The sequence below is a fragment of the Schistocerca cancellata genome, chromosome 6 (genome assembly GCF_023864275.1).
Source record: "Schistocerca cancellata isolate TAMUIC-IGC-003103 chromosome 6, iqSchCanc2.1, whole genome shotgun sequence".
Lineage (NCBI taxonomy): Eukaryota > Metazoa > Arthropoda > Insecta > Orthoptera > Acrididae > Schistocerca > Schistocerca cancellata.
In genome coordinates this window covers 315,315,111-315,387,199 of record NC_064631.1, presented here as the reverse complement: position 1 = coordinate 315,387,199, position 72,089 = coordinate 315,315,111, and positions in this window count along the sequence as shown.

The window sequence follows — 72,089 nt, the reverse complement described above, 5'->3', positions numbered from 1 at the left end:
ACCAACGCTATCACTCTTACAAACAACGACTGTGATTTTATATAAATATACTACTATTAAATAGTGTCTGGGCCGTTCCCAGGCAGCACTGATGCTCTAGGGCCTAACCTAGGGTTGTCTGTCTCACTTTTGCTCTCTGTGGTGCCTAGTATCTTCTCGTGGCTGGAACCTGTCTTGCCAAATACAGTTCCAGTTCAAGTTTCAACACCTTTTCAGCAACTTTGTTTTGTGCCTCATATAATCCCCTTCCCATATTATAAACAGTTTTATTTCCCAATAGTTCTGTCTCCCCATTAGTTATATTTGTACCCAGATTACAGTTAATAACAACATGCTCAAACCAAAAACACAGCTATCGTTTTATCTTCTATTTGTCCTTTTCACATAGGTTGGATATTGACCATATCCTCTTATAAAGTGAACAAAAACTCTTGAACGGTGAATAAGGCCCCTTACCAAATTTTTCTCAGCTTTGGGAGTTATTTCATACACTCCTCTCCCAATAGTACTGTTTTCCCACGCTCCTCGCCACCCTACTAATTATTTATTCACTTTTATCATACTTTCTGCCTTAATATTCTTCTACCATATGTTAAACTTTCTCTGTCACAAGCAAACTGTCAACAACATATGTTTTTCACAGAATACGTTACAGCTCTATGTGTAGTCACAAATATGATCTCCACATTCGTTTGGATCGCCAACTCACAACTAATCGGTTCCATTCGAATATGGGCTACATTTCATTATGTGGCCACGACTTGCATTCCAAAATATAATGTAGACGCAAAATAATTACCATCAGCATTTTTTTCGATTTCTGTTTTTGTACATTTAACCTCACACATCACTACATCATGGGTGAAATCCAATCCCACTGGGTGGGTTTAACCGCCTGTCGGAAACGATATTCTTCCTCAGCGAACATGTGCCACTTTCCATGAGGATATGTGATATGAGGTTGTGATGTATGAGTACTTGTGGAGTGTAAGTGAGTGTAATGGATGCATGTACAGGGTAGTGTTATGTGTAATGATGGTGAGAGAAGGAAGAGGATGAAAGCTGGTGCCATCATATAACCTCAGCTGTGACTGTGCTTTTTGGGCTTGTTATCTGTGGCCGAGATGGAAGTGCGGCAGCGTTGGCTGCTATAGGCTCTCAGTCCGGAGTGGGTTTATTAACGAGGAATGGAACACATGGCCCCTGGATTGCTTTGAGTAGCAGCCAGATTGTGTATTGGAGTTGTGGCTGCTACTGTGTGTGATGAAGGCACCCCCGAGTCGTGCCCGACAATTGCAGGCTGTTTATTTTTCCGCCACTTCCCGATGGCGCACACGTAGTACGGCACTCCTATGACTGTTGTAGTGTAACCGGCTTTAAATGGAGGTTGCCTGTCCGCCATTACTTCGGTGCTGTGCACCAAGTACAATGCCTGGATGGACGCTGCGGTCTCACAGGCAATGGGTGTAAGCTGTTGGGTTGTCACTTTTCTCACTGCTGTACTTGTGGTACAGCACCCGGGTAGATGCTGCGCCTATCACGTCGCTGTTGGTGTGGATACTAAACTGACGGCTTCAGCGTGGGTATTAATAAACCGCTTGAGCTGTATTTAGTTCTTTATTATTGGATCACTACCGGTTTCGTGGGACTAAAAACCACATCTTCATGTGAACGTATAACTAAAACTTTACCGCGGAAAAGCTCGGAACCTTTCTATCCAACATTCGTAGCCCGTCAGGACAAAACACAGCTAAAAGGCTGTATGTCATTGAATAAACCGCCTTTTATTTGTGTTTTGTTCTGATGGACAACGAAAGTTGGGTAAAAAGGTTCCCTACTTTTCCGCTGTAATGTTTTCGTTATATTTTCACCTGAAGATGTGGCTTTTAGTGCGGTGAAATCGGTAGTGAGCCAATAATAAAGGACTAAATACAGCTGAAGTGGTTTATTAATACGCAAGATGACTACTCACAGCTGTGGTTGCCCTAGCTACAAAGTTGTCTGATAGTTGGAGATTAGCATGGTGTTCAGCTGCGGCCACAAGAGGTCGATCATATGTGGGAATGACATTGTTTTGTTGCTCATTGTGGTTCATGTGGCGTTGTGTTTCTTTCTGGTGTTTTTGATGTCGTGTTTGTCTACTGGTGGTGTTACTGTTGTCTGCCGTAGGTAATCTGGTGTTCTTGTTAAACGGTGTGGCCTATTTTTTAATGTGAAACCTTTGTCTGCCCCCGTAGGCTGAATTTAGCGTTTAGCTTGGGTTGTTGATTGTGTACAGTAGCGTTCAAATGTATTTTGACAAACATATTAATTGCATTAATTAAAAACAAATATGAAACTTGAAAATCAGTAATTTATGTCATTGATGGATATTCAATGTTGTACAGAGTAGTGATCAACTAGCTCTTGTTCGCAACATAATAGAGTGTAATCTTTTTTAATGAAGGCAATTGTGGAGCAAAAGTCTTTTGAAACTGTTGAAGAAAACATTTCTTAACACATAATTATCATCTACCGTAATAATAAAATCATTATTTAGTGGGATATCCCTTGGCTTTTATGACAGTCTCACACCGCGCCGGCACTGATTCGATCAACTTTTGGAATCGATCTCACGGAATTTTATCCCATCCATTTTTGAGAGCTTCAAAAAGAAAGCTCCTTTGTTCAAATAATGTTTTACTCTTATTCTGCGATCCAACTTCTCTCACAGATGTTCTATAGGATTCAAATCCGGACTTTGACTTGGCCACTCCAAAACCTTGACTTTTTTGCGTTTTAAAAAATCACTGATGTATTTGGACTTGTGCTTGGGATCGTTATCTTGTTCAAAATACCGTGCAACTGGCATTTGGTGTTACTGTGTGGTAGCATTTAGTCTTGGCGAACCGATCCATATAGCCTTCAATTCAAACTAACGGCGTGATAAACATCCCCAAACCATCACACTGCCACCTCCATATTTGACCGTGGGAATTTGGTACCGAAAGTCATATCTTTTATTTACAGGACGTCGAACATACTAGATACCATCAGATGACATTAAATTAAATTTTCTCTCGTCACTACACAGAATCTTAGACAAGTCTGAACTTGACCATGATCTGTGCAGTTTTAAAAACATAAGTCGGGCCTTCCTGTTTTTCGTAGATACTGAAGACCTTCTCGTCGGTCTTCGTCCAAAGTGTTTCAAGCGTCTCTTGACAGTGGAAACGTGAATGTCGACTTATATTTTTCTTTCAGTTCTTTTTGTGTTATTACAGGCAACGTGCGAACATCACTTGTTGATAAGTTTTTTGTGATATGATCGACATTAGGAGACTTTTTTTGGAAGTCAACTGCGGGGCTTATTTTCGACTGTCTTTCGGTCATTATGCAATTTTTTCCACGTACTAACAAGCTGATCAGACGCATTAAAAATACCTGCACCTCCGGTTTGTTTCAGTCCTTGCTTTAGCGCATTTATCACGGCGTTTCTAAAGTCACTAGAATGTTCCTTGCGTTTCGGCATATTGAAATAATGACCGTAAGTAAATATTAGTAGAAACCAGAACTAAGAAGCAACTACTGTCTACGAATTCACGGAGCAAATTGCATGTCAAAATACTTTTGAGTTCGGTGAAAGTCGCATTCATCCGGCAGTGCAAAGTATAAACAAACAAGTCGCAATTATACTGCCCTCCACTATACTCAAGACACCGTCCGATAGTGTTTTTTTAAGAGTAATAATAACGAATTTCATGTTTTCAAAATACTTTTGAGCAATACTGAATCTGTATCCATAACTATTTTTATTACATGCTGAAAAAGACAGTAAGGGTCTATTGACAGGTTAAATTGTGCAGCTTCCCGCCATTCCAGTACCTCTGAATATTTATTGCGCTGATAGTTCTAAGGTTGTGTATTCGATCGCTCCAAATGTATGAAACTACTTATCTCAGGCAGTTACCGTTTGATTCTATAAGATTTAGTGCGCCACTTGTGCTAGGGCTATGTGAAGATGCCAATGTGAGTTAAGGTAATTGATGTGCGTGTCATATATATTCTTTTCTTCAGAGTCATGTGTTGGATAATTATTTTAAAGAGTTTCATGTCTGCTTGTAAATGTGTGAGCACTTCTTTCTGTAAAGTATAGCGCGCCAGTTGCGCTAAGGCTAATCTAACTGATGTTCATACGTTATGTATGTTTTTATTCTGTAGTTTCAAATGATCTTTTCTTTTAAAGAATTTGGGGATTTCTTGAAAATACCTTTTACGATTCATAAGCAAAATGTTTTTATGTTGATCATTTGCATTTGGTGAAGCATTGTTGCCTTAATGTTATGAATGAGTTTATTATATTTTCTATGTAATGTGCATGAGACATTAGAGCCACACATATTTTGCTACCAGTTGTTAGGGCAAATACTCATTTCGTTATGGTTACATGACATTATGTACGTTGTAACTTGAGGCCATGTAGTTAATATTTCGTATCTTATAACCAAATGTAATAAAGTGTACTTCAAGAACAAACTGTTTTGATTGGCCAGGGTGAAGATGCTCTTATAATGTAAACATTACACATAATTATATTAATAAATGGTGAATGAAATTTGTTCAACAAAAACCAACACCATCCACTCCATTACTCCTACGTTCCCTGCCGTTTCTCCACAACTCCCGAATAGCACCAAAGGGGCTCAACGCTTGATGCCCCATCCGATGGATGGGTCACCAGCGACAGTATCACGTTCCCTCACTCCATGAGACGCTGTGGAGAGGTTTTAAATTTAATTTTGCACATAGCTGCCAAATGTCCTCAGATTGCCGATAAAATACTGGCAGTGAAAATTTCATTCACCAAAAGGATTCGAACCGACGTAGCTACGTGTCGAGTGCCACTGAACGGGTGTGCGTTAGCGACCATTTTCTCAACACTGTGTCTCGCGTGGACTGTTTCCAATTTTTCTTTGCCTTAACAGAGTGAGCAGGGGTCAAATACCGAGACCTGGCTACAGTGTGCCTCTCACCCTCACCGAGGGTTCAATGGTTCAAATGGCTCTGAGCACTATGCGACTTAACATCTAGCTGTGTGTCGAGTGCCACTGAACGGGTGTGCATTAGCGACCATTTTTTCCTCTGTGTGTCTCGCGTGGATTGTTTCCTATTTTTCTTTGCCTTAACAGAGTGAGCAGGGGTCAAATACCGAGACCTGACTACAGTGTGCCTCTCACCCTCACCGAGGGTTCAATGGTTTAAATGGCTCTGAGCACTATGGGACTTAACATCTAGCTGTGTGTCGAGTGCCACTGAACGGGTGTGCATTAGCGACCATTTTTTCCTCTGTGTGTCTCGCGTGGATTGTTTCAGTTTTTCTTTGCCTTAACAGAGTGAGCAGGTGTCAAATACTGAGACCTGGCTACAGTGTGCCTCTCACCCTCACCGAGGGTTCAATGGTTCAAATGACTCTGAGCACTATGGGACTTAACATCTGAGGTTATCAGTTCCCTAGACTTAGATCTACTTAAATTTAATTAACCTTAGGACATCACACACATCCATGCTAGACTCAGGATTCGAACCTGCTACCGTAGCAGCAGCGCGGTTCTGGACTAAATCGCCTAGAACCGCTCACCGTGGGAGTATGGCATAAATGACATTGGAATCTACTGGAGTGTAAGGCTTTTTTTAAAATATTGTTATTGAAGTATGGTGAGCATATGTCACCTACATAGAAAATAGAAGCTTGGGTCAAAAGAAAGTAAGAAGGACCGAACAGGGCCGCGGTCTCTGTATCTGTGCACTTGAAGACTACAGTGATGGGCCTGCGTGTGTCAAAGCCCGGATTGGTGAATAACGAGAGAAGATGGAATGGGGTGCCGTAGGTAGGGGGGGAGGGACATCACGTTTTCGTGCCGCAAGTCTACGTTCGTCGTGCGTAGGAGTCAGTTGGGGATACTACCAGTAGATGGAAGAGGGTACTCCTAAGCTAAGTGTGAGTGTAACAAAGATTCCTCGAATATTAGTGGCAAATGAAAGTCGGTAATGTGGCGCGCGTTCGTGCGCTGCTTGGGCTGCACATAAATAGTACCGCCAATGCGGCATTTTGCTACTTCGTGGAAATGATAATTGACCTCGCACCCCTTTCCCCACGTAAGGGCATGATATTTGTCGGCGAGAACACACGTGTTCTCTGGATATAGAAACATTCACAGGTCGGTCGCATCTGGTGGCATCCAGATGCATTCATTTGCTGCACTAATCACAAGAAGTTGCGTGAAGAGGCGCAGGTCAGATCGTGGTCGTCAGTGTCGGGTTGCCGTCAAAGGAGACAAACAGGAGACTGGCAAAGGAGACAAAGAGATGAATCAGACATATACACAGGTACTGCAATACTGTGTCGTATTTATCCGCCGACGCTGGGCAAGCGACTTTTCAAGTACAATGTCTCCCCTGTATAGGAATTTACACAATACATGTATGAGTACAGGTTGCAGACACATGGTTGACGACGAATGGCAGTATGGGTCTGGCTGTGAGTCACTCAGGTAACCTAATGGTATGCCTCCACACTAGCTCAGCGTGTTCGGTCAGAGGGCCGAGTGTTCTCTGTAATAAAAAACAACTGAATTAAATAATCAACGATCAACTTGAACGGAAGTCATGTGACGTCCACACAGACCGAACGGAACGAACAATACCGAACAAAACTAAAAAGGAAAAAAAAATAGTAAGGCAATCGCTCGCGAAAAGTGGGAAACCCGAGTTCCAGCTCTGGTCTAACATACATTTTATTGTCGTCATTCCGATGGTTGCGAATACGTTTCATGTATTCCATAATGTCTGTAGCCGTCGCTGTGGGTGTTCCTTTGGACAGCCATGCATGTCCAAAAGAGCTTGCATCGTAATTCGGGACAACACAGGCACTGCAATACCATATTCATCCGCCGACACCAAACAAGGGACTTTCAGGTACGGTTTCGTCCCTGTAGGGATATACACAATGGATGTATGAGAACAGGTTGATGACACATGGTTGACAACATATGGAAATTTGGGTCTGGCTGTGAATCATGCTCGGATAGCCTAATGGGAAGGCGATCGCTCGCGAAAAATGGGAAACACGGATTCGAGTCCTTTACTGGCACAAATTTTCCATTATACAGTTGATGGCTATCCATAATGGGAAATGCGAACACATTTCGTGTGAAACATGTTATGCAGTCGCTGTTTGGTGGCAAATTTTCTGTTGACTGTGTGGTGCCGTGTCGCCCGGTCGTCGGTAGGGAGGAAGGGCTGATGGATGGTGCACCACAGTATAGGCTACCAGGAACAGAGATATTTGGTCTTCAGTACAACAGGGGGAACGAGGTGCAATAGGGGGGTATAAAAATCCTTGGTACTGTAAGGCCAGTATGTGTGCATCTGTAACTGTAAGCTATAGGGAGAGATCGGCCATATACAATATGTACACAGCCAAGAGGGAATAAGAAGAGTGGACGACCAAGAACGAAGTGCTCGTATTAAAAAAGGTGTAAGACAAGGATGTAGCGTTTCGCCCCTACTGTTTAATCTGTACATCAAGGAAGCAATGATGAAAATAAAAGAAAGGTTCAGGAGTGGAATTAAAATTCAAGGTGAAAGGATAGCCATGATACGATTCGCTGATGACATTGCTATCCTGCGTGAAAGTGAAGAAGAATTACATGATCTGCTGAACGGGATGAACAGTCTAATGAGTACAGAGTATGGACTGAGAGTAAATCGAAGAAAGACGAAGGTAATGAGAAGTAGTAAAAATGAGAACAGCGAGAAACTTAACATCAGGATTGATGGTCACGAAGTAGATGAAGTTCAGGCATTCTGCTGCCTAGGTACTAAAATAACCAATGACGGACGGAGCAAGAAGGACATCAAAAGTAGACTAGATATGGCATAAAGGGCATTTCTGGCCAACAGAAGTCTGTTAATATCAAATATAGACCTTAATTTGAGGAAGACATTTCTGAGAATGTACGTCTGGAGTACAGAATTGTATGGTACCGAAACATGGTCTGTGGGAAAATCGGAACAGAAGAGAATCGAAGCATTTGAGATGTGGTGCTACAGAGGAATGTTGAAAATTAGGTGGACTGATAAGAGAAGGCATGAGGAGGCTCTGCGCAGAATCGGAGAGGAAAAGAATATGTGGAAAACACTGATAAGGAGAAGGGACAGGATGATAGTTCATCTGTTAAGACACGAGGAAATGACTTCCATGGTACTAGGGGGAGCTGTAGAGGGCAAAAACTGTAGAGGAAGACAGAGACTGGAATACATCCGGCAATAATCGAGGACATAGGCTGCAAGCGCTACTCTGAAATTAAGGGGCTAGCACAGGAAAGGAGTTCGTGGCTGACCGCATCAAACCAGTGAGAAGACTGATGACCCCAGAAAAAAAGGAGGAAATGGCTGTATAAGGCTACAGTTCGCATCTGGATATTGACGAGTTAGAGGTCACTAACCCATGAGGGCAGGGTAAGAGCCTGAGAACGGATTTTAAACGTGGAACTAGCCATAATATCCAAGTGTTTCCTGAAGTTTGTGCCCAATTTCCATAGACAAAGGAAGCACTTGCACAATGTGGACCAATTTAGACCCAACTCGACGACTAAGGAATTCGGTGCAATGAATGGTGTCCTGGTGGTACAGGAGATTCCGGCTGACATCGTTGTGGATGACGTGTAACAGGCGACGGAAATTAAACGTGGCTGTGTGTGACGGTGGGCGTGAATGTAATGCCCAAGTACCAGAACGTCTGCACTTTTCGCAGGGGTGCCACTTCACATTTTTGGAGGCGCTATTGTGGCAACCCCATGACGCATAATCAAGTCGAGGACCTCTCTTGTCTCTTAGCTTCAAGTAGACGACGAGGTGGAGGACATCAGAGTACACACGACAACAAAAGGTGTGTTGGCGAAAGGTGAGTCTGGAGAGCTCGGTCGACCGGCCTCCAATGACAGGGCAATAGCATACAGGAGGGTAGAGAATGGGCACCCTTGCCAAACTGAAGAGTAGATGGGCACTAGCCCTAATAAACTTCGGCTCGGGAACTGAGCCCACTGTAAAGGAGCTGGAGGACATCGATGAAGAGAAGTGAGATGCCCAAGAAGGCCGCCGTCGGAAAGAGGAAATGGTGGCGCTCTTTATGGAAGGTGTGATCGAAATCTATAGCGGTGACCGCTGCACGGAGTCTGCAAGTCGCCGCCATCGCAATTATGTCGTGGCATTTGCCAGTAGCAGCTTGCTCCAAGGAAATGATGCAAGGGCATATCCTTTAGAGGCATGTTGCCAGTGGGCGAGGATCTCGTAATCTACATCGAGTAGGGTGAGCGGTGGATAGTGTATGACTGTCAAACTGCAGGACGGTTTATGGACTGGAATGATGTGCCCACAATAAATATAGGTCGGACTATGCAACTGCACCTTTCCTGATCGCATCATCGACTTCATCCCGTGTGGTCACCACTGTTAAAGTATCAGCTTCCATGTGGGTTGAGACATATGTGATCATTATAAGATGGTGTCATTCTGACCGGCGTTAGCATCCTCTTCACCGTAAGTGTGTCACCAGTGTTCAACAAATGCGTTAACGATGTTGCTCTAATCAGTCACATGTGGATTACGTGGTGTGACCAGTGTGTCTATGAGCTGTCGACGATGCTGTCGTTTGTTGGACACTATATGGTGAATGGATGGAATTTCCAACCCTGCCTGATCAGGTCATTGTGTCCGCATCACCACCTGCTGCAATTTGCGCCATACCAACGCATTGATCCTAGCCTTAGTTCTGTGGTGTTTCATCTGGTTGACTCGGATTGGTGGCTGGAAGTCCAAATCTTGAAGGATTACATGCTAGAAATTGACTGTGTTGCAACGCAATTCGACCTTGTGCCCTCCGGGTCGGCAGTTTGATGCAGTCCTTGCACCACATCAACACTGAACGGTAGGTGAAGGCCTGCAGCCAGTGTTAGGCGTCCTGTGTCACAAACGCAAAATTCCGTGAGACGTAAATCCTGTCAAAATGGCTTGCTGAATGGCTTTGTAAACTGTGTATGCCCAGAACAGTCGCCATGTTGGACTTTCCAGGTATCTTGAATCAGGAAGACCTGCACCACTTAACGTAGTTCCTGACACGTAGTACAATGGGGAGCCTGATCTTTTGGGTGCAGAACGCAGTTGAAATCACCTCCTAGCAAGTAATGTTCTTCAGAATAAACTGGGCTCTTTTGCGTCATTGGGTGGTGCCTGACTGGAAATAGTCATTAATGAAGTATGTTCTCACGGCAATGAGAGCCATGTGCCTACCTTCTAACGTTCTTCAAAATGTATGTGTTTGTTTGCCAATGAATATGCAATGCGCAATGTTTGTGATATTCAAACTTACTGTATGATGTGTTGTTGAGCAAATGGTGTGCTTAAACAGTTTTACTGTAATCTAAAAAATAAAACAACTTAATCTGACAAACCAATACGCAGTGCCCATAATAAAATCAGTCCCTCTCAAATTTACCTAGTCTGGTGAGCACCGAGGTCTATGACCCTGCACAATAAACAGACAAAATTCCCTGTGCAAATAAACAATGAAATAAATTTTCCCTTGGTCTAGAGTCGCAACTGATGTAATCTCGGTATTCTGTCCTCTCCACAGTAGGCATAGAAAATATTCAATCTTGGCACAGCAAGTCCAATTCCGGCCGTAAAATACCTTTGCACAAATAATATCAGTTGATTGGCTGATAAATGAATAACCTTGCAAATGTTCAGTGAAAATACTGGATATTGGCTCAGCGCTGTGCAATGCTGCCTGCACTGAAACTGTTACAAACATTAATACTTTTCTGAATCTGCCACATTAATATTTTTTCTGATTCTGATTGAAAAATGATTTCTTTTAGAAAAGTATTCATTGGATGTAAATAAACACGACTTGGAAGAGGATTAGGTACTGAAAAGGGAATATGTTAAGGCCTAATCCTTCAGTTTGAAAACTGTATTCAAATAAAGTTTCTCCTTCACAAACTCCGATGTGAAACATTTTTCATTAACTTCAAAATCAGTGAACTTCTCATTTTTCTACAATTATCACTTACTTTTGTAATTAAAAGACTTGGTTTGTTACATGAGAAATAGTCTGACATAGTTTGACGAAACAGATTCCAAAATGTAGCTTCTCTGTACCAGGATTACAAAACACACATAATGTAACAAATCGGATATACTTAATTAACTTATACATTAAATGTGATTGATGGTGTATGGTTCCTACATTCAAGTGTCAGTATTGTAAAATTCAGCCAAATGCACATATCGCATTGCTGCATACTTAAAGCTAAATATGCAAAATTTCAGTACCTTACAAATTTGTTTCAGTTGCTTTCCCTTTGAGATACAGTGCAAATTCATTACCCTTCTATAATTCCGTGGAAAATGGTCTATATTTGTTAACGATCGGTATCACTTCAATTATTGCTAATCTTATAGCCCCACAAATTAATAATACACACTTCACACTTTTATAGGAATAGGTACAATCTAACATTTATTGACTCTGCGTGAGCATAAATAATATTCATCACTTCATTTCATAAAAACTGCATTACGCTGCGTTCATAGACCAATAACTAAATTCTCACAGCTAGCCACTAGCTGTAAGTCTTACATCTTAACTGTAACAGAGTGCAACGGCAACTGCTACTGCGCTCCGAGCGCTCCTACATACAGTCGATTCTGCTACTCAGGCAACATTTTTGGTTCAGCAGCGTCAAAGATACAATGTCTTCTACATATGACAACCTTTTCAGGTCATCTTTTATGAATTTTATCACAAAATCGGGCTCCACGAACAAGTGGACCACTCAACAGCTGATGGAAGGAAGATGACATCAGTGACAGGAATCCTTTCGCAGATCATGGTCCATATCATCTGCGGGGACGTAGGCGGTTTTTTTTCTGTCAGTCTTCTGGGTTTGATGCGGCCCTCCCCGCCACGAATTCCTCTCCCGCGCTAACCTCTTCACCTCAGAGTAGCACTCGAAACCTACGACCTCAATTATTTGCTGGATGTATTCCAATCTCTGTCTTCCTCTACAGTTTTTGCCCTCTACAGCCCCCTCTGGTACCATGGAAGTCACGCGCTCATGTCTTAACAGATGTCCTATAATCCTGTCCCTTCTCCTTACCAGTGTTTTCCACATATTCTTTTCCTCTCCGATTCTGCTCAGAGCCTCCTTATTCCTTACCTTATCAGCCCACCTAATTTTCAACATTCGTCTGTAGCACCACATCTCAAATACTTCGGTTCTCTTCTGTTCCGGTTTTCCCACAGTCCATGTTTCACTACCATACAATGCTGTACTCCCGACGTACATTCTCAGAAATTTCTTCCTCAAATTAAGGTCGATATATGATATTAGTATTCTCTTGGCCAGAAATGCGTTGTTTGACATCGCTTTTGATGTCCTCCTTGCTCCGCTCGTCATTGGTTCTTTTACTGCCTAGCTAGCAGAATTTCTGAAGTTCGTCTACTTCGTGACCATCAATCCTGACGTTAAGTTTCTCGCTGTTCTCATTTTTACTACTTCTCATTACCATCGTCTTTCTTCGATTTACTCTCAATCCATACTCTGTACTCATTAGACTTTTCACCAGGTTCAGCAGATCATGTAATTCTTTTTCACTTTCAAAAAAGGTTCAAATGGCTCTAAGCACTATGGGACTTAACACCTGAGGTCATCACAGTACCCTAGACTTAGAACTACTTAAACCTAACTAACCTAAGGACATCACACACATAAATGCCCGAGGTAGGATTCGTAACAGCAGCGCGGTTCCGGACTGAAGCGCCTAGAAACGCTCGGCCACAACGGCCGGCTTCTTCACTTTCACTCATAATAGTAATGTCATCAGCGAATCGTATCATTGATATCCTTTCACCTTGAGTTTTAATTCCACTCCTGAGCTTTTCTTTTATTTCCATCATTGCTTCCTCAATTTACAGATTGACCAGTAGGGCCGAAACGCTACATCCTTGTCTTACACACTTTTTCATACGACCACTTCGTTCTTGGTCGTCCATTCTTATTATTCCCTCTTCGCCGTTCTACATATTGTGTGTGATCTCGTCTCACCCTATAACGTACCCCTGCCTTTTTCAGAATTTCGAGCATCTTGCACCATTTTACATTGTCGAACGCTTTTTCCAATTGACAAATCCTATGAACGTGTCTTGATTTTTCTTTAGTCTTGCTTCGATTATTAATCGCAACGAGAGAATTGCTTCTTTCGTACCATCGTCTTTTCTTAAAGCCAAACTGATCGTCATCTAGCGTATCCTCAATTTTCTTTCCCATTCTCGTATGTATTATACTTATAAGCAACTTGGATGCATGAGCTGTTAAGCTGATTGTGCGATAATTCTCGCACTTGTCAGCCCTTGCCGTCTTCGGAATTGTGTGGATGATGCTTTTCCGAAAGTCAGATGGTACGTCGCCAGACTCATACATTCTACACACCAACGTGAATTGTCGTTTTGTTGTCACTTTTAGAAATTCTGATGGAATGTTATCTATCCTTATTTGACCTTAAGTCCTCCAAAGCTCTATTGATATCTGATTCTAATACTGGATCCCCTATCTCTTCTAAATCGTCTCCTGTTTCTTCTTATATCACATCAGACAATAGCCTCATAGAGGCTCTCATCGTATTCTTTCCACCTATCCGCTCTCTCCTCTGCATTTAACAGTGCACTCTTAATGTTACCACCCTTGCGTTCAATGTCACCGAAGGTTGTTTTGACTTTCCTGTATGCTGAGTCTGTCCTTCGGACAATTATTTTTTTTTCGATGTCTTCACATTTCTCCTGAAGCCATTTCGTCTTAGCTTCCCTCACTTCCTCAGCGTATTGTATTTCTGTATACCTGAGTTTCCCGGAACATTTTTGTACTTCCTCCTTATATCAATCAACTGAAGTATTTCTTCTGTTACTCATGGTTTCTTCGCAGTTACCTTCTTTGTACCTACGTTTTCCTTCCCAGCTTCTGTGATGGCTGTTTTTAGAGATGTCCTTTCCTCTTCAACTGTACTGCCTACTGAGCTATTCCTTATTGCTGTTTCTGTAGCCTGAGAAAACTTCAATCATATCTCGTCATTCCTTAATACTTCCGTATCCCACTTCTTCCTGAGTAATGTCTTAAGCTTCAGCCTACTCTTCATCATTACTATATTGTGATCTTTGTCTGCTCCTGGGTACGCCTTACAATCCGATTTCGGAATTTCTGTTGACCATAATGTAATCTAACTGAAATCTTCCCGTATCAACCGGCCTTTTCCAAGTATACCTCTTCCTCTTGTGATTCTTGAACAGGGTATTCGCTGTTACTAGCTGAAACTTATTACGGAACTCAATTAGTCTTTCCCCTCTCTCATTTCTTGTCCCAAGCCCATATTCTCCTGTAACCTTTTCTTCTACTCCTTCTCCTACAACTGCATTCCAGTCCCCCATGACTATCAGATTTTCACCCCCACCCCTTTACATACTGTATTACCCTTTCAATGTCCTCATACACTTTCTCTATCTCTTCATCTTCTACTCGCGATGTCGGCATGTATACCTGAACTATCGTCGTAGGTGTTGGTCTGCTGTCGATTCTGATAAGAACGACCTTGTCACTGAACTGTTCACAGAAACACACTCTCTGCCCTACCTTCCTATTTATAACGAATCCTACCCCTGTTATACCATTTTCTGCTGCTGTTGATAATAACCTATACTCATCTGACTAAAAATCCTTGTCTTCTTTCCACGTCACTTTACTGACCACTACTATCTCTAGATTAAGCCTTTGCATTTCCCTTTTAAGATTTTCTAGTTTCCCTACCACGTTCAAACTTCTGACATTCCACGCCCGGACTCGTAGAACGTTATCCTTCCGTTGATTATTCAATCTTTTTCTCATGATCCCTTCCCAGGGATCCGAATGGGGACTATTGCGGAGTCTTTTGCCAATGGAGAGATCATCATGACATTTCTTCAATTACAGGCTACATGTCCTGCGGATACACGTTACGTGTCTTTAATGAAGTGTTTTCCATTGCCTTTTGCATCCTCATGCCATTGATCATTGCTGATTCTTCCGCCTTTAGGGGCAGTTTTCCTCCCCTACGACAAGAGAGTTCCCTGAACCTCTTTCCGCTCCTCCGCCCTCTTTGATATGGCCGTTGACAGAATGAGACTACTTATGCCGGAAGTTTTCGGCCACCAGTGCTGATTATTAATCAAAATTTAAGCAGAGGTGGTATTCGAACCCGAGACCGAAGGCGTTTTGATTAAGCTCTTTATATCCATGGGTCTGGATGTGTACTTCCCGCAGTAAGGTGAAATCAATATCAGACGCCCACATGAGATGGATTTTACCCTTCTTTGATCGTCACTATCCGATAGACCTGGTGGCTTGAGGCGGATGTGCCATGACGTTGGTGGAAGGACATGGGCGTAACGGTGGAACTTCGTCCCACTCGCCCCCAGAGAGTTTGCTGGAGAGTTCGATTAGGAGAATGGCGCCAACGACGCAGGGCTCCATAAAGAATCCTGCCCTCGACCTTCTGCTCATCGCATGCTGTAGAGATGGGTGTGGTAGTGATACAGCTAAGCCCATTAGGTAGTTTGGCATCCTCACAGTGCTGTGAGGTGACGGGTGCAGCCACACTGCTGGGTGTCGGCATCCTCACTTTGTCCTCTTCGGTGGTTGTGATTCTGTTGGGCGTTGTTCGGATTGACAGTGGTTCGTCGTTGTCCTGCAACGTCTCCTCTTGGGAGGAGGCAGTTCGGTGCCTTCTCTTAAAACGTTCCGAAGAACTTTGTTTGCTCTTGCGACCTTTCGTGTCCAACATCGACAGGAAGTCACATCACTCCAGCTAGAAGGTTGTCGAAGAGCAGCTGATCGAGTCTATCTCTATCTTGACGCCGTGAATTAGGTCAGCGGTCGGCGGCGTCGGCAATTTCGGAGCGGCGTCGATGGCCGGCCGAGGATATTGTAGTGTAACGACGTATAGGTTTGTTTATAAATGACTTTCGTTTATCATATGACCATGTGCAGACTTCGTCACCTACGTCAGTTACAACCCACTTCAAAAATGATTTATATTCTTTTTTAAATTGTCACAGAATGGTTCTTGAACGAAACTGTAAAACATCAGTTGAGTCGTAAGCAAAGAATTTCGTCACTTGGGCCAATTGGTTTTCGTAAACTTTTCGATTTAAACTTCGTTTGTTTTCTCCTCAGAACTTATATTGATACACGTTATCTTGATTGAATTGAAATTAGAACCACACATTAAATAAACTTTTTAGATTCGAAGTTGCGATGACCACAATAATCTTGTCCAATATACTATTAATCAATTCACATACTTCTTCATAAATAATTCCTCAGAACACGTGTTTCAACTTTAGTAGTATACACCGTTTTATTAACTTTCTATATACAGACGTTCTGAACCTCAGGCTTAACAGATTCGGACTGACTTTTCAATAAGATTAAGATCTCTATGACGTCATTGTTATACAAAAAAGAGTATAAAACATTCTTTTTAATTTTTAGAAGCACGACGCAACAACTCGGTTCCAGGATCTTCTGTTGCTCCTCGGCTGTCGACCCGCGACGTATAGCGGCCAGCAATCTCCTCTCTGGTCGCGGCAACGAAGATGCTGTCTCCGTTCGTTGCGCCGCCCTCTCCGTACATGAAACACACAAAAAAATACAAAACTTTTAGATAATTCACATCTATTACAAATAATAAGAAAAATATATAAACAAACTAAATTACACTTATAGTCACCTGCAAACTGGGCTGACACTGGTGGATGGGTGACGCTTCAATTTCGCGTCCCACTACATACCCCACCCACAAGCTCAGTTTGTCGGGTTTTAACCGATAAATAAAACTTTTCACTATACAATATTTAACTGTTAATACATTTCCCTCACATTTTACTTACCCTAGAGCCCTTGCTCTTAGATAGATTTAATCTTTTTAATACGATATTGTCGCGACTATTTGTCATTTACCCTTAATTGTGCCATTGTGGTAATTCATAACCGAATATATGGAGATTATTCCTCTTCATTTAATAGTTGCTAGTAAGTAACAATTTAGTTCGTTCTTTCACGTGGTTACATTAGGACAGAGCGTTCAAATTGCGATAAATTAGTTTCAGTTTTATTCATTTACTAGAGTTACTCTTTCCTAAAATGTACATTACTAATTAGTTTCTCACAATAACTAATAGTACTACTTACTTTACTTCATTCTTTTCCCTAATACCTTATTTACGCCTGAGGTCAAGAAGAAATCAAGCAAAACTTTCTTTAGCATCTCGGCACGGCTTTCTTTGCCTTCGGACACCTTGTTGGGTAATGGCAATTTATTTAGGAGAAACATGCGAGAGAGCCCCGTTTGGTGTGTTCTATATTAACACTATTACAAACCTCTATTAAAGGCACTCTGCTATGTTCTCGTGAGCCCTATAGCTCTGGACGCCCATGGTCCCTAAAATTATTGACCATCCCCTTTGGTTCCTACTATCCGAGTAAACATAAAATATACAAAATTCCTCTTGACCTAATAACAAAATTTCTTCCATATAAATCCCCCTTTTGGTTATCTTCCTCTTTTTGAAGTACCAGTAGATTACTGTAGAACACTTGTTTAAGCTTTCTGTTATTTCTTTAAAATAACACGTAACTATCACGAAAACTTCACATGAATAAACTATGAACGCTCTTCCGTGTGTAACACATACTAAATATTAACTTATTTAGGAATGAAGGGTTTCATTTGATCAACACTATATAATCCTTTAATTACACCTGATGAAGGTTCCATAAGAAGTAACGCTTTGGGATGTACAATCTTGTGTACAACATATGGACCTTCAAAGATAAAGAAGAATTTTCTACATTCCTTACTGATCTTCGAGCTTTTAGGATGCGATCGTACTAGCACAAGATCTCCTACCTGAAATGAGGGTTCTATAGCATGTTGATTATAACTTTTAGTTCTCCGTTCGGCATTTTTAATAATCTGTTCGCAAACTTTTTCGTCTGGGATGCATTGTTGAATCTCATTTACTGATGGCCAAGGAAGAGCAGCTAGTAAAGGCTCACCTATAATTCGTAGAGTAACATTTTTCTTTCCTTTACATAATACGGTAATCCACTAATTAGGACTCGTATTAGATGACTTTCAATCATTGGGTCTCCAATTAAATTAGCACGGTTTAAATGCCATTCAAAATAATTCCTATAACCTCCCCACCGTTTAGAATATGGAGGAGGGACTAACAACTCTAAAGTTAAGTGTTGTTGTTTTCCTCTTGACCAATAATTTTGTTTAAACTGCTTAACAAAATCATCCCAGTCCCTGAATTCAGTTCTATGCAGTACTGCCCATTCCGCAGCTTCTGCTTCTAAATGTCCTATTACAAATTGAATGCGTTTTTCATTGCTCCATTTGGGAGATAATGATGTTTCAAAAGCTTTTATAAAGATTATAGGGTGAAGTTCGCCTCCTGGTTTGAATACAGGAAATCGACTTGCCACATTTGAATTTGTCGTTATATCATCCAGACATTCTGCGAGAGAAATAGTCGGATTTTGTTTAGATTGCGGAGACGGAGTTGCATCGGATTGGCTTGCCGTGATTTCTTTATTCACATTGTTGTCGTCCGAGCTAGCAAATTCGATGCAACTGTTGTCTCTGATTATGTTATTACCTCTGCTATCTGAAATGTTTTCGTTATTATCTAACTCCGATAACCGTTTAGTAATTTCCTGTATTCGCATTTCTGTATTGGAAACGCGATTAGCTAATATCGATTCTTCACTGTGTTCACGATGTGAACGCTCTGTACCTTCGTCAATGTTATTATCTTTGGCAGTCTCAAGGTTACTGCATATTTCAGTAATTAAAAATTTCATGTTTTCGATTTCGGTATGGTCCTTTTCTATTTGATGAGTTAATGTCTCTAATTCTACATTATCTATTGAAGAAATCTCTACAGGTTTGGTAGAGACCTCTTTAATAGATTCCAATAATTCTCTACGAACAGTTTCCGTTTGCATAGAAAATTCATCTCGTAACATATCGTTATTTTTCTGTATTTCATTTACAACTAAAATATTGACACTATCTAGTCTCTCGGTTAAGTCAGTAATATCGTTTCGCATGCGAGCTTTTTCCTCGCGCGATTCCTGGATATGTTCTTCTAACCTTTTACAATTATCAGCAATCTTATTACTAAGTCCTGCTAATTTTTCCTGCATTTCAGCTTTAGAAGACTCTATTTTATCACTTAATCTAGCAGTAGATTCTTCATTAGACTGTTTTAGTTCCTGTTTTAGTTCCTCTTTTAATCTAGCCATAGATTCTTCGTTAGACTGTTTTAATCTAGCCATGGATTCTTCGTTAGACTGTTTTAGTTCAGCTTTTAATCTAGCAGTAGATTCTTCGTTAGACTGTTTTAATCTAGCCATAGATTCTTCGTTAGACTGTTTTAATCTAGCCATGGATTCTTCGTTAGACTGTTTTAGTTCAGCTTTTAATCTAGCAGTAGATTCTTCGTTAGACTGTTTTAATCTAGCCATAGATTCTTCGTTAGACTGTTTTAGTTCAGCTAAAAAATCCCCGTTAGACTGTTTTAATTTAGCGATCGCCCTAAAAAGGGATCTCATGCTCCTATCGGACATAGACTGCTCTTCGTCTGACATTTCACTTCCCGACATTATTGTAAGATATTAACTAGTTACACACGCAGACTTGTAACCAAAAATCCTGTAAAAGCACACTCCCTATGTACAACACTCCACTTCCAACTTGAAACAGACTCACCGGACACTAATATTGTAATTTTTAGTTCTCGATGATCAGTGTGCTGCTATGGGCTGCAGATGTAACAGCCGTCGATGCAGCCGCTGAGATGCTGCGACCCCGCTTCCGCAACCGGCAGGACGCTGAGTCGAACACCGGAGACGTTACTGGCTGCAACCACGCCCGGCACCGCCGTAGACAGGCGAAGCCCTCAGCAACACCTCCAATACCAGCCGGAGGAACACCCCGCAGCTGATGTACTGGGCCTATTAGTTTAGGAAAAAAAAAGTTGTCGGGGTTTGCAGCGTTCAGCTGCTGCCCAACAGATGCGCCTTCTCGTGGAACAACTGCGTGACCGTACTGCTTGGCTGCTCTCCGTCAGATGCCCACACCCGCGAAGTCGCCGCTAGCTGGTGAAGGCTCCACGAGAACTCGCGTTGACTTCCGAAGGACTCTTGATGCTTTGTTTCGTACCTGTGTGCCTTAGTTGCACACAAGTCCTGTTTATAAGGTCGCCACGGTGTAGTGTAACGACGTATAGGTTTGTTTATAAATGACTTTCGTTTATCATATGACCATGTGCAGACTTCGTCACCTACGTCAGTTACAACCCACTTCAAAAATGATTTATATTCTTTTTTAAATTGTCACAGAATGGTTCTTGAACGAAACTGTAAAACATCAGTTGAGTCGTAAGCAAAGAATTTCGTCACTTGGGCCAATTGGTTTTCGTAAACTTTTCGATTTAAACTTCGTTTGTTTTCTCCTCAGAACTTATATTGATACACGTTATCTTGATTGAATTGAAATTAGAACCACACATTAAATAAACTTTTTAGATTCGAAGTTGCGATGACCACAATAATCTTGTCCAATATACTATTAATCAATTCACATACTTCTTCATAAATAATTCCTCAGAACACGTGTTTCAACTTTAGTAGTATACACCGTTTTATTAACTTTCTATATACAGACGTTCTGAACCTCAGGCTTAACAGATTCGGACTGACTTTTCAATAAGATTAAGATCTCTATGACGTCATTGTTATACAAAAAAGAGTATAAAACATTCTTTTTAATTTTTAGAAGCACGACGCAACAACTCGGTTCCAGGATCTTCTGTTGCTCCTCGGCTGTCGACCCGCGACGTATAGCGGCCAGCAATCTCCTCTCTGGTCGCGGCAACGAAGATGCTGTCTCCGTTCGTTGCGCCGCCCTCTCCGTACATGAAACACACAAAAAAATACAAAACTTTTAGATAATTCATATCTATTACAAATAATAAGAAAAATATATAAACAAACTAAATTACACTTATAGTCACCTGCAAACTGGGCTGACACTGGTGGATGGGTGACGCTTCAATTTCGCGTCCCACTACAATATGATCCGGCTCAATGGTGGCGTTCGGGCGTCGTTGCGAGGTGGCTCGATTAGAGAGAGCAGTGGCATAGTTCCTGAACGGCGTAGTTCTTTGATGTTGGTGGCTGATCGTTGGCTGGAAGGTGCACGATGCACTGTTGTAGGCATTCAGATCTCATGCGGCCTTCTTTCCCGCACCCAGAACACGTCCCACGCTGGCTGTCGTACATAATTATCGCACGGCATCTGCCGATCTGTAGGTGGGATGGGACTTGGCAGCAGAGATCAGTGGTACTCTATCAGATTCTGCTTACGACAGGGTATGTCCGAAACCGAGTCCATTCATCTACAGTATGTATTGTATTATTGGAGTGCTGCAACAACTTCTTCTGCTGGAAGTACAGACCGCAATTCGAAAGCACGTATCATATGCATGTCTAATCCAGCGTGGTCGATGGTCACTACCTAGACCTTGCCGTAGCCATGACAGAAGCAGAGCTTCTGTTTAATCTCGCGTAGAGTGCATTTGACGACTTTAACATAGACCGTGCTGTTTACGGTTGACAAACGTAGGCTTATGACATCGGCCACCGAGATCTTGGCTTCATCTCTCAGAAAACGCCCCACCTTGAGCGCCTTGGGCTGGGCATAGTCATTGCAAAAACTGTATCGCAGTTCAGATGTACAGGATCGGTTCGCCATGCATCGTAAATGCTGAGCCAGCTCGGCCGTTAGAATGTAATCAAGGCGAGCTCTCACTCCGTGCATGGAAAGACAACAGCGCATCTGCACCATTACATTGCCAAAGGGAGATTGTTAATAGAAGATGAACTCAAATTTGTCGAGCAGAGAATCAGCACCATCCACTCTACACCTCCTACACGCCATGCCGTTTCACCACACATTCCAAGTAGCACCAAACGGACCACCAAGCTTGACGCCTCATGTTGTGGATGGATGACGATCGACAGCGTCACCTTTCCTCACCTCGCGAGGCACCGTGGAGAGGATTGAAACTTAATCCGGCACACAGGTATCACATGTCCTCCCCTCGCCGACGAAATACTGGTGGTGCAAATTTCATCCACCACCAGATTTCGAACCGTCGTACCTGTGAGTCGAGAGCCATTGCTCAGGCGTGCGTTAGCGACCTCGGTTACAGATTTCGGCTGCCGTATATTATATGGGAGTATGGTCCTAGATTTGAGACCACTGAGGAGCAACTGAAGTTTGGACTTCGTAGTGTGAGAGTTTCCTGATGCACGAAGTAGTCTACGTAAATGCAGACGACGACTTTGGCTCACGGCCGTGGCTGCAGAGCACTCCACTTCGACAGTCATTGCCACTGCAGAAACTGGAGTTAACTTCAACAGTAATGAGACTGCACGTCAGGAAATAAATCTTAATTTCGGCGTCGAGAATCGGACGGACATATGGAGTGCGAGGCGCGCGTGATATATCGCTGTCGGCGAGCAGCCGGTCGTCGCAGAGGCTGGCGTCCCATAAATAAGACAGCCAGAGGCGGAGGAAGGCGGCGTCACGCGCGAGTTGGTGCCAACAGCTGCGTGGGAGGTGGCGGGGGCGGCGGGCCCGGCGCTGAGGTTGCACCAGTCCGGCGCGATTTATGGACGATACATCATCTGCGCGAGCCCGCAATACATCTGCCGCACGCGCCCTCAAGCAGAAGCGATACGCACTGCGGGGGACCCTCTAGCCCACACTCGCGCTTTCTTCGCAGCTAGGCTCTCTGAGGCAAATTGGCCTTCTGCATACTCAAGTATTTCACATGTAACTTATGCGTGACAACGGTGATTTTACGTGAGTATATGGTTGTGGACACAGGGATTCCACCTCACATACTACCTTGTAGATCCGTCACTTGATTTCGACCTATGTAACACAAGTGACTGAGCCAGAACGTGTGAACGTAATTACCACTCGACATTTCTAAGGGAAAGCCACCGTAATGGTAATTTCCACTGAAGAACCAAGACTTTATAACCTGCTGTGTGACAGCGTGTTGGGCAACCTACGGAACGCAATACAAGCAACGATTCGACAAGTCCTTAATGGGTTTCCGGAGGTGTACGGCAATAGATTTCTACGTGCATATTACACGGCTCTCGTAAATTAAACGCCCTGGTTTGTGATCGTAGAGCTACCAACCGATAGCATCTCCGATGTATTCGCTCTGGGTCAGATAAGAATTTGCTGGCCAAGAAATCATCGTGATTTTGCTTTCATACCTCTCAAAGAATTATAGGCTGATTTTGGTATTGTGGAATGGATAGCAATCCTGTTGAAAGATGCCACCGCCGTCTGGGAAGACACCAGGCGTGGAGGGGTGCAGGTTGCCCGCAATATTTTTCGCATCTGCCACGGTGTCTTCGATTACTACCACAGGTCCGATGGAAGCCCAGGACGATGTCTCACATAGAGTAACACTGCCAACACTGCCATGTGCGACTGTGGTATAGTGCAGTTTTCGAGCAGGCTTTCGCATAAATTACTGTATATCCGGACACGACCATCCAACTCGTGTGACAAGAAATGTGATTCATCCGACCAGGGGATACGTTTCCAATTATTCACAGTCTACTGTCGATTATGCTGTGCCCACTTTAATACTGACTCGCGATTACATTGGATCAATATGGCAACAACCAAGCTCGTCTGCTGCAGAGAATCAGCGATCACAATCTGTAAGATGGTCATGTCATTTTGATTTTTGTACGATATCGACGTGCAGGTCAGAGAGAGGGAACAAGTTACGTTACTAAACAATGTTTGGTCTTATTATGGCACAGTCTTTGCGCAGTCCGATACATTCTTAGTTGAAGTGTGGCAGATGATATACATATTCAGTAGTATTGTGTTGACTTGTAGTGGTATGTCAGATGAAGAAAGATTTATTGTAAGGGACAGCAAAGATGAATGTGATGTATGTACTGGGAGGTGAAAATGATATAAATTTTGAATAACGTTATTATTTTTTAAGAGAAGAAGTTTAAGATAAGACTGCAGCACTGCGCAGTTAGTTTATCGGAATGATTATTGTCACGTAGTTAACCTGCTCAGAGCTTAGAGAAAGACCACTCTACTTTCATGAGTCATTCATCAAGATATCAACTGATTAAGCTGTTTGATTTTTACAGAAATTGTCTGTTAACGTTGTATTCTTTTCAAATCATTATAACTTTGTTAAGTATAGTACTGTTCATACCGATGTTATGTGTGAAGACCAACCGAAATTTTATTCTCTCTTTTTGAATATATACTTCACTCTAAAATAGTTGTCTTGCAATATTATAGTATAGGAATAGTTACTCTCCTTCTCCTACTGCTTAAAGAAGGTTTATCATAACGCGTTACCACATTACACCGTGAAGCATGCAACAGTTTGAAAAAATTATTAAAAATAGAAATCTAGCTCCGCCGCTGGCCGCTTGCTAATTGTTTTACTTCAGTTGCGCATTTAGTGTAAAGACAAGCTGTATTCAGAACAGTTACAGTTAAATTCAAATTAGGTTCTGTTTACTCAAAGGTTAGCATACGAATTTGAGTTGGATAAGAGCTTGTGGGGACTAGTTTTGGTAATACGCAGACTTTTTGTAGAGTGGGAAGTAAATTTGGGTTACATTTCATACAGAAACCTATATGGGGAGGGGGGCGGGGTTTACAAGTGTTAAATTTGAAATTAATTATAAAACAGTCTCGAATGGAAGGCATGTTTATTAACAGGTGACCGGTTTCGATCACCACATGATTATCTCCATACCTTCAACCACACTGATGGATAATGGCCGTGCGTGGAGCAGGAACCGCTCAATGACAATAGCCAAATGCCTGCCGCCGCCGAGCTTAACGTTCCCTTCCGACAGACGGATCGCCGGCAACTGCCATATGCCCTCACTTCATGACCAACTGACTATCACCCTCCAGCATTTCCTGCTCCATGCTCAGCCTCTGTCCGTCAGCATGGTTGAAGGTGTGAAAATAATCACGTGATGATCGAAACCGGTCACCTTTTAGTAAACGTGCCTTCAGATCTGGACGGTTTTATAATTAATTTCAAACTGTATTCTGTCAGGATATAAGCCACAAACTACCACGTATTTGAAAGAGTGGGAGATCCTTCGACCACCGTGTTTTGACATGAGGTGTGAATGTCCAACAACTTATCATCTACTTGTGGTTTCATTGTCCTTAAACCATTTTCCATCGATGCTGACGACATCAGCAAGCAAGCAGCCGTCCAGCTTCGACATTTCCGAGATTCTCGTTCCCAGCAACCTGATCATAACAACCTCCCGTTTGTCAAAGCCGCAAACGTTAGTGGATAAGCCTGTTTGCGGCTCGGATCGTCACAGGAACTATTTTCTTTTCGTCTCTGTCCACCTTACGTAATTACCCTACAGCGTCAAGTGTTTGAAACGCAACCATGCGAGGCTCAGTTTCACAATGACTGGTACTCCTGTGTATATTAATGAGGTGGGATGTTCCGTGAAAGAAGATGACGATTATCGCATGCTTTCAACTGTCGGTTTATCGCATATTTCTGAATGGTGCAATTTTCTTCACTCAAACAGAAAACAGCCTTGTCAACGTACGATACTTAATTAGCCTACTTCTTCAGTGAATCAGTGAGAACGTGCACTGAAGCGCCAAAGAAAGTGGTACAGGCATGCGTATTCAAATACAGAAATATGTAAACAGCTAGTATACTGCGCTGCAGTAGGCACCACCTACAAAAGACAAAGTGTCTGGCACAGTTGTTAGATCGGTTACTGCTGCTACAATGGCTGGATATCAAGATTTAAGTGAGTTTGAACGTGGTGTAATAGTCGGCTCAAGAGCAATGGGACACAGCATCTCCGAGGTAGCGATGAAGTGCGGATTTTCCCGTAAGACCATTTCAAGAGTGTATCGTGAATATCAGGAATCCGGTAAAACATGAAATCTCCGACACTGCTGCAGTCGGGAAAAGACCCTGCAAGAACGGGACCAACGATGACTGAAGATATTCGTTCAACTTGACAGAAGTGCAGCCCTTCCGCAAATGGCTGCAGATTTCAGTGCTGGGCCATCAAAAAGTGTCAGTGTGCGAACCATCCAACGAAGCATCATCGATATGGGCTTTCGGAGCCGAAGACCCATTCGTGTACCCTTGATGACTGCACGACACAAAGCTTTACGCCTCGCCTGGGCCTGTCAACACCGACATTGGACTGTTGATGGCTGGAAATATGTTGCCTGCTCCGACGAGTCTCGTTTCAAATTGTATCGAACCGATGGGCGTTTACAGCTATGGAGGCAACGTCATGATTCCATGGGCCGTGTATGTCAGCCGGGGACTGTTCAAGCTGATGGAGGCTCTGTAATGGTATGGGTCGTGTACAGTTGGAGTAATGTGGAACCTCTGATACGTCTAGATGTGACTCTGAGAGGTGACACGTACGTAAGCACCATGTCTGTCACCTGTGTCCATTCATATCCATTGTGCATTCCGACGGACTTGGGCTATTTCAGCAGGACAATGCGACACCCCACACGTCCATAATTGTTACAAGAGGCTCCAGGAACACACTCCTGATTTCAACACTTCCGCTGGCCACCAAACTCCCCAGACATGAACATTATTAAATATATCTGGGATGCATTGCAACATGCTGTTCAGAAGAGATCTCCAACCCCTCGTCCTCTTACGGATTTATGGACAGCCCTGCGCGACTAATGGTTCAGTTCCCTCCAGCACTACTTCAGACATTAGTGGAGGCCATGCGACGTTGTGTTGCGGCACTTCTGCGTGCTCGCGGGGCTCCTCCATGATATTAGGCAGATGTACCAGTTTCTTTGGCTCTTCAGTGTATTTACTTCCCCAGCTATAGGCAGTAAGATAGCAACGAGGTATGTTGTATAAGGAGCCTCACTGATATCTTACCAACAACATTCTGGACATAGGTGGCTAAAAACAGCAAACGTCTGCCCCTTTGACGAGTTTTGTACGAAGTTAGTGAGATTAGGACGCTATGGACGTTCCTTGGCTCTTGCACAAGCTAAAATTTCTCTGTAAGCTACACCGGGATATTACATGGAATCAGCGGTGACAGTGTAAATGTGTACTGGACCAGGATTCGAACCTGGGCTCCCCTGTTTGCTAGGCAGGTGCGTTAACCACTGCACCATCTGGGACACAGCATTATCGCAACTGCGCAGACTATCTCGGCACTCCTCAAGTTCACATCCCCACCGAGTGCCACCCATCTGCAGTGGAAGGGATGCACTTGGCGGGAATGTGGATCAGCAGTGAGGTATGCTGATATAGTCTGCTCACTTGGTATATGCTGTGTCCTGGATGACGCAGTGGTTAACCCATCTGCCTACTAAGCAGGACATCCTGGTTTTGATCCTGGTCCAGTACACATTCTCACTCATCGCCGTTGATTCCGCATAATAGCCCGCTGCAGCTGACAACAGTGATCCCCTTCAATTTATGTTTAATGTTTCACAGCTGCGGATTCTACATGGTGTCTGTTCTTTCGGACACCATGCATTCATGTAACTATTATGCCTAGCTGGGCAATGGATTAACCTTCTTCAGTAAGGTGCACAAATATGTCCGACCTCTTGTGGGAATCTCTGAGTAGCGAATATCGAGTCAATGGACAGTGTCTGCATATAGGTGGTGCTCGGTGTGAATGTGAGGGTGCCGACATAGACCCTGCAGTTGAGATAACGCTGTGTCCCGGTGGCGCAGTGGTTAACACACCTGCCTAGCAAGCAGGAGATCCCAGTTTTGAATCCCGATCCAGTACAAATTGTCACTCATTACCACCTGATTCCTTGTAATGTCGCACTGCAGTTCACTGACACCCTCCTGACAACAAGGGATTGGATAATTTTAAGGAAAAACGCCTGGAACGTGAACCCACATATTTCGTCATTTGTCATTTCATGGAATAAACTTTATTGCTTAACGACAATTATTATGATTACAAATTGAAAACATTGTTTAAGTGAATAACAATGCTCACAATAATAGAAAGAACTTGAACAGGATCAATTCATTAATACAGAAACTTTAACAATTTATACCATTAAGAACAGGGCTTAAAACCAGGAATACACATAAGTCCTCAAAAACAAGTAAGAAGTCACATCAACTACACTCCTGGAAATTGAAATAAGAACACCGTGAATTCATTGTCCCAGGAAGGGGAAACTTTATTGACACATTCCTGGGGTCAGATACATCACATGATCACACTGACAGAACCACAGGCACATAGACACAGGCAACAGAGCATGCACAATGTCGGCACTAGTACAGTGTATATCCACCTTTCGCAGCAATGCAGGCTGCTATTCTCCCATGGAGACGATTGTAGAGATGCTGGATGTAGTCCTGTGGAACGGCTTGCCATGCCATTTCCACCTGGCGCCTCAGTTGGACCAGCGTTCGTGCTGGACGTGCAGACCGCGTGAGACGACGCTTCATCCAGTCCCAAACATGCTCAATGGGGGACAGATCCGGAGATCTTGCTGGCCAGGGTAGTTGACTTACACCTTCTAGAGCACGTTGGGTGGCACGGGATACATGCGGACGTGCATTGTCCTGTTGGAACAGCAAGTTCCCTTGCCGGTCTAGGAATGGTAGAACGATGGGTTCGATGACGGTTTGGATGTACCGTGCACTATTCATTGTCCCCTCGACGATCACCAGTGGTGTACGGCCAGTGTAGGAGATCGCTCCCCACACCATGATGCCGGGTGTTGGCCCTGTGTGCCTCGGTCGTATGCAGTCCTGATTGTGGCGCTCACCTGCACGGCGCCAAACACGCATACGACCATCATTGGCACGAAGGCAGAAGCGACTCTCATCGCTGAAGACGACACGTCTCCATTCGTCCCTCCATTCACGCCTGTCGCGACACCACTGGAGGCGGGCTGCCCGATGTTGGGGCGTGAGCGGAAGACGGCCTAACGGTGTGCGGGACCGTAGCCCAGCTTCATGGAGACGGTTGCGAATGGTCCTCGCCGATACCCCAGGAGCAACAGTGTCCCTAATTTGCTGGGAAGTGGCGGTGCGGTCCCCTACGGCACTGCGTAGGATCCTACGGTCTTGGCGTGCATCCGTGCGTCGCTGCGGTCCGGTCCCAGGTCGACGGGCACGTGCACCTTCCGCCGACCACTGGCGACAACATCGATGTACTGTGGAGACCTCACGCCCCACGTGTTGAGCAATTCGGCGGTACGTCCACCCGGCCTCCCGCATGCCCACTATACGCCCTCGCTCAAAGTCCGTCAACTGCACATACGGTTCACGTCCACGCTGTCGCGGCATGCTACCAGTGTTAAAGACTGTGATGGAGCTCCGTATGCCACGGCAAACTGGCTGACACTGACGGCGGCGGTGCACAAATGCTGCGCAGCTAGCGCCATTCGACGGCCAACACCGCGGTTCCTGGTGTGTCCGCTGTGCCGTGCGTGTGATCATTGCTTGTACAGCCCTCTCGCAGTGTCCGGAGCAAGTATGGTGGGTCTGACACACCGGTGTCAATGTGTTCTTTTTTCCATTTCCAGGAGTGTAGATGTGACTGCAAGCTGGTGCATCAAACTGAGTTTTACTTGTAAAATGAATTACAAATGACTGAAACTAAAAGTACCAACAGTTCCTATGTGTAGATAAAACTTTAAACAAATAGACAAAATGGTTCAAATGGCTCTGAGCACTATGGGACTTAACTTCTGAGGGCATCAGTCCTCTAGAACTTCTTAAACCTAACTAACCTAAGGACATCACACACACCCATGCCCGAGGCAGGATTCGAACCTGCGACCGTAGCGGTCGCGTGGGTCCAGACTGTAGCGCCTAGAACCTCTCGCCCCGCCCCTCCCCCCCCCCCCCCCCCCCGGCCGGCACAAATAGACAATCCCACCCAAAATACAGGAAGAATAACAAGTCACACCACTGATTGAGGCTGTTAGAAACAATTTATGAATCTTAATAATATCCCTCAGGCAATACAAAACACAATCCCCCAAAATACAAGAAAAGCTGGGGAGGCATACAACTTAAACGTGACTCCCAGCCGGTACACACCAGCAGGAGTGTTAATAATGACTCTGAATCAAACGCACAATCCCCAAAAATACAAGAAATGCTGGGAAGGCATACAATTTAAATGTGACTCCCAAAAGGTACACATCAGCAGAAATATTAATAATGACCCTTAAATAATATACAATCCCTCAAAATACAAGAAAAGTGACAAATTACAGCAACCAGTTATCAGAAGAAACTGACAACAACAATGCAAGTTTGACAATGAATGGTGTTAGCTAATGACCATGGATAAAGAAGATCAAAAGTTCATACTCATAAGTAGAAACCCTTGAAGTTCAACAGACTTCAGAACTAACAAAACACGACCTGCAAGATTTACGCAAGATGTTAAAGGACAACATAGTCACAAGGAACTTCGGACTTGCAGAACACACCTTGAAGCTTGTGTGCTTGCTCAACTCTCAATATTTGAATGCATCGAGTGTTCCGGAAATAATTGGATGAAACTCCATCGTTGTATGCACAAAAACGATCAAATTTACTTAACCTGAGCTAAAACGAGACAGATGATACAGGCACCTGGCTGTGGGCACACCTATATGTCGTGAGACGGCGGTCGTGTCACCACAGTGGGAAGATAATATGTATCTGCTCTGGGCGCAAGAAATAGGAACGTACCATTCGCTGCCAGAACTACCCTGCCAACATGCTTAAGAAAGGAAACAGTAACCTGCCCAAATAAGGTTTGAGCAATGTTACGGCTCGTGTTGGTGCCATTGGTAGGTCGGCATCGTGTAATAGGGATAGTGGCGTCTCGTTTTCTTCTCGTGTATACTGGCGCCACTATGTTTGCTAGCATTATCTGTCCGCAAGTGGCAGCAGCAGCGGTTATACATATTTAGTACCTTAGTACTAGCTTTGAAGGATGTCAAGTGTTTTCCGGGTCGGAGTGTGTTGGGGAGTTTGGTTGGGATGGAGCAGCGGTGAGGTCCGGCCGCGCGGGGACATGCAAGGCACACAGGCACACAGGCACTGCCGAATCGAGGGGCTGTAGTTGCGAGGCCCACAACCTCGTTCTCCACGGACGCAGGACGTTTGAGTTGAGTGAACATTAAACCAGTAGTGAAAACTCCACTATTTTGAGATCACGCCGTTTGTTCGCGCGTTGCTGCTCGCAGGGTCGCTGAGACAAAGAGCAACGAGTAGAGTGTTTGTAGTTGGCGAAATCAGTTAGCCCTCCTCCACTTCTTATTATCAATAATTGAATTCCTTGTGTTTATTGGTGAAGTTGAACCAGCGGTATTTTTCTGTCTAGTGGCCGCTGACGCCCCAGTTACCTGCCCTGGAGGTTAGCATATTTTCGCGGCAGTGTACCTTTCCTCATCTGACCACTGCTGTCTGGTAAGGGGTGTAAGTAGACAGCCTCATTGATTGTTGTTCGGGTATGTTGTTTCTGTTGGACTACTTTGGTCGTAGTGGTTGCTTCTGGTTCTGGATGTTCTAAACGCCGGATTCTGAAGACGCAGTACTGTCCGCCAGTTCCGCCTTGCTTTGATTATTCCATCGTTGTATTGGTTACCAGACATTAGGTAGATTTTGCAAGAGTGTTGGTCTGCATAAACTGTCACTAGTTTGAGTTGGCATCTGGTTAAGTGAATACAACTCTTGACTGCCTGTCTCATCGTTTACGAAGTGGAGGTCAATCCTTGGAGCATGTCTGAGGCCCACTCCTGTGTTGATTTCATTAGATTGTGATTATTGTCAATAAGGCCTTCAGCCTTGAATGCAATTTGTCTTAAGAATTTTTAATTAGATATTGTCTCTTTATAGCGAAAATTTGATGAGTTTCCTTTTTTTATTGTATTTTAGTATCTCTTGGAGAAGTTAACTCGTTCTTAAGAATTTTCTATCTAGGTCTTCAGCCGTCAAAGTGTTTTCTGTGTTATTACTATTGGGGCCTTCAGCCGACAAATAATTTGAATTTATTGTCAATAAGGCCTTCAGCCGTGAATGCAATTTATCTTAAGAATTTTTAATTAGATATTGTCTCTTAATAGTGAAAATTTGATGAGTTTGCTTTTTTTATAGTATTTGACTATCTCTTAGAGAAGTTAACTTGTTCTTAAGAATTTGCTATCTAGGCCATCAGCCATCAAATTGTTTTTTGTGTTATTAGTATTGGGGCCTTTAGCCTCCTGGTCATTAAGGCCTTCAGCCGTGAGTGCAACTTGCTTAAGAAATTTTTATTAGACATTGTGTCTGAACAGTCAAATTTGATAATTGTTCCTTATTGTCAAACTTATTTTCAATTGTTTTCAAATAAAGTGTACGTCAGTAAAAAAAAAAAAAAGCTGCGCAACCAACAGTAACTGAGTACGGCCCCGTCCATACTGGATCCTAGCTTTCTCTCAGTACCACGTTTCAAGGCTACAAAAGAGAATATCTAAGATGTAGGAAATATTAACTTATTGTGGAAGTGGCTACACACACAAGTCACGAGCTTGATGGTCCTTAGTTTTACATAAAAACTGATGGCGCGAACTGCAGTCAACTGCAAATCCAAGTACCAGGGCTCATCCTCTTTTAACAGTGCATTCATTGCCTTCGACACAGATTACATCACAGTCCCAGTTACATCAACCCAGTTTACAACAGAGATTATTCATACACTTGCAATGAATATGATCTGGAACAAACGGATTAAAATAAGTTACACGGACTGGTGAGCATTTACACAATCACTTGGAGGTGTAATGAACATGAAGAGTGTAGTTCAACATTAACACAGACGTGGGCCTACGATAACAAGTACGAATAAAAGATCAACACTTAAGTCCACTCAGGTGCGAAGGAGCCATTACTTCTAGGATTCCAAGCGGGAGTGTTATTGCCTCCAATTCGTGCAGGTGATCTACAGGTGCTGTAATGTTTAAGCCTCCAGAGTTGGCCCAGTGCTTGCTGACCAAGTTGCACATGGCGTCAGCTGCCCTTCCCGTAACTCGCCCCTGTTGTTGTTGTTGTTGTGGTCTTCAGTCCTGAGACTGGTTTGATGCAGCTCTCCATGCTACTCTATCCTCTGCAAGCTTCTTCATCCCCCAGTACCTACTGCAGCCTACATCCTTCTGAATTTGCTTAGTGTATTCATCTCTTGGTCTCCCTCTACGATTTTTACCCTCCACGCTGCCCTCCAATACTAAATTGGTGATCCCTCGATGTCATACCAACCGAGCCCTTCTTCTAGTCAAGCTGTGCCACAACTCGCCCCTATCAAACTTAATCCAGTGGGAAAAATTTGGCTGCAACCAACATAACAACTTGTGGCTTCACGAACTCCATGCTACAAAAGCCAACTTGCCAGCCACGTGGTTTCCCACGTACTGCCGTTACCATGGCCAGCCAAAACAAACAGTACACTTTTCGTCCAAATACCCTGGCCCTGGCATATAACCAGGATCGATATCAGCTGTACAAGTAGTTAGTGGCATCAGCGGAGTGGAATGCCTGCCAAAATTAAAGCCGCTTGGCTCAGACAACAGTGATCCCCTTCAATTTACATTTAATGTGGATTCTGCGTGATATCTGTTCTTTTGGACATGTCCGAAAAAACAGGCAACATGCATTCACACAACTGATATGCCTAGCTGGACAATGGATCCATTGAGTCGATGGACAGGGACTGCAGATGGATGGCGCTCGGTGGGAATGTGGATCGGCTGTGAGGCTTGACGAAATAGTCGATGCAGTTGCGATAACTCCGCGTCCTCGATAGCGCAGTGGTTAACGCGCCTGCCTAGTAAGCAGGAGATTGCGGGTTCGAATCCTGGTTCGCTGATTCACGTAGAGACTGATTCCGCAGACGTGTCCGAAAGAACAGTTACCACGCATTCATAAAGTTATTGCGGCCAGTGCGTGGTCTAGGTGTCTGGTGATCGTTCAAACTTTGATAATAGTGGATGATGATTCGTACAGTATTTACATACTTGGATTGTTCGAGCGCAGATCGGGGCCGAGGGTGTTATTCCACAATATTCCTCGTCTCTGCAGTGTAAGGAAGTGGTAGGTTGTGCGTTAGATTTTTGCGTGAAGACTTTCGCATCTTTTTGGCCCTCACTGACAGTCTCACTACTGCAGTGCTATTAATGAATGATTTGAACAATCACACCCTCTTGTGTCTAGGCGACCACTGGGGTATTTTCAGGTCATGCTCGCCATACCATCTCATCGTCAGCCTATTCCATACTTTAATTCTGCAAGTAATTTTATATACTAGCCATTCCCTTTCATTTCTTAATACTATAACTGATTACACAAAGATAGATATCAACTGTATTTTAACGTTCCATTCGTAAGCCGTCACCATCGGAAAAATGCTCCTTTCGAAGCGAGTATGTCCCTCTTTAAAAGAATCTGACAGAAAAAAGGGAAAAAGCTGTCTCAATCCTCATTCCGACATCTTCACCAAAAATTTTGGCATGTGAACATATTCGTGATCGTTTCACACAGAATGTTCTAAATTGTTTTACCCAGTCTTCCTTTGCAGTTAAGCGTTCATATTCAACATTTTACTCCATCTGCCACTGTCTATAAACTTCTCCTTTCCATTGATTCCCTTCCTCCCACTGATTTACAGTACTGTCTCCTCTCTCTCTTAGACTACCTTCTTTTGTATTTCTTTCCCACTGCCACTGCCTCCTCCATACCTCGCCAACTCAAAAATTCTGGGGGGAGGCCAAACTTATTTTTTTCACTAGCACTTACGTGTTTCAAATTTTGGTCCAAACAGCGTCCTCCCCTATACTCATTCCTAAGTGTTTAAGTTCACCCATCTGGGAGGGTCCCCCGAAGGCTATGTACATTCTCCACCTTCCGTTTCAGTTGTCTACTTTCTCTTTTGTTCACACATTTTCTATTCCCAGCCATCAATCTTTCTCTTTTACCGCCAGTGTCTCCCACTGTTATTGTCTTCATTGATCTCTCTCTCTCTTTCACTGCCACTTTCTCTTTCCCAGCATTACTGCCTCCTTTAATTTTTTGAGTATTTAATCTTTTGATTATTAAATTTTATGACTATTTCACATCTTTCGAGTGTTTACTCTTAAATCCCAAAACGACTTGGCTGTATTCGAATTGCAAGTGCGTATAAGAAATGTTTGAAATAAGGCTACATAATGGGTTGTGGCACACCGAGAGATGTCAAAGATAATTTGTGATTTCTATCACCATCAAACAGAACTAGCTTTACACCGAACTTCAGTTGTAAGATTTCCAGGAAAACAGAAGAGAAACAATTCAGTCAGTCGATGGAAATCGGATCCTTTGCCTGTTGACTGCGTAAACATAAATTAGAATGGCTCTGAGCACTATGGGACTTAACATCTATGGTCATCAGTCCCCTATAACTTAGAACTACTTAAACCTAACTAACCTAAGGACATCACACAACACCCAGCCATCACGAGGCAGAGAAAATCCCTGACCCCGCCGGGAATCGAACCCGGGAACCCGGGCGTGGGAAGCGAGAACGCTACCGCACGACCACGAGATGCGGGCAAACATAAATTAGAGAATACTATGAAGTCTTGTTCAGTACAATCAACAAGCTCCAAGGAAATAGGCACTGGCTTACGATCAGATATCTCTATCACTGTAACTCCTCAAGAAGCCTGTGAATAGGTTTTCTTAAGAAAGTGCAAGAAAAAGGCTACCTTGATCTTGAAATTACAAAAAGAAGCCTCATATAAGTAAGAAGGGAAAACGTTATGGTGCCAGTGAATCTAAATGGGTATGCGTCTTGTAGTAATATTCATCTTTTTATAAAATGTTAAAATCCGTTTCACGATAAGTTTGTTGTTCTAATCTCAGTGCCTAGTTTTTTATCAGAAATATATTTGCCAATCTGAATGAAATATTTGCAGGAGGTAGTCTTAATGTGTCTGCATACTTATATGCAGTAATATTATCGAAAACACAATTTGTTTATTTTATCATCACATTAATGTACCGATAATTAAAGAAAATTTAAGGCGGATATTTGCAATAAACACTGAAAACAAAATTGTCAATATTTCTCATAAAGCAAAGCAGAGAACCGTTAAACTATGGCTTGAGAATGTGCCTACAAAATCTGTTATTTGAAAATTATGCTATGAGTACAAAAAGTTGGTTTTCAAGAATACCATTAAGATCATATTAAAAATTAAAAACTCGAAAACCAGTGAAGTTATGGACTTCTAAACCTGGGTCTTGGTACATCTTTGCATTGTAGAAATGATTTTAAAATTTCGTTCCTATCAGCAAAGTGAGCAGTGGAATTTCGCATTAAGCACTGCGCCGTATATACTGTATGTTTGTATCTAAGGCTACGCTGAACCTAATTTGGTTATTCCTCTAAAGGCAGCACTATGTTTGCACTTCTCCTGCGCTACCAATTGGCCGTGCTGCGCTACGTAACGACGCCTGATAGTCCCATCACAGCACATAACTTACTTCCAATACAGGCGGCGAGCGAGGGCGACCGCTCTTCGCCTAGCCGCATCCTCGATAGGCATACTGTAATCTACGACATGCGTTACTAGAAATTAGCGATCAATCACTTTTTTATGATAATTTATTTTGTCTTTTCTAGTTTCATGCTAGAGGGAGAAAGTATGGATTTCATTGCATGATATTTGCCTGCGTTTCCACTGTAAAGATAGTGTATTCGGTGTCTACACGCACAGATTTCAAATGGTTCAAATGGCTCTAAGCACTATGGGACTTAACATCTGAGGTCATCAGTCCCCTAGACTTAGAACTACTTAAACTTACCTAACCTAAGGACATTACACACATCCATGCATGAGGCAGGATTCGAACCTGCGACCGTAGCAGCAGCGCGGTTCCGGACTGAAGCGCCTAGAACCGCTCGGTCACAATGGGCAGCACACAAATTTTGATTCTAAGAACCTCTCAAGGCGAATGAAGCTTGGTCTTTGAGATAGTTTTGTCAATCTTCATTAGCGAATGTTTTACAAATTTCAAGAGACATTTAGCCGACTTTCTGTCGTTTCCGTGGAATACTTTGAGGAGGCAGTCTCTTATCGTCTCCCATCAAAGTTATTTACGATATTTACAAGATTTCCAATGATTACATCAAACTAATTTTCAATATTTACGAATGTTTCAAAGATTCTGACGTTTTCTTCGTTGTCGTAATTTCTGTGAGTAGGCCATGCAAGTCAGAAATGATTTTAAGTTCCCATCAATTTGGAGTCTCTTTAAAGCCTTTAAAATCGTTCGTCAGTCTTAATTGCTGACTTTTTTCTTCTGTTACCATCAAGATTTAAAATTAGTCGATCAACATGGTAGCCGAGGTACTCTGCATCTTCTCGAAGATCTTCCGCTAAAGAGTAAACATTTGGAAAAACTTTTGATGTTACGGTGTTTACTCTTCGGTTCCATCCTTCTGAGACGTTATTAGTGCCATGGCGCCTTCCACAGCAATTCCGCAAATCTCTTGACATATGTTTGCTATCGAGCCTGAAATGGGGTTTCACGGTTTGTTAATACCACCCAAGGGTGAATAACGGAAGGTGTGGATCAAAGGGATTTGAGGCGCTTCATTCGCTGTTTTTTTTTACAACACACTTTTTTATTAATAACATTGATAATACTTTTAAAAGGAAACAACACAACAGGCCTTGTAAATCGCCTAACTGTATAAGTGAACTACTAAAAATAATCGTTAATATGTTTAGGAACACAATAAACTTCAACTCACAGTTGTTTACTAATTAATTAAGTGTCTCTTCAATACATAATCAACGCAACTTGAAACCACCTAAACATGTTTACAGAATTATGGGAAAGAAATGCTTATACACCTTCTGTTTAGCAAATGAACCACTTTCGGCCTTAGCCACCAACAACATAAGTCGTTCTCATTACCCACATACAGCCACTCCGACGTACTGGAAGCAAAACATAAGTCTCCCACGTGTACACCAAAAGCACGGTTTCCCAGACTGCAAGCCGTAAGAAACCAGTCAACACGGTCCCGCCACCAAGTACAGAAATGCTAGTAAACAACGCCCGCTACGGTGGGCGGGCGCCACTACGTAACTGCTCGCCACAGTGGGTCGGTTCCACCCGCACCCTCTGCGAAGACCGGTGGTGAAATTAATGAAATTAGCACCACCTGTGACACAAAGGGCAAGCAACTCACCAACGTAATAAGTACATAAATTATTTGTATATACAACGTGTCCAAAACAGCTGTGTATTCGCTACTTCCAGCACCTTAAAGGACTCCACTTAACACAGTGAATTCATAGTCATCTAAACATACCGCGCAATCTGCGCAAAACCACATAAACTTCCTGTGCATGAGCACACTACGCTTAAGATAAGGAGTACTAACTTAACACACTGAATTCAGAGTAATCTAAACATCTGCGCAAAACCACATAAACTTCCTGTGCATGAGCACACTACGCTTAAGATAAGGAGTACTAACTTAACACACTGAATTCAGAGTAATCTAAACATCTGCGCAAAACCACATAAACTTCCTGTGCATGAGCACACTACGCTTAAGATAAGGAGTACACAGTGAATTCATAGTCATCTAAACATACCGCGAAATCTGCGCAAAACCACATAAACTTCCTGTGCATGAGCACACTACGTTTAAGATAAGGAGTACTAACTTAACACACTGAATTCAGAGTCATCTAAACATACCGCGCAATCTGCCCAAAACCACATAAACTTCCTGCATGAGCGCACTACGCTTAAAATAACTTAACACAACATACAACTTATAAATCTCCGGGTGACTGGCCTGGGCTCATGAAATGGATCTACCAACACATCATCATGGCCAATAAATCGCCTCCGCTCTCCACTTGCGAGGCACAAATAGGATATGTCCTACAACACACTGATTACAATACCTAAAACAGTGTTCGTTACAAGATTAGCACTCAATGTCACAGGGAAACATTAGTCAGAACAGACATCGGTTCGTTGCAATAAACGCACAAATTAGGTGGCTGAAAAACCCAACCAAGTCAGTGGCACACAAGAAGGTCAGTAATAGTAAGGCCCTTTATCATTTTCCCATTCAGAGGGGCGTAAAACAATAACACTTAAGCAGAGAAGTATGAATGCATTTGCGCAATTCAGTGACTGACAACAACTAAGTTTTTAAATTCAGAACACAAGTTCTCACAGGATAAACGCGGCCTTACGCAATGGACTCCTAAAAAAATGGCTCTGAGCACTATGGGACTTAACATCTGTGGTCATCAGTCCCCCAGAACTCAGAACTACATAAACCTAACTAACCTAAGGACACCACACTCATCCATGCCCGAGGCAGGATTCGAACCTGCGACCGTAGTAGTCGCGCGATTCCGGACTGAGCGCCTAGAACCGCTAGACCACCGCGGCCGGCAATGGACTCTTAATAGTAAGGTCAAGCGTCCAAAGCACACTGCTCAATAAACACACCACAGCGGCAAGCACACTCAGTAATCGCCAGAACGATGGACACTGAGAACAAAATGCTGCTTATATTCAAACCAACTGTGCTCGCAATGGCATCACATCAGTCACAGAGCCATAGAGACGAGAATGTAGTCACTAGAAGCAAACGGTAAATCCATCATAAACAAGGAAGCAGCATGTTCCCGACAGCATCGGCGCCTCCACCCACCAAGTCCGCTGCGAACGCCCAAACACAATCTGGTAACGTGGCAAACTTTCCTCTTGCCACCACACACGGCGTCGGCAGACACGGCTTCACGCTCCGCGCACTACTGCCTATCCCACTGTTCCTGCTCGCCCTCCAAAATCCAACTACTCGACTGCCACAGGTGCCTTCCTACTTCCCCCACGCCACTTTTCCTTTCCTCCGCGATACAGCGATAATATTACACGCTGTACGTTCGATAGATCAAACCCGAGCCGCCACGGCTCAGAGCTGCTGGTCCATAAAATAACCATAAAAGTCCCGAAGATTTCCTTGTAGGCTGGAACGAGGCCGCAACATTGAACTTGTTTCCACAAACATTGATTAAAATGATAACTGCAATCAGTAATCTCTGTTCCAGAAAACAAACTGTTAGTTGCTTGGACGATGGGAATTTCTAAGTCCATCATTCCATCCAGGGACGTTAGTTTCAATAGTTTTAAAGAAACTTCCATATGTTTTTCGCTTTCTATTTGGCAACAAAGCGTAAACAACTGGAATGGTGTTAGTTTCCTCCTAACAAATATTGAGGTCAGCGTGGAGTATAAACAACTGTCCAAACTGCTTGTTCGAACTCTTGAACTTTAAATCGAGAAAAAAACAAAAACAAAAACGATTCGCAGTTTGATAAACATGATTTTCCCTTTTCACTGGCAAGTACCAGTGTTCTGTCATTCGACCCCTCTTATCATCTGCAAGTAAAAAATTGTTACAGTCATTCAGTAGCAAATTTTTTTTGGGAGAATATTCCTCCAGAATCAGCGGAATCTTGTGTAGTGGCTATATATTTTCGTCTGATACGATATAACGTTTGTTCCGCACTTCTGTGTGATGGTAACATTGTTACTAAGTCGTAGCCTCCATTGAAGAGCTGCTCTTCTTTTTTCAACGTAAATTGATGACACTGTAGCCTCTGTTTCTTTCGCCCGCTTCTTTGCGCTGACAAAATGTTTTCGCACTTCATTTGCTGCTTCATCCGGAATACACACGTGGCTACCTTCCCTAAAACTGTGTTACTTTTGGATAGTCTTCCTTTACATTTATTCTTATTTAAGTTTACGTAACGGCTTTAAATCACCTCTTGTTTGTTAGTATAGTAGACTATATAAATGGCTCTGAGCACTATGGGACGTAACGGCAGTGGTCATCAGTCCCCTAGAACTAAGAACTACTTAAAACTAACTAACCTAAGGACATCATACACATCCATGCCCGAGGCAGGATTCGAACCTGCGACCGTAGCGGTCGCGCGGTTCCAGACTGTAGCGCCTAGAACCGCTCGGCCATTCTGGCCGGCATAGTACACTATATACTGATGCCCATTGTAAATCAGTAAAATCTTACCTTTGGTGGTCTCTGTGAACTCAAGCATCTTAGCACTAAACACGGAACACTACTTGCCAGTCAGAGGTCAACTGCAGTACTGAACTGTGGAAGAAAGCCACGCACACTACGAACTGCTGCGGGAACAGGGAATTTGGAGCAGGAAACGGGCTTTGGCCTCTCTCGGATATTGTCGCAGGTAGCGGCGTACGCGCAGTCGTACGCTGCTTCTGGAACGCCCTGTCCACTACCTGCAGCGTCCTGTGGTCCGTGCAAATGTCAACACATGTCCTCTCCGTACAAATGTGTCTCTGTGCAAATGTCACAAACTCGCACTAGGCACAACACGAGCTTCTCACTAACAAACAACATATGAATGCTACTTCTGAACGAGAAACCTGCTGCATAATATTTCATGTACAAAGAATGTACATGTCGTTACTCCTACCTACTTTCAATGGTTGCACTGAAATTCTAACGCTTTACATATCGAAGCATGTAGCACACTTCATACCAATTTTCATGATACCTTCATGCCATCTTAATGGCCTGAATTGTACACTACTGCCCAATAAAATTGCTACACCACGAAGATGACGTGCTACAGACGCGAAATTTAACCGACGGGAAGGAGATGCTGTGATATGCAAATGATCAGCTTTTCAGAGCATTGACACAAGGTTGGCGCCGGTGGTGACACCCACAACTTCCTGATGTGAGGAACGTTTCCAGCCGATTTATCATACAAAAACAGCGGTTGACCGGCGTTGCCTGGTGAAACGTTGTTGTGATGCCTCGTGTAAGGAGGAGAAATGCGTACCATCACGTTTCCGACTTTGATAAAGGTCGGATTGTAGCCTATCGCGATTGCGGTTTATCGTATAGCGACATTACTGCTCGTGTTGGTCAGATCCAATGACTGTTAGCAGAATATGGAATCGGTGGGTTCAGGAGGGTAATACGGAAGGCTGTGCTGTATCCCAACGGTCTCGTATCACTAGCACTCGAGATGACAGGCATCTTATCCGCATGGCTGTAACGGATCGTGCAGGCACGTCTCGATCCCTCAGTCAACAGATGGGGACGTTTGCAAGACAACAACCATCTGCACGAACAGTTAGACGACGTTTGCAGCAGCATGGACTATTAGCTCAGAGACCATTGGTGCAGTTACCCTTGATGCTGCATCACAGACACGAGCGCCTACGATGGTGTACTCAACGACGAACCTGGGGTGCACGAATGGCAAAACGTCATTTTTTCGCATGAATCCAGGTTCTGTTTACAGCATCATGATGGTCGCATCCGTGTTTGGCGACATCGCGGTGAACGCACATTGGAAGCGTGTATTCGTCATCACCATACTGCCGTATCACCCGGCGTGATGGTATGGGGTGCCATTGGTTACACGCCTCGGTCACCTCTTGTTTGCATTGACGGCACTTTGAACAGAGGACGTTACATTTCAGATGTGTTACAACCAGTGTCTGTACCGCTCATTCGGTCCCTGCGAAACCCTACATTTCAGCAGGATAATGCACGACCGTATGTTACAGGTCCTGTACGCGCCTTTCTGGATGCAGAAAATGTTCGACTGCTGCCCTGGCCAGCACATTCTCCAGATCTCTCACCAATTGAAAACGTCTGGTCAATGGTGGCCGAGCAACTGGCTCGTCACAATACGGCAGTAGCTACTCTTGATCATCTGTGGTATCGTGTTGAATCTGCATGGGCAGCTGTACCTGTACACGCCATCCAAGCTTTGTTTGACTCAAGGCCCAGGCGTATCAAGGCGGTTATTACGGCCAGAGGTGGTTGTTCTGGGTACTGATTTCTCAGGATCTATGCACCCAATTTGCGTGCAAATGTAATCACGTGTCAGTTCTAGTATAATATATTTGTCCAATGAATACCCGTTTATCATCTGCATTTCCTCTTGGTGTAGCAATTTTAATGGCCACTAGTGTACATTATACAGCTTTCCCTACAGGGTATTCGTGAACTAGCACTCCTGAAAGAAAGGATATTGCGGAGACATGGCTTAGCCACAGCTTGGGGGATGTTTCCAGAATATGCAGGGTTCGCAGGAGAGCTTCTGTAAAGTTTGGAAGGTAGGAGACGAGGTACTGGCAGAAGTAAAGCTGTGAGGACGGGGCGTGAGTCGTGCTTGGGTAGCTCAGTTAGTAGAGCACTTGCCCGCGAAAGGCAAAGGTCCCGAGTTCGAGTCTCCGGCACACAGTTTTAATCTGCCAGGAAGTTTCATATCAGAGCACACTCCGCTGCAGAGTGAAAATCTCATTCTGGAAACATCTGAGGTCATCAGTCACCTAGACTTAGAACCTCGTAAGCCTAACAAACCTTAGGACATCACACACATCCGTGCCCGAGGCAGGACTTGAACCTGCGACCGTAGAAGCCGCATTGTTCCGGACTGAAGCGCCTAGAACCGCTCTGTCACAGCGGCCGACCGCCATGGACCCTCCAACGAGAAATCTAGCGCAGATGGTCACGGCATTGTAGTCGCCAAGACTGCATGTCCCTCTTGGTCCATTCCAGAAACTCACTGACTCTCTTCCTGCATGTGTCACAGCAGTTTGCGCTGCAGAAGATGGCTATTCAGGTTTTTAACAGGTGGTTACATTGATGTAACTAGGCAATACAGGAAGAGCAGAAGAAGCAGGAGAGGATGAGGCAGGAGATATACTGCGAGAAGAAAGAATTACGTGCGTTATCAGGGAACTTCCGGTTGCGCAATCTTGATTTTCCAGCAGCACGGGCTAAGTAATACTAGAGCCCGTGTTGTGCTCTCTCTCACACAATCGAGCAACTCCGCTTCCCCCCCTGGCTCGCTCTGCGGCTAAGTCCGCTTCAAGGTCATGCGCCTATACGGCAGCGCACACAGCCTCTTGGGTAGACAACATTCCTTCGAAATTATTGAGGTTCTCGTGCGAGCTATCCATGAAAGAAACTGTTCCATGTGGTAAGCAGGACATATAACACAAGAAAATTACGCTCAGACTTCTGCAAGAACGTTATAAGCCAAGTGTTGACAGGCATGAATACCACAGAGTCTGTACGTGGGAACTGGTCGACACTCGTTTCCTATTTCATTGTACACTTCTCATTGGCGGATGCAGATTTCACATTATGGGGAGAGCTAAGGAACGGACTTCCAGATCTCTGACTGGACGAGCAGTTAGACTCTTTCTGGGGCTGACTAGAAAAGACGGCGTGGGGTGCATTTCCAAAGTCTGAAGGAAGGCTACTAAAAACTGAGAGAGGCATTTGGGTTCATATGGGTATTCTGATCGCAACATCCGCTTGGTGATGCTACTATGGACTCCGCACTCGTATGTGTCTTTCTTGACTTCGCCTCTCTGCCATGTCTCCTCAGTTTCACTCCGATCTTATGTCCATCAGCGGCGGGTAATCAGGAGTATGATGAGATCTCCATTCGCAATCACATCACATAGGTTCAGCCCAGCAAAAGTTAGAAGCGACTGCAGCTCGGTGCACCCCGAGTTGTCGGCAACTACCTTAACAGCAGTCACTGTAATATCACATTTGCAAACGCGATGTAGTGGGGGAAAATGAGTTGATTCCTGGTTTCGGACGAACGTTTGATGTTATTGTGTTTATTCTTCAGTTCCATCCTTCTGAGACATTATTGTCCGTCCCCATTAGCTGAGTGGTCAGCGCGATGGAATGCCACGACATGGGGCCCGGGTTCGGTTCCCGGCTGGGGCAGGAGATTTTCTCCGTTCAGGGAATGGGTGTTGTGTCCCCTCATTATCATTTAATCCCCATCTCCGACGCGCAAGTCGCCCAATGTGGCGTCGAATGCAATAAGTACTCGCCCTCGGCGGCCGAACTTCACCGAATGGGGGACTCCCGGTGCCACAATGCCGTACGCTCATTTCCATTTTTTTGAGACGTCATTAGTGCGATGGCGTCTTCCACAGCAGTTCCACATTTCTCTTGGCATATGTTCATTATCGAGCCTCTGGTCCACAAAATAGTCATAAAAGTCCTGAAGATTTTCCTTCTAAGCTGGAACGAGGCCGAAACATTGGACTTGTTTCCACAAACATTGATTAAAATGATAACTGCAACCAGTATTCTCTGTTCCAGAAAACTGTTAGTTGCTTGGAGGATGGCAATTTCGAAGTTCATCAGAGATGCAGGGTTCCATCCAGGCACGCTAGTTTCAGTAGTTAAGAAAAAAAAAAAAAACGTTCATATGTTTTTAGCTTTTTATTTGGCAACAAAACGTAAATAACTGGAAAGGTGTTAGTTTCCTCCCAAGATCTATTAGGGTCGGCTTGGAGTATAAACAACTGTCCAAACTGATTGTTCTAACTCTTGAATGTTCCATCCACATTGAACCATTCGTAGTTTGCAATCACGATATAGTGGTAGTTCATTCGTGTTTTAGATTTTTTAGTCTTCCTAACTTGACGTACGTGCTTCACGCACGGGTATGCAAGTTTTTCTGCAACCTAATTCTTGCTTCAAAGGGGCTGTTTTTTCGTAAGCACTCACGTTTTGTTTCAAAATCGAGTTCGTTCATTGGAGCTCATCTGCCTAGTGACGTTTCTTTCCGATCATTCCTCTCAGCAATCTGTTATGTTCTGTTCGAATGCATACCTTTTTTGTGTAATTACATAATTCCGCCATCACGTTCGAAAAAGTAATTTGTGCCCTTTGTATATCTAGGTACATTTCAGTCGCAATTGTCCAGCATCATACTGGTGGCGTCCATAGCAACCATTCTTTTTCTTATCATTGTTATATTGCAATTATATAAAATCATTCGCAGATTGTTTTGTAACCTCGGCGTTTATGTGTCCTGAGTGAGTTTTTGCACACTGTTTGAATAAATGTTGTTTTATCAGAACGAACTCTGTTATTCAGAAATCATTAAAATAAATTATTCTACTGAAATGCCCAGGTCGTCCAAATCTAATCAATAAGCGACGCCCCTGACAAGTTCAGGAAATTGTCAAATAACGTTTTCCGATGTGCGCGGCAGCTGATTTTTTTTTCAAATAGCCTATTATCTTCCTGGGGGAATCTATCATTTTATACGACATGATGTATGGATTCAGCAGATTCAGCACCAGTGTAATCTGCATACCAGCGGAGCACCCGATGATCAAGAGCTCGTATTCACAGCACACCCGGCTTCTGGCAGAGGGATGTGTATGTGTGTGTGTGGGGGGGGGGGGAGAGAGGGGAAGGGGGGGCGACATAAAAATTATAAAGGGAGACCAAGGCTTGAGTACAATAAGCAGGTTCAAACGGATGTAGCTTGCAGCAGCCATCCAGAAACGTAGAAGTTTACACAGACGTGGCTAGCATGGAGGGCAGACTGAAGACTACAACAACAACAGACGAAAAACAAAACTTTCTAAAGCCCCACTGGGGCTGTTCTCAGCTGACGTGGGCTGTCTGATTCCTCAGCGACGCCCACGACCGTTCTACGTTTTATTTCGCGCAGTAAGACACAGTCGGCAGTGAACGGCCCGTCAGGGGCAGTCTGCGGTGCTTCGCGTTTCTGCGTTGTGGTTAACCATATCATGAGACTTTACTAAAGGGAAGATGCAATTAATGTCCAGATTCATTTTAAATGTGTAAAAGATTCCGATTTATTCAAGCGAGAATCACGACCAGACTTATCGTCCCCCCGCAGATATTAAGCCCTCACAGCGTCACGCCTTCCGCTGTTCGAGTTGCCGCAGCCTGGAGCACGTTGGAGCTCCGGGGGGGAAGCAGAACCTCCCGAGGGGAAAGCGAATAATATCTTGCCCGCCGATACTCTCCCGGGAAATTAAAAGCTGTTCCGGTCAGGAACTTGGCGAACGTAGCAGCGAGTCAGTTAGCCGAAAAATGCGAGTAACTTCCATTTTCCGCGGTGGGCCCATTAAGGGCGAGGGGGCTCTGAGGGAACGGGGGAGGGCGCGCTTAATTTCTGCATGTAAACGAGGACCGGGGCGGATCTGATCCACTCTGGGAAAGGGATTTGTTCTGAATACGTTCGGTATAGCTATCCATCTCAGTACAGGAAACGGAAAATGTTTAGAAATCTGCATCTGTTCAAATCTAATTAACGGCTCCCGTTAGCAAGAAATAAAGCACTATAAAATTTAATATTGTAAAGAAAGTCTTTAAATATGACTTATGCAATATATTTAACGTGTCAGAAAAGTAGCGGGTACCGAGGCGCAGCGCCTTACATCGTGCCTGTTGAGATCGTAACGGCAGTAAACAGCCGTGCAGTATCAGTACACGCAGGACGGGTGTCTCCAGATGCCCGAGGGTATATAGTTTCTATGCGATCTGGCAAGTAGCTGGCAGATACTGATTGAACTGCAGTCAAAATAATATCATTTTTATTTGCTGTTCTGTTTGTTTAATTTTCTAATTGTTCATTAATTACTGCTGTAACTGTACATACTTATGAAAGTGAATGAAGGTGTAAATGAATGTGAAATATTGTTTTATGTTAAGTTTTTATGCTATACATTGAAGTAACTCGTCTAGTGAGGAATGTTCGGGATTGACTTGTGTGTTTGCGTTTGCACCAGGAAGTTTTTGGGGAAGGTTCCGCGGCCAGAGTCAGTCGACATAAAAGTTTTCTGGGTATGGCACCACGTCATAATGTAAAAACGACTGCTGCTGGAGACCCAGAAGAAGTCCGCTGCAACCGTGGCCGAAACGTTGTTTTTTCTCCAACAGCAGTAGTTTTATACATTATGACGCGGTACCATACGCAGAAAACAATTATGTCGACAGGAAATTTTTTATAAACTATTTCGTCTCTTTATGGAACTGGCGAAATGAGACTATGGTTTCGGTAAAACAGTTTTGTTAAGAGGGAGTTAATTTCATAATTTTAGGTTTTCAAAATTTATTTTTGTTAATTTAGTGTTCTGATTCAGTGACAAATTTTGATTGGTTCTGTATATATGCGAGGGATTGGGCGGGTTTGATGTTGCTTTCCGATTGGCTGTGACGTTTCTCTGCCAATCAAAAATTAGCATATGTGCGCGTAGTTTGGGGACCAGAAACCTGTTTATGTACAGAGACGAGAAGAGTCGGGGCTTGGATCTCATAATGATCAGACCTATTGATAGTTGCTCCGACGAAAATTATTGATGAGGTGATAGTTGGGTACCAAAATGTTTGAGAAGTGCCTTAAAGTGTGGAAGAGAGCTCGATTTAATGCACGGTGTGGAATTCAGAACTGTTGGTAACAATTTAAATAACTAAATTCCGGGTGGCGTCTTGCTTATTTGCAAACGTGAGCTTTTTGTTACCTGAGACTGATAATGTCAACATTTGAGCGAGCTGTTCCAGGAGAAACAATCCGTTTGTAAACTTTCGGTGAAGGATAATTAATAATTACTATATAACTAGCTACGGTTATGAATGATGTGCGCGTATGGACGTTTCAGACTTTATACAGCTTAGGGTAAGGCTTGGTAGTAACTGGTGTATGCAAGCTTACCGTAATACAGTGAACTTTTACACGCATAAATACTTTCATTTAACTATTTCTTTCACCGACAAAACAATATTTAGCGCGACGAGCTGTTTTTTCTAGAGCTTTTACCGGCTCAGAACTTTCAGTAACTTCAAGGAGGCGTACTTGTGCGAAGAGATTCACCATGTTGTGAATGGAACTTTATACGCAGCAGCAAGGCACTGCGTCGCCGCAAACGGTGCATCATGGCTCAGGAAATATAAAAAGCTGTAGAGAAATGAACCACGGCGAAGAATAAATGTGAAAACGAGCAGTGTCGAGCAGTGGTCAAAAGACAGGATAGAACAGTGTGTGACAATGTGGAAAAGCAGGACACTGCAACGAGAACTGTAATCCCAAGGTGGGAAGAAGGAGAAGAAGGACATCCTAGATACGACAGAAGAAACGGCGTGGAGTTAGCAGATGGAACGACGGATGCAGCGGCGGCTGCTATCTCAACAACTACGGTGTTGGCAGTAGGTGGGGCTCACGAACTGATGTAGCTGGAGGGCGGACCCGCAATTTCCGCTCGCCGACCCTGCAGTCGACGCAGAGAGATAAGTGAAGTTTAGTTAATCTGTTGTTTGCTTGTATCAAAAGACTTTTTTTAACGGAAGGGAATGATATTTCTGTAGTTGTAAAGGAAGTGATTCAGTTTGATGGAAGTGCCAGTCAGACAAGCACTGCAGGTCAGAGAAATGTGGATGAATTAGAAATTAATGATCACTGCAGGTCAGAGAAATGTGGATGAATTAGAAATTAATGATGTTTCAGTTTTTAATTTACAACAATTATCTGCTGTTGTGGGAGAGAAACAGAGACAAAATTTTTCAATCGTTGTAACTAGGGGAGAGAGTTCCACCTCTTTTAATAATAGATCGAGTGATTTTAGTGATGCTGATTCGTTTGACATGTGCCAGTGTGACTTAAATGAACAGGAGACAAGAGAGGTAGATACCAAACTTGATATGTTGCAAGTAAAGCAAAATGAACAGGAAAACATAAAGGAGAAGTTAGTAGCATTAATGCTTAGTGTCAATGAAGCAAATAAAAAATTAGCCATGAGCTTAAGCATAATTTTAAAAGGAAAATTGATCAGCGGTCCAGTGCTGTAAATGGTTTAGCTAATGAGCTTAAACAGCGGTCTGGTACACCAGTGATTTAGCTGGTGAGCTTGAACATTTCAAAAAAACAGGCTTTTGATCTAATTGAAATGTGACGAAAAGAATTGAAGGTTTTTGATGAAAAAAAGCACTCCGTCTTCAGGCCACAAGTGGCCCATCGGGGCCATCCGACCGCCGTGTCATCGTCAGATGAGGATGCGGATAGAAGGGGTGTCTGGTCAGCACACCGCTCTCCCTGTCTTTATGATGGTTTTCTTTGGCCGGAGTCGCTACTATTCGTTCGAGTAGTTCCTCAATTGGCATCACGAGCTTGAGTGCACCTCTAAAACTGTAGCGCATGGCGGCCCGGATGGTCAGCCATCCAAGTGCTGGTCACGCCCTACAGCGCTTAACTTCGGTGATTGGCGGGAACCGGATTATCCACTGCAGCAACGCCGTTGCCTTTCGATGAAAAGGTCGAAGTTAAAGTTTCTCAAGTTGAGGAAAGTTCTCAGAAATCCTCGGATAGCGTAAGAAAGGAATTAACAGAGACTATACAAAGGGAAGCTAATGAAAGCAAGCAAAGAATGGGCCAGAACCAAGAAAATGTTCACAAAGTAGAGCATAAAATAGCTACAGTTCTAGATGTGTGAAGGTGAGAGCACAATTTTAAATAGTAAAATCAGTGAAGAAAGTGAAAACTGTTTAAAAGTTGTAAAGGTTGTGACCTTGTGGAAGAAGTAGAAACTAACGTTGACCATTTGACTAGTTAGGTGTGGCGGTAGAAAATGAACTGCGTGATTTTAACAACAGACTAAGTAAACTAGAACACAATATGCAAGTTGGTTTCTAACAGTGGGTGTATTAGTCTGACAACAAAGTCGGCTGAAGCAGATTACATTACTATAAACAGTTCTGTACAGGATGGCAGCCAGTCAAGGAATGTTTTAGGGAACTGGTTTAAGAAATTTATTTCATAGGCCCAGTGGAATCCTTACAAGTTTTCTCCCAGAGTAATTCACGCCGTGTCTCCGTGACACAAATCGCTTGCCTTTCAAAACCGAGGCGGTTCTGTCCAGCTGAAGCTGCTGCCAGGAGACGCCCTGAGCCCTCTGCTGCAACTGCTAGCGAATTCACGCCATTGATTTTAGCCAGTAGCGTGCGAGGAATACCGATCATGCGTGTGGACGCCGGGGCGTCTTGCGGAGAAGAACACACTTGCTTCTCTCTCTCGTAATCCAGACCTCGAGCAGAACAGACGTCTTTTTGGAAGGCAAAGCCTCCGGATCAGCCTTTCGCGACCGGCCACCAACGTAAGTTAACATGAACCGCTTCCCCATCCGTTGCCCATTTTAATTAATTATTCGACCTCCCAGACTGACCTAAATCTGCTAACTTCCGACCCTAGGAGCGCCCTTTGTACTCCGTATATTGAAATATATCCTGTTCATTGTACTTAATTTCCAGCTTTGTCATTTAACGGCAGCCCCGGATGCCCACTATCAAATGCTGACCGCTCGACCTCCTGCCCACTGCCGCCACGAGGCGTATCTAACAGCCTTCTTCCTGCCAAGCTATACATTAACATCGGTTGCAGAAGTCCCTCGTAAACTTCCCCTAACTTTACAGTTCTTACGTTTCGATCCTGCTGGACATTGACATCCAAAGGAATTTTGGAATGATTTTGAAAATGTGTGCCTACAGCACAGTGGGCCACACGTTCACAAGGAGACCCAAGATCAGGTGGAGCATGTACGCAGGAAACAGCGACCATCTCAGCTAAGTAAAACGTCGTAAATACTAAAATATCAGTTAGTGGCCAACTCATTTTGTTCAGTGAGGAGTTTATCTGGATCTTTGTATTTCGGGACGTCAGCCTCCAGTCTTCTAAAATGTCTAGCCGTCTTCTTATTCCACTGTCATGTAAAATTTTTAGCTGTTTGTCAATGCTGTCAGTATCCTGTCCCTCCTTTTGCAATATGTAAAAATAACGCTGTTTTATTGCTGGCGTAGGTGTGGCCTTTGAATGTCAAAGTACCTGCTTGTAGGGACTATGAGCTCGTACCTTTTGCCACAATTACGACATGATATTTTTAGAACCCCACAGCTTTCCCGTATTTATTACTCCTGAGTGGGAAGTTAAGACGCACTTGTGTTTTTGCGTCATATGCTGTTCTGAACGCCATTTTAACTTCCTTTGTCCGGAATATGTACTCAGTTCTATCTGATGTTTTGCGTATGTACCTGACGGTGGCGTGCCTGACCTTATCGGATGCTGTTTATGCATGCCGTTTACTTATTTATATTTTTCTTAATTTTGTTGTGTATAGTTTTCACTGCATAGTGCCATATTCGTTTGCAATGGCCGATAAAGTCAAGATTTCTGATTTTATCTTTAGTTGACGGCGCATGAACACTTGTTCGTCAGATGCCACCCTTGGGTATGAACCACACGCATGTTAACAGCACTTTACTAGGATCAGAAATGGGTCTAGTGAAATTATTTGCTCTTGTTTCAGGTCTTAATTTAAGCTTTTCTGTTCTCTATTGAAGCATCTAAAGATGATCGAAACCGGTAATGACCATCACAAAAAAGTGAGTAAGTATGTGTTCTATAAGATCACATCTAATCCAGTAAAATCTAAGTGCTATACACTGATGATCACTTAAAATGCTGTAGCTACAAGAACAAAAAAAGTAAAAGAACATTTTCTCCAAAATTTCGGAACACTCTTTAGATAGCCTTATAAAGGCTGCTTACATTAGTGATCGAAACGTTGGTTTATGTTACAGAACAACTAGCTCTGGAAACCAGAAGAATTTTGTGGCAACTGATTTGGGTCGTGAAAACCTAGAGCACGCATAGAAATTACTGACCAGTCTTGAAAAACGAGAGGTCGAGTTTTTATTTATTTCTGCTGACCGGTAATGGTTAAGCCATCTTCAGACTAACTGCTTGCTATATATTTGAATAAAATGAGTCAAAGAAATATACAAAACATCACTAATCAGCGCAGAATGAGAGTACAATAGGTAGCTTGGCCGTAACGGGATGAGAGCGTCGGAGAAATGGAACAGATATACCGGCTAGCTTTGTAAAACAAACCACTTCTGACTGTCCATGTTAAGTTCTTACAACGTCTCTCTCTCTCTCTCTCTCTCTCTCTCACACACACACACACACACACACACACCTTCTCTCCTCTTCTCTCCTTTTTACAGATATTTAGTTGCAATTGATGCCCACAGTAATCTGATTAGCATACAACTTTATCTGTGAATGGTCAAAAATGAGCCAACATAATAATTGTTTTTTTATTGATTTTTATTTCTAAACTGCTGTATTTAGAATTTTTTTAAAGTGTGAGACCCTACACGCCTGTACCGGCATTGTGAACATAACAAACGTTCTACTGTCACCTCTGAATATTAATCGAAGAGATTACACCATGCATCCTGTGATGTTGTTCGTGCGCCTGTGTACGATTCCCCACTAACACGGGCTCATCGATGTGATAGAAAGTGGATGAAAAGTGATTGAAGAGTAGCAGGTTAATGGCAGTAGTAAAAAAACGGCAAGACGAGAGCCAAGGGGGAAAACCTCTGGACGGATAGTAAGAGTAGTGGCGGATATCCTTGCTTGCCGCGGCAAGTCACGCAAGGGTAAGGTTAGGGTCAGTTGCTGGGTATCGCGCAATGTTCGGTACTAGAGTCATAGTTTAGGTTCTTTAAAAATATATAAAAAAACTTTACGATTATGTATGAATGAATGCCTGAACTGTGGAATGGATACAAAACACGAATTATAGTGTAGCGTGATGTAACTGCAAGTGGTGTGCTTACTCTGTGTTACTGTTAGCAAAACTTTACACGAACTGATTGGTCAATGCAACTCCCAATACCAAAAAGGAAATACTGTCACGGCAAAAAACATTCAGCCCCTTAAGCACTGAATCCTCTGGCTCTGTTAAAAATGAAACTTTGGTCCCTATGCACATACAAAATAGACTGAATTGTCTTACCTATAAAGCAGCAACGGTGGAACGCGATATGTTCTGGACTCTCACAAAACATATAAATATGCTAGCTACAAGCTCAGTGGAGTGAAATGCTGCCTGTAATACTTTTAAATGCACATGAAATTGTTTTGGCTGACAAATGAAAACGTTTACGAAAGTAAAATCTAAGTGCTATACACTGATGATCACTTAAAATGCTGTAGCTACAAGAACAAAACAAGTAAACGAACATTTTCTCCAAAATTTTGGAACACGTTATAGATAGCCTTATAAAGGCTGCTTACATTAGTGATCGAACCGATAGTTCTGTACTGACAAGTTACTATGTAACTGCAATATATGATCTGAAGATGGGCAGATCTAAAACTGGTCATTGAAAATAAAAGATAGCGATCAAAGACTGAAATGCCATATTTTTATTTTTTCATTTACGAAAAATCCAACTTCTTTGAAAAACATTTGACTTGAACAGGGAGGCGATATTGATTGTGGTGAACACTGAGGTTTTTAGATAAATTGTACTGCAAGTTAAGTTTTTCTTTTCAAAAACACCAGAAAATTAAAGTTATATAACTCACAATTGACTCACAAACAATGAGATTTAAACAGCAAGTATTATCTAACCTCACTAATCCAACATAAATGCAAATCATCAAATTACATATAGCTCTGTCAACAAATCTTAGAAGCATTCCAAAAGCGAAGTATCTAACTAGCCTTTTTATCAAATCATTTTACGTATATTCCGGAGTTACTCAACAATTACAAATTATCAGCCAACTCATCTATACTGACGCGCTGGCAAAATCAAAAATCATAACTGTTTAACATCTTTATCTTGCTTGCATGAAGACTTCTGCTTCCACGTTCAACAACATTGACATACCTCCATTAATCCAATCCAACACTTGGTGGCTTCACACAGCGCACCACAAAAACTGCCTACTCCATCGTCTTTCCCTCACAGACTGCAACCTACATGCCAGCCAGTGTGGCCGAGCTGTTCTAGGCGCTTCAGTCTGGAACCGAGCGACCGCTACGGTCGCAGGTTCGAATCATGCCTCGGCATGGATGTGTGTGATGTCCTTAGGTTAGCTAGGGTGTGGCCGAGCTGTTCTAGGCGCTTCAGTCTGGAACCGAGCGACCGCTACGGTCGCAGGTTCGAATCCTGCCTCGGGCGTGGATGTGTGTGATGTCCTTAGGTTAGCTAGGTTTAAGTAGTTCTAAGTTCTAGGGGACTGATGACCTCAGAAGTAAGTCCGATAGTGCTCAGAGCCATTTAAACCATTTTGCTCCCTACAACTGAGCTCCCAGAGCTCTCTTACTTCAACACTACAATCCGAAACCAGAAGCAGTATCTTCGGCTCTGCGGTCGTGCACAGTCAGCATTAATGTTCTTATCGTATTCTGGTGCCACATAAAAGTGTGCCCCAGTAGACTCCTTTCGAAAGTATCAGTCAGTATCGACGTGAGGTACTTCTGAGGATGTCTCCTTGGCTAGCTGCAGCGTCTGTGTACCTGTAACACGCCAGAGTCGTCGTATGAGTGGTCGATTGGTTATAAGATTGATATCACGGTATGTAAAGTTAGGTGTGTTCTGCTGGCAGTACCAGTCAACTTTGCTGCCATGCAGGGGTTCACTGATATTTAAATTATTTATGTGTTTTAACTTCCCTTACACTGAGGTGACAAAAGCTATGGGACAGCGAGATGCACATATACTGATGGCGGTAGTATCGCGTACACATAGTACAAAAGGGCAGTGCATTGGCGGAACTGTCATTTCTACTCAGGTGTTTCACGCGAAAATGTTTCAACGTGATTACGGGTACACGACGAGAATTAACAGACTGAACGCGGAATGTAGCTGGAACTAGACGCATGGGACATTACATTTCAGAAATCGTTAGGGAATTCAGCATTCCGTGATGCATAGTGTCAAGAGTGTACCAAGAATACCAAATTTCAGACATTACCGATCACCACGAACAACGCAGTGGCCGACGACCGTAACTTAACGACCGCCAACAGTGGGCGTTGCATAGAGTTGTCAGTGCTAACAGACAAGCAGCAATGTGTGAATTAACCGCGGAAATCAATGTAACACGTAAGACGAGCGTATCAGTTAAGACAGTACGGCAGCAGACGACTTACGCGAATGCCTTTGCTAGCAGCACGACGTTGCATGCAGCACCTCTCCTGGGCTCTTGACCATGTCGGTTGGACCCTAGGCGACTGGAAAACCTTGGCCTGGTTAGATGAGTCTCGACTTGAGATTGTAAGAGCCGATGGTGGGATTCGAGTACGACGCAGACCCCAAGAAACAATGGGCCCAAGTTGTCAACAAGGCATTGTGCAACCTGGTGTTGGCTCTGTAGTGGTGTGGGCTGAGTTTACGTGCAATACACTGGGTCCCCTGGTCCGACTGAACCTATCATTAATTGAAAATGGTTGTTAGAGAGTTCTCGATGGTGGTAAGCCACAGTCATACAATATTTTTTAAAAGAGTAAACCACCTTTTGACTGTTTATTACTGTACTTGTCTTCTGTACTATCTAGATTTCGGCTTTTATATCATTATCATGTACAATGCTAAAAGTTGTTAGACGATTATGACGTCAGATCTGTTAAGGCCTTAACAAATTTCACATAATAATGGTTTAACAATTTTTAACATTGTACTTAATAATGGCATAAAAACTGAAATCTAGATAATACAAAAGATGAATACAGTAATACGCAGTCAAATGGCAGTTTACTCTTTTAAAAAGCAAATGGTTATGTTAGGCTTTTTGAGAACATTTTCATCAATTCTTGGAATTCATCAACCCTAAGAACGATGGAATTTTTATGGATAATAGTGCTCCATGTCACCGGAACATGGTTGTTTGCAATTGGTTTGAAAGACACTCTGTACAGTACGAGCGAATGATTTTTCTGCTCAGAACACCCGACAGGCATCCCATCGAACATTTATGGTACATAATCGGGGGATCAGTTCGTGCACAAAATCCTGCAACGTCAACTCTACAACAGTTGTAAATAGTCTTTACAGGTTTGCCGCTATGCAAATTCCGCAATATTTCCTCGGAACAACTGTGACATCTTCAGATGGTTGACCCTTGCTGGTGGCTAGATAAGACTGACGTTATCCGCACGTCGACGCCCCTGTATATATATCATGTGCGCGAAGAATGCACAGGTGTGGAAATCACGCAAGCGCAATGATTTGCAGATGGCGCCATGCTCAAACGACCTCTCCAGAAAATCGCAGAGCGGCCCTCCTGCGTGTGCCCTGCGGTCAAACGTTACTCACTAAAAATACATACTAGACCAATGTTATGAAGTGTCTGTTGTCGAGAGATCTTGATTTCCTCGTCGTGATTTATAGCAGCTAATGCAGGGTTCCAGGCTGTGCTCAGTTGCATTTCCCGCATCCCTGTTGATGAGATTGTTAGCTGTACGGATATGTATTGCTTCCTTAACGACGCAATCACAGAAAGATGATGCCGGGTAAAACTTCCGCCTTTTCATAAATAAAGCGATGTCGTGTATTCAGACAGTGTTCTGCAACTGCCAACTTCTCCGGTTGGCGTAGGCGTGTATGACGCTGATGTTCATCGCAACATTCTTGTACAGTGCGACATGTCTGGCCTGTTATGCCGCCCCACACTACAAGGAATCTTAAACACACCATATTTCCTCAGGCCGAGATCATCCTTAACCAAACCCAACAGGTTCTTCACTTTTGCAAATGGTCATGTCTTCCGAGCAGTCGTCCGATTCTTGACGACATGGCACGAAAATACCTCAAGAAGGCCAAAGAGGTGAGTGTCTTCGTATGTTCATACTGCTCGATGGGTCGAACTCCCTTGGCCCTGAATGCATTACGTATCTATCTCTCAGAATAACCGCTTTGTCGGAACGCTATCTTCAAATGTTGTATCCCACTAGATAGGCTTTCAGGATCAGATACCACACGCTCTCTATGAGCTATGGCAGCTTGTGGTCTGCAAATATACACTGAAGCAGCAAAGTAACTGGAATAGGCAGTAAGCAGGCAGACTACGGCTCTGTGTTCGGCAACGCCTATATAAGACAACAAGTGTCTGGCGCAGTTGTTAGATCGGTTACTGCTGCTACAATGGTAAGTTATCAAGATTTAAGTGAGTTTGAACGTGGTGTTATAATGGGCGCAAGAGCGGTGGGACACAACATCTCCGAGGTAGCGGTGAAGTGGGGATTTTCCCGTACGACCATTTAACTAGGGTACCGTGAATATCAGGAATCCAGTAAAACATCAAATCTGCGACATCGCTGCGGCCAGGAAAAGATCCTGCAAGAACGGGACCAACGACGACTGAAGAGAACTGTTCAATGTGAAATAAGTGCAACCTTTCCACAAACTGCTGCAGATTTCAGTGCTGGGCCATCAACAACAAGTGTCAGCGTGCGAACCATTGAACGAAACATCATCGATATGTAACCTTGATGACTTAACGACAAAAAGCTTATCGCCTCGCATGGGCCCGTCAACACTGACATTGGACTATTGATGGCTGTTACCTGGTCGAGAGAGTCTCGTTTTAAATTGCATCGAGCCGATTGGCATGTACTGGTATGGAGACAACCTCATGAATCCATGGAGCCTACATGTCAGCAGGGGCTGTTGAAGCTTGTGGAGGTTTTATAATGGTGGGGGGGGGCATGCGCATTTGGTGTGATATGGGACCTCTGATACGTCTAGATACGACACTGGCAGGTGACACGTACGAAGCATCCTATCTGATCATCTGCGTTCTTCCATGTACACTGTGCATTCCGACAGACTTGGGCAATTCCAGCAGGACAAAGCGACACCCCACACGTCCAGAATTGCTACAGAATGGCTCCAGGATCACACTCTTCTGAGTTTAAACACCTCCGCTGGCACCAAACTTCACAGACATGAACATTATTGAGCGTATCTGGGATGCCTTGCAATGTGCTGTTCAGAAGAGATCTCCTCCCGCTGGTACTCATATGGGTTTATGGACAGCCATGCAGTACTAATGGTGTTGATTCCCTCCAGCACTACTCCAGACATTTGTCGAGTCCATGCCACATCGTGTTGTGGTACTTCTGTGTGTTCGCGGGGGCCCTACATGATGTAAGGCAGGTGTACCAGTTTCTTTGGCTCGTCAGTGTAGGAAAGTCACCTACAAATTTACAAAAAAATGGTTCAAATGGCTCTGAGCACTATGGGACTTAACTTCTGAGGTTATCAGTCCCCTAGAACTTAGAACTACTTAAACCTAACGAACCTAAGGACATCACACACATTCATGCCCGAGGCAGGTTTCGAACCTACGTCCGTAGCGGTCGCGCGGTTCCAGACTGTAGCGCTTAGAACCTCTCGGTCAACACTGCCGGCTACAAATTTACGCATGTGCTCTTTCTGGCACACTGTATACACAAAACAAATATAATTACGTTATTTGCTATTCTTTCTGGTATTGCAGTTGTAATGGCCAGTAGTGTAGAAATAAAAGATCACCTCTCAAAAAATGGTTCAAATGGCTCTGAGCACTATGGGACCTAACATCTATGGCCAGCAGTCCCCTAGAACTTAGAACTACTTAAACCTAACTATCCTAAGGACATCACACAACACCCAGTCATCACGAGGCAGAGAAAAATCACCTCTCATAAGGGATCCATAATAATCGGTAAAAAAGGAATCCTTATAGGATCGAGTTGTTGTCCTTCTTTCTGTCTGTCTGTCTGTCTGTCCGACTATTAAAAAACTTTTTCGTCTGGAACGGGAAGACGTATAAGTTGAAATTTATGCTACTTACTAAGTCTATGGACCCTTGGCGGTGTAAAAAATTTAAGTTTATAAGTCAGTGCAATCAAAAGATACGGCCATTTATATATTTTGATACTCGGAAATTCACTCATCATGTCGTATAGGGTATTTCCGTTGGCCTAGAATCATGATGCGTGAAAAAAAGCAAGGTTTCACTGTAAAAATGACAAAAAAGAGTCCGAAAATTGTGAATTTGTAATTGCATCACACGAAAAAAAATCTTTTTCATATAATAATGTTTGCCCGTCTGTCTGTTAAGACCCGTTTTTCTAAGGAACGGATTGACTATCAAGTTGAGATTTATACCACATACGGTTCCTTTGCGGTGTGAAACGGTTAAGCTTCTGTGTGAATGCAGTCAAAAGACACGACAATTTATGTAAAATATTTTGGTATCTCGCCGTTATCGATATCGATAATCGACAAAAACTGTCGAAATTTTCGATTCCCGGGATCGATTAACGGTGTATGAACGTAATTAAGTTTGTATGGCGCCCTCGGCGCGTGAGTAGTACTTTGAGTTAACCGGATTTTATTACTCTAGTGTTGCGTGAATCACAAAAGAGGAGTGGCTGTCACATGCGTTCGTCCGCTAGTGAGGTTCATTTGCAGTCGCTGGTGGCCCCTTTTCCTCAACAGCAGACAGGAATTGAAACATTCTTCTACTAGGGAATAGGGAAACAATAGGTAGGACTGGATCCCTTTCACAATTGTATTCTGCTCTGGAAACAAGATTTAATAAACATAATAAATACGCAAGTAATTATAATTAGCGCCAGAATTAATTAGTAAGGAGTGACGCCAGGTCGCTCGAAGGCAGAACGAAAACTTAACTTGGAGAAGCCATGGCGAGAGGCGGAAGGCGGCAACTCGTACAAGACCCACTTCTCGAGCTTCGACCCGGTGTCACCTCCTGCTACCCAGGATTTCACAGTTCCGGATCTCATAGGTGGAAAGGTAGCACTTTCTCCAAAACACCAGCCAGCCACCTGTAACATTTAACAAGTGGACAGAACAGGTCTGCAGGGACAGCGTAAACAACCACCAAAAGTTATTAAATAACAGGTTAAATTACGACCCAGTTGTATACATGGAAAAAGCCTGGAGATACTGACAGATTTCAGATAGATTATATAATGGTAAGACAGAGATTTAGGAACCAGGTTTTAAATTGTAAGACATTTCCAGGGGCAGATGTGGACTCTGACCACAATCTATTGGTTATGATTAAAACTGAAGAAACTGCAAAAAGGTGGGAATTTAAGGGGATGGGACCTGGATAAACTGAAAGAACCAGAGGTTGTACAGAGTTTCAGGGAGAGCATAAGGGAACAACTGACAGGAATGGATCAAAGAAATACACTAGAAGAAGAATGGGTAGCTTTGAGGGATGAAATAGTGAAGGCAGCAGAGGATCAAATAGGTAAAAAGACGAGGGCTAGTAGAAATCCTTAGGTAACAGAAGAAATATTGAATTTAATTGATGAAAGGAGAAAATATAAAAATGCAGTAAATGAAGCAGGCAAAAAGGAATACAAACGTCTCAAAACTGAGATCGATAGGAAGTGCACAATGGCTAAGCAGGGTTGGCTAGAGGACAAATGTAAGGATGTAGACGCCTATTTCACTAGGGGGTAAGGTAGATACTGCCTACAGGAAAATTAAAGAGACCTTTGAAGAAAGGAGAACCACTTGCATGAATATCAAGAGCTTTGATGGAAACCCAGTTCTAAGCAAAGAAGGGAAAGCAGAAAGGTGGAAGGAGTATATAGAGGGTCTATACAAGGTCGGTGTACTTGAGGACAATATTATGGAAATGGAAGAGGATGTAGATGAAGATGAAATGGGAGATATGATACTGCGTGAAGAGTTTGACAGAGCACTCAAAGACCTGAGTCGAAACAAGGCCCCCGGAGTAGACAACATTCCATTAGAACTACTGACAGCCTTGGGAGAGCCAGTCCTGACAAAACTCTACCATCTGGTGAGCAAGACGTATGAGACAGGCGAAATACCCTCAGACTTCAGGAAGAATATAATATTTCCAATCCCAAAGAAAGCAGGTGTTGACAGATGTGAAAATTAACGAACAATCAGTTTAATAAGTCACGGATGCAAAATACTAACGCGAATTCTTTACAGACGAATGGAAAAACTAGTAGAAGCCGACCTTGGGGAAGATCAGTTTGGATTCCGTAGAAATATTGGAACACGTGGGGCAATACTGACCCTACGACTTCTCATAGAAGCTAGATTAAGGAAAGGCAAACCTACGTTTCTAGCATTTGTAGACTTAGAGAAAGCTTTTGACAATGTTGTCAAGAATACTCTTTTTCAAATTATGAAGGTGGCGGGGGTAAAATACAGGGAGCGAAAGGCCACTACAATTTGTACAGAAACCTGATGGCAGTTATAAGAGCCGAGGGCATGAAAGGGAAGCAGTGGTTGGGAAGGGAGTGAGACAGGGTTGTAGCCTCTCCCCGATGTTATTCAATCTGTATATTGAGCAAGGAGTGAACGAAACAAAAGAAAAATTCGGAGTAGGTATTAAAATCCATGGAGAAGAAATAAAAACTTTGAGGTTCGCAAATGACATTGTAATTCTGTCATAGACAGCAAAGGACTTGGAACAGCAGTTGAACGGAATGGATAATGTCTTGAAAGGAGGATATAAGATACATCAACAAAAGCAAAACGAGGATAATTGAATGTAGTCGAATAAAGTCGGGTGATGCTGGGGGTATGAGAGGAAATGAGGAGTTTTGCTATTTGGGGAGAAAAATAACTGATGATGGTCGAAGTAGAGAGGATATAATATGTAGACTGGCAATGGGAAGGAAAGCGTTTCTGAAGAAGAGAAATTTGTTAACATCGAGTATAGATTTACGTGTCAGGAAGTCGTTCCTGAAAGTATTTGTCTGGAGTGTAGCTATGTATGGAAGTAAAACATGGACGATAAATAGTTTAGACAAGAAGAGAATAGAAGCTTTCGAAATGTGGTGCTACAGAAGAATGCTGAAGATTAGATGGGTATATCACATAACTAATGAGGTGGTGTTGAATAGGATTGGGGAGAAGAGAAGTTTGTGGCACAACTTGACTAGAAGAAGGTATCGGTTGGTAGGACGTGTTCTGAGGCATCAAGGGATCACCAATTTAGTATTGGAGGGCAGCGTGGAGGGTAAAAATTGTAGAGGGAGACCAAGAGATGAACATACCAAGCAGATTTAGAAGGATGTAGGTTGCCGTAGGTACTGGGAGATGAAGAAGCTTGCACAGGATAGAGTAGCATGGAGAGCTGCATCAAACCAGTCTCAGGACTGAAGACCACAACAACAACAAAACGACCCACTGCCTTTGCCCCACTACGAACGAACTACACAGGCAAGGTACAAACAACAGCGCAAATCTTATCAATAACTTTAAGGAGAATTGCCTGCTATTAAGATATAAAAAAAAATTACAATTACTAGAAAGGCCAGCGGGCACTCCAATCTTAGACACAAATTACGTGAACTTTTATGCCCCACTGTTCAGTTGTATGACGTGTATATTTCTATTGTTTGTTGTGAAACCACAATTTATGAAAGATGTTTATATTTTATTAGTAGGATTAAGTAGGAATAATTAATATTTGTCATTTTGGAAATAATTGTGATTGCAGGGAATGTCTGCACCAAAGGAAATTTGGCGGGAGAGACCGCTCATTGTTATAATTTTAAAAAGGGCGGGAGAGACCGCGTATGGATACATTTTAAGAAAAGAGCGGGAAAGACCGCGCATTGTTACATTTTGTAATGGTAGCAGGGACTGTCTGCACCAGAAAGCATTGTTGGCGGGAGAGACCATACTTTAGCGTTGATAGGAAGTTAGTAGTAAGCGAGGTGTGAAGCGAGTCGGTAGCAGGTCTGAAGCGAGATGTTAAGAGGAGCCTTGTGCCTGCCAGCCACCAGCTATGATTTACAAGAGATTATAAACGGATGCACAGAGACATTAGCTAACTATTATCATAAGAGGAACTAATATTACTGAATTTTTTTTTTTTTTTTTTTTTTTTTAGGAACTCAAGACTTCTGCAGGTATGTTTGCGCAATGCTAGTTGTAAGATTATTGTAAAAAGTAAGTCCCATTTCAACGTTTGTAAAATTATTTCATTACCAACAGTAAATATTTGAAGAATCGTTTTCAGAATATAATTAAATTTTGCCAGCAATATTGCATTAGTGATTACAATCCATCCCAAAAGCCGGCCGTTGTGGACGAGCGGTTCTAGGCGCTTCAGTCTGGAACCGCGCCACCGCTACGGTCGCAGGTTCGAATCCTGCCTCAGGCGTGGATGTGTGTGATGTCCTTAGGTTAGTTAGGTTTAAGTAGTTCTAAGTTCTAGGGGACGGATGACCTCAGATGTTAAGTCCCATAGTACTCAGAGCCATTTGAATCATTTGAACCATCCCAAAAACCATCAACGTAAAAGTTTGCAAAATTTTATTGTTGTCAAGAAAAAGTTTAACTATAAATTACGTAGCTTAAGTCAAATTAATTAAAGAATAACATGAGATAAGAGGAGTCGGGAAGGTTTCACAGTGAAAATCGTAACGAACACAATTCTGAAAATTTATTTATAAGTCTTACTGGTGCTTGCTGCGGTAAGACTACCAAACACTCTAATGCAGTGTATTTGGTGAAATGATTACGGCCTTGCAGCTGGTGACGTATTACATCAAACAACAATTTCTCACGAGCTGGAAGAGACACGCTCGTGCATTATATTAATATTTAACTCCTGTCTTAAACACCATGGACTCTTAATGGGCACACCTTTACTTCCATGGTAACACCCATGCGCTTACAGTTACCAGAAGTGAGGTAGCAGCCCTCAACACCTTCACACACATGCCCTAAGTACAATCTCACTTAACCTGTCGCTGGACGTCCGATATGGCTTGCATCGGGTGCAGCAGGCGGCAATAAGGCAGAGGACGACCGTAGACAGCCGTGTCCGGAACTAGCAGCACGCAACCCAAGGCAGCAACAATCCTCCCCGCAGGCGACAAGGAAGGCTCTCCACCAAGCCGCCCCACACACGTGGTCGGTTCCCGCTCCACTACAAGCACACTCCGGCCTCAGGTAGCATCGAACGCCAACTGTTCACGTCCTTGGCGAGAGCCTCCGGTTAACTGCTCTGGCAAAGATGAGGCAGCCAAGACTCAGTACGCACCACAAGCAAAGATAAGAGCGCAAAGGCGAGGTACTTGCAAATACGCTGGCGCGCCAGCAAAACGCCACGGCTCAGGCCGTGCCACGAACTTAAAATAAGGTGCTTAATCGATTTGTGAACAAATAACAAATAACATAAAACACGAACTAGAACAGAAAGATTCCTACAGAAGTAGAAAGACGTGTTTAGGACATCACAAGTGATAGAAGCAGATGTAAAAGCCGAAGTGACACGAAGTGATTGTGTTTCTAGTGATAATCTCAAGCACCACTTTATGATCATTCGTGTGCATAATGGATGAACGTGATCCATAAAGAAACATTGCTCATGGTGGCACTCCGTGGATGAACAACGCAGAACACGAGATGTACCTGGGATGACAGTGCACCATTGTTTAGCATGTCCGCTACATTCCATATTGAACTCCCCAGGATTAGTAGTCGACTGCAATCTGAGAACATCAAGATGGCCACAGCAAAAACATTTGGATTGCCGGCCGGAGTGGCCGAGCGGTTAAAGGCGCTACAGTCTGGAACCGCACGACCGCTACGGTCGCAGGTTCGAATCCTGCCTCGGGCATGGTTGTGTGTGATGTCCTTAGGTTAGTTAGGTTTAAGTAGTTCTAAGTTATAGGGGACTTATGACCACAGCAGTTGAGCCCATAGTGCTCAGAGCCATTTGAACCATTTTGAACATTTGGATTTTACATTACTGCGCGTTTTTCTGAAGATTCATCAGATACTCTTTTTGGTGTGTTTCGTTGCAATTTAGTTTTTACGATGAATAGCGGTGTCAGACAAAGTAAACGCTTGTCTTCCAGTGCCGTATTTCTAGGACTACGCAAACAAGCTTCACTTTCAAGTTAAGAGGTCGTACTGTGAAAAGTGCTCGTGCTTCGATTAAGTTGTACTCATCACTGACGATGTTATTTGTGTGTACAGAACTGTTTTCCTTTAGCTTTGGACGTAGCTTTTGACGAATACTCATACTACGTCTGTCGATGGAAATGACTTGCCTGAACCGATAGTGCTACAGTATTAGTTATTACGAATGTGGGCCAGATAAAACGAGTACTGTAGGCAAAATGGGTAGCGGAATTTCAGGTTGGCTGTGTGTGAGACTGCACTACCGAGCCTAAATTTTTCTTCAGCGCTGAAGGCTGTCAGGCGGACACACGCAGCCTAAAAGCAGGGGTGACGCAATCAGAGGGCAGCAGTGCGTCCCTCTACACTGGCGGCGATTTTTGGCGGCCCGTCGAAATGTCCGGCAGGACGACACGGTTCCGCTCTTTTGTGTGTCTGCTGGGAGGGGCGAGGCGGGAGAACGTCACAGCGCCGCGTTGTCTGGCCAGGACAGGGCCGTGCCGTGCCGCGCCCCCACGTCCTAGGATACCCTCCCCACCTCCCGCACTCGCTACTGCACCCAATTGCTCTCAAACACGAACGGATCTTGAGATTTGGCGTGGAAAGAGGGAAAAGAGAGAGAGAGAGAGAGAGAGAGAGAGAGACATTAGAGAGGGAGGAGAGAGAGACAGAGAGAGACAGACAGACAGATAGAGAGAGAGAGAGAGACAGAGAGATAGGGAAGGAAGAGGGAGAGCCAAAGAGAGAGTGCTGCGAATTATTAAGAGAAAAGAAGGATCTCCAGTTTTGAGAAAGCGTTTATTCATACGCGCCAAAGACTATTTACAAAGCTATCCATAAATCCATAAATACAGGGTGTTCAGAAATTCCCGTTACAAATTTCTAGGATTTGTATAGGGGAGTGAGTTCATAATATTTTGAATAGGAACCCGTGTGCTGTAACATACCGTTTACGTTCTACAACAGTTTCAGTTCAGATGTTTAACTTACCCACTTATGAAGAATTAAATTAGTCGTGACGCAATACAATTATCGGGTAATAATTCGAAAGGAAACATTATGAAACATCCATTTATCACTTAAGGAGATCTGTTTGTATTAACATTTAAATATTACGTATTTGCATTGTTCCAAAACACACAGAACCCAGAATGCTGTACGTACAGAACAGTACTGATGCATTACAACAGCAGCTCGATGTGACAGTCACCAACGTTCATACAGACGTTGTACCTACGAATCATGTTCTGGTACACACTCGCCAGCTCACTTGCTGTTTCTTCACTTTCTAGTGCAGCGGCCGAAACTCGTGCCAGCAGATATTCCTCTGACTTTACAGGAGTGTCGTAAATTAAACTTTGCATACGACCGCACAAGAACCAACCCATAGGTGTTAAATCCGGTGGCTGCTGCGGCTACGTGGTGAGACCACCTCGGCCTCTAAATCTTTCACCATATCGGCTGCTGAGATGTCTCTGAACCGTGCAAGTAGCAAGACAGACCTTAAGTGACATCAGGTGACCGTCTGACGTACTAAGCGTCATCCTGTCTACCCTATTGCTTACCAGGATAAGCAACTCTGAGACTTTATTCTTTCCCTCAGAACACTTGACATCTGAACTAAAACCATCTTAGAAAGAAACTGGTACGTATCCGGAAATGGGTTCCTATTCAAAATATTATATACTTGCTCCCCTCTACGAGACTTAGAAGACTGTAACGGGAATTTCAGAATACCCTGTAAACGTACTGACCGCACCAAATAACTTGTTTTCCAGAAGCAAACTAAAAATCAAATTAAATAAATGATAGGGAACATTAAGCAGCATGACTGCCTTCCTTTTACAGGGTAGGACAAAACTTTGAAAACGCCGCGAGAAGTGGACGCTTGAAAATAAATGCAGGTGATAGTCAAGTCTGCAGTTTGCGCTGTTGTGTTTGACCACTATCGGCGGCTGTACAGCTTCCTCTATACGTTGCAGATATCAGTTGTCATCAGAACAGTGTTCTGTGTAGTTGTTGGTGCTCTGAGTCGGAGACAAGTGAATTCGAGCATGAGTAATTTGTTGGTACTCGCATGGAGAGTGCATCCGTAGTTAAGGTAGCCGAAGTGTTTCATGCTTCAAAAGGCACTGCATCGAAGATTTGTACACCATACAGGAAGGCGGAAAACATCATCCGCTAAGTCACAAAGTGGACGAAAATTTGTGTGGAGTAATACTGAAAGACAATCCTTGAAGAGGACTCTGACGAAATATAGGACGACTACAGCTGCGAAAGTCTGTGCAAAACTGAATGTCATACTTGCGAAAACTGTCAGCACCAGAACAACACGAAGGGAGCTCCATAAGCAGGGAAACGGACGGTGAGCTTGAATTCCAAAACCACCGATGAAAATGCGCGTAACTGGCAACAATGGTGCCGAACCCATAAAACCTGGACGATGGAGCAATGGATGAAAGCTATTTGATCAGATGACTCTTGCTGCACACTGTTTCCAACTTCTGGTTGCATTTACGTCCCATGAATGAAACATGACTGGCTTTGGTGTTGGTTTGGGAAGCCGTATCGTGCTATTTCGAGGGCCCCGTGGGTACTCTGCAAGTTTGTATTCATGCCAACGTTTGTGTGACAATGTTGGCTGATCAGGTTGAGAGATGTCATTTCGTCTCCAGCCTGACACATCTAATTTTTATTATCCTAATTCAATCAATCACTATTACTGTCATAGTACAATGATCGATTTAATTTGATACTAATTACAGTAATTGCTTCAATAAGTCTTTTCCTGTTTATTTACCATGAGCAAAGTTAGATTTTGTTTTTGAACTCAGACCTGGAAAGTTAACACTTAGTGACAGCTAGGACGACAGGATGAGATTCGCACTGTTAACTCTCTAGGGACACAGGAAAAATTGTGAGACCCCTCCGTTAAGGTGAGGAGAACACTTCTGGTCACACGAGCTAACTGTCGGCTCTTCTAGTTCTCTTCGGTGCCCGCTTGGCGACCACCGCAAACTTTTTCTATGAGCTGTAGGAACGCAATGCACAATGCACGACTCCAACTAATATGTATATTAACCATTGAGATCCGACCGTAGCAAATAAATGGCCACTTTTACAGCAAGGCCCAAGTGCATCAAAGCGCTCTGTGGTTGTCATCGTGCACAATTCGATGAGTTCTTGGAAGGCAGATTGGGTGAGGGAATTCTCTGAACAGATTCTTATCTCCCTGCCAAAGGTAAAAAAGCCAAACTATTAAGTTTCATTTCCTGTGCTGCTTCGCCGCTAGGTGAAAGCCTGTTGCATCCACCTGACACCAAGCCCTGGTGAGATGAATAATTCTTCCTTCAACACGCTAGTAAGGAGCTTATTCGTCACTCTTCAAATATGCGTTTGAGAATGGGAGGCTTGGAGCTGTCAGTCTGAATGCTGAATACGGAAAGATCGCGGACTGGTGGGCCAAAGAGATAATCAGTGACACAGTGTGCAGAACTTTTTCATAGGTGAACGACATCTTTTGGCGTGTACCTGGCACAGAGCAGCGACAGGATAATCAGTTTTTAGACGTTATTCCTTTCTCAAGTTAAGAGCGGTACTCTCGACTCCAGACTTCGATCAGATTTCTCTTTTGGGGATGCAAAAGGACGCAGTGCTGCACCAAGCAGAATTCCAACATTTTAAGGTGGTCTGAGTGTTTTAAGTCTACTTCCAGTAGCAGCCCCCTGCTCTATCTGGAGTCTACATTTCGTCACGACAAGAGACTATGGAGTGGTCTCGGCTGGTTAGGAAGGAATGATGTTAGGCATTTTGTGATTGTCAAATTGAGGAAGGCTTATACCAGATCGAGCAAACAGGGATAGTTGCAAGTTATTTTCACAATCTTACAATCAATGTGCTCCATGCCACCGTTGGATAAGCAGCTGCCAGCAGCAAGTCGTATACTCTTAGCTCACTTATTTGTTACATAGTTTAATTCTTAATTTCTTTGCGTGTTTTTGGGTACTTGCATTGTTTAATTCATAAATTTCGGCGTATTATAGTATTTGAGAGTTGTAGCATCGCGCTTTAGTACCTGAATATTGTAAATTCGCGTAGTCGTCTGTCTTCTGTTTTTCTTTTGAACGGCCAGTGTCGGTTGGTCACATCCCGTGTGCTCCCTGACGCCGTTGGATAAGCAGCTTGTAGTGCTACAACGATGAAAATTAATATTACGACGATGTCAAACCTTATTTTCATGATTTAAAGAAGTATTCATGATATTAAAAATGTAATTATAATTTTATTATTTTCATTTTTGTGCTCAGTGTATCAAAGACTTTCTAGTGCACGGAATAAATTAGCATTGTTTGTACTACGAAACTATATATGATTGTTAAGGGTTAAGCATGTAATAATTCGATGTAAGACATTTTGTTGAGTCTGAATTTTGTTCTCGTACTGGTCCGTAGAGAAGGAAAAGTTCCTTAATCGATGTGAAGGTATAAAGGCTGTAAAAAGGAGAGAGAGAAAAGGTAAATACAAGTTATTCAAAACAAAGATCTCTAAAGTGTAACGTCTTGTGATTTCCTACAACTAAAAATTGCAAGGTCTAATCTGAGCCTGTCCTGAATAACAGCGAAGAACGTTTATGTTATCATATATTTTCTTCGTTTGATCACGGTTGTGATTCGCATGTTTCTTTTTGTTATGCGACGTGCTATGAATATTTTCATTATACGCGCAAAAGTGCACACAGCTTTAATCGAACCTGCGTCTTTCGGAAACGATAACTTTTAATCAGTTCAATTACGCGAATACCGTCTAAATCGCAACCGTGATCGCAAAAGTGTTTCCTGGACCAAATAATTCTTATAAAATGTGTATTCTCCAAAGCGAGCAGCATTGCACTATCGCTGACTCGCAACAATCGAGAGAGTAAAAATAGTGCTTAAATAAAATTGTCACCTTTTAATAATTATTATTATCCCATTAAATAAATAAATAGCAATTCAGTGGCTATCCAATCAATAAACAGAGAGGGCAATTCAAGCTGCCAGCAGCAAGTCGTATACTCTTAGTTCACTTATTTGTTACATAGTTTAATTCTTAATTTCTTTGCGTGTTTTTGGGTACTTGCATTGTTTAATTCATAAATTTTGGGCGTATTATAGTATTTGAGAGTTGTAGCATCGCGCTTTAGTACCTGAATAGTGTAAGATCGCGTAGTCTCCTTCCGCCGCCGAGCAGTGTGTCAGCAGTGCCCAAGTAGGAGCATTATTGTATTTACTTGACAATCTTGTATTTTAATAACCGTTCAAATTTTGTGTCGAATTGTTGTGCTCTCTGTAGATTAGTTCAGACGTTCTTTGCACAACAGTTTTTAGCATGGATAGGGACTGCAACTGCTGTGTTCGGATGCGGGCTGAGTTGGCATCCCTTCGCTCGCAGCTTCAGGCAGTGTTGGCTTTGGTCACACCGCTTGAGGCTGTTGCCAATGGGCATCACTGTGGGGGTCCGGATAGGGGTTTGTCGGGCACGGCCAGCTCGTCCCATGCATCCTCCGATCGGACTACGGCTGTGGCTGCCCGGGATACTGCCCACATTGAGGCTGACCCCTCACCTGTGGTAGAGTGGGAGGTCGTCTCGAGGTGTGGCAGGGGGCGAAAGACATTCCGGAGGGCTGAACGGAAGGCCTCTCCAGTTTGTCTGACGAACCGGTTTCAGGCTCTGTCTCCGGCTGATACTGATATTCGGCCGGACATGGCTGCTTGTCCTGTTCCAGATGTTGTCCATCAGTCTGCAAGATCCGGGCGGTCGCAGAGGGTGGGCTTACTGGTAGTTGGGAGCTCCAACGTCAGGCGCGTAATGGGGCCCCTTAGGGATATGGTAGCAAGAGAGGGGAAGAAAACCAATGTGCACTCCGTGTGCATACCGGGGGGAGTCATTCCACATGTGGAAAGGTTCTTCCGGATGCCATGAAGGGTACAGGGTGCACCCATCTGCAGGTGGTCGCTCATGTCGGCACCAATGATGTGTGTCGCTATGGATCGGAGGAAATCCTCTCTGACTTCCGGCGGCTATCTGATTTGGTGAAGACTGCCAGTCTCGCTAGCGGAATGAAAGCAGAGCTCACCATCTGCAGCATCGTCGACA